Source organism: Pleurodeles waltl, chromosome 11 (assembly GCF_031143425.1).
Source record: "Pleurodeles waltl isolate 20211129_DDA chromosome 11, aPleWal1.hap1.20221129, whole genome shotgun sequence".
Taxonomy (NCBI): Eukaryota; Metazoa; Chordata; class Amphibia; order Caudata; family Salamandridae; genus Pleurodeles; species Pleurodeles waltl.
Window position 1 is genome coordinate 558,581,496 of NC_090450.1, and position 72,089 is coordinate 558,653,584.

A 72,089-nucleotide genomic window follows, 5' to 3' on the forward strand; every position below is an offset into this window, starting at 1 on the left:
GGTGAAGCCCAGGATGAGGATCTTGGTCTTGTCGGAATTGAGCGTGAGACATTCATCTTTCATCCATGCGGTGACTGCCTTCTTTCTGTTGTGAAAGTTGTTCTTGGCTGTTGAGGGATCGTCAGTGAGGTAGAGAATCAGCTAGGTGTGATCAGCGTAGGAGACGATGTTGAGACCATGGTGTCTGAAGATGTTAGCTGCAGAAAGGTCCAGGAAGATGAGGACTGCTGTTTTGCTGTGGACAATGAGGGTGCAGATATCAACCATGGCTGCAAGGAGTGCGGTATCAGTACTGTGATTTCTCCTGAATCCGGATTGGGAGGGGTCCAAGATGTGGTTGGTCTTGATGAATTAGGTGAGCTAGGCATTTATGGGCATCTCAATGAATTTGGTAGGGGGGCAGTAGGATAGGTCTGTAGTTATTCAGCTCCATCTGGTCAATGGAGGGCTTCTTCAATAGAGGGGTGATCGCCAGATGTTTTCAGTCTTCCAGGAAGGTGGCAGCCTCGATGGAGCAGTTGATAGTGTGGCACAGTTCTGGGCGATGGTAGCCCTGGCTAGGTTGAAAAAGTGGTGGGGTTGTCACAGAGGTCTTGGCAGAGTGGGATTTCTGCAGTGTCCATGCTGGGTTTGGTAAATTCTTTTACCACAGTGAAGAGTTCCTTGCTGTTGTGAGCATTGGCGTTGATGTGTTTCTGAATGGCAAATTTTCCTGCTGTTCTGATGAGGTGGTGGTGACGGAGGTGTTGAAGGCTTTGTGGTCTGCTGTGTTCTTGCTGCTTCTCCACTTTCTCTTGAGTCGTCTGCAGGTGCGCTTGGATTCTTGGAAGTCAGGGGAGAAACAGCTGGATTTCTTGTGGTGTTGATTGTTGGGGGGTTCCTGAGGTGGGCCAGAGTGTTGGTGCAGTCGGAGATCCATTGGTGGAGGTTGCGGGCTGAGGTGTCGGCATCCATGGTGTCTGGTGGTGGGGCATGGCAGAGGGCTTCGGGGAGTTGGCCTTCGGAGACCTGGCTCCAGTTTCTGTGGGGGTGTTAGTGGGCATGGTGGCATTCCGTGTTCTTGGTGAAGGAGAAGTGGGCAAAGTGGTGGTCAGTCCAGTGTAGTTCAGAGGAGAGTGACACTGAGATGTTGTTGCTGGTGGAGAAGACTGGGTCCAGGGCATGTCCTGCTGAGTGGGTTGTGGAGTTGACCAGTTGTTTGAGCTCAAGGGTGGCCAGGTTCTCTTGGAGGGATGAGGTGTTCTGGTCACTCAGGTTGTCTATGTGGAAATTGAAGTCACCAAGGAGGATGTAGTCTATTGAGGTGAGGGCGTGCGTTGTGATGAAGTCGGCTATGGATTCCCTGAATGGCATGTGGATCCGGGGGGTTTGTTGATGAGGGTGCTGTGGAGGGTGGTGTTTGGGTTGATCTGAATCTGGTAGTGGAGGTGTTCCATTACATGAGAGTGGTTGTCGGAGCTGGTCGAGAGACGGAGGGTGAGGGATGGCGGTGGCAATGTTCGGGGCTGAGGTGGGGGTTATCCAGGTTTCTGTGAAGAAGACGATGTCTGGGGAGATGGTGTGGAGCAGGGCCCCTATCTCTACAGCATGTCTGACAAGGGAGTGGGTGTTGAGCAGCATGCAGCTGAGATGTCCGGGTGGGCTCGTGCTGGGTAGGTCTGGTGGGCAAAGGCAAGTAAAGGTGCAGTTGCAGCAGGAGAAGGGGCCCTGTGTATTCATAGGTGAGGCATGGCGGGAGGTGATGGATCCTCAGGTGTTGATGGCGTGGAAGGCCCTGGAGTTGTACCGTTGGATGGTGCGGGAACCAGGGTCTGTGATGCTCTTCCTGGATGGGGGCAGATGGGCTTGCCCTTGGCGCGCCAGTGGCACAGCAGCCGCCATTAAGAAGGCCAGGGAGATGGGAGGGGCTGGTTACCTGAGAGGCAGGAAACACAATGCTGAGAGGGGTTGGGGCCACACGGGCGAAGCAGCGGCAGCAGCAGGAGGGAGAGAAGCAGCAGAAGTGAAAGCAAAACAGTGTAAAGAGAAAAGCAGAATAGGCCGAAAGGAGGCAGAGACAGACAGAAGCTCATCATTGGGCCATCAGGGATAAGGTGCAGACGGGAGCCTGTGGGTGGAAGAGGGCCTCAAACTTGCAGCAGCAGAGCTCGCAGAGCAACCCGAGGGGCAGCAGCCCACTGGTAGAGCTGAACGGTGGGGAGCAGCAGATGCAGATCATTTGTTGATGAGGGTGCTGTGGAGGGTGGTGTTTGGGTTGATCTGAATCTGGTAGTGGAGGTGTTCCATTACAGGAGAGTGGTTGTCAGAGCTGGTCGAGAGACGGAGGGTCAGGGATGGCGGTGGCAATGTTCGGGGCTGAGGTGGGGGTTATCCAGGTTTCTGTGAAGAAGACGATGTCTGGGGAGATAGTGTGGAGCAAGGCCCCTATTTCTACAGCGTGTCTGACAAGGGAGTGGGTGTTGAGCAGCATGCAGCTGAGATGTCCGGGTAGGCTCGTGCTGGGTAGGTCTGGTGGGCAAAGGCAAGTAAAGGTGCAGTTGCAGCAGGAGAAGGGGCCCTGTGTGTTCATAGGTGAGGCATGGCGGGAGGTGATGGATCCTCGGGTGTTGATGGCGTGGAAGGCCCTGGAGTTGTACCGTTGGATGGTGTGGGAACCAGGGTCTGGGATGCTCTTCCTGGATGGGGGCAAATGGGCTTGCCCTTGGCGCGCCAGTGGCACAGCAGCCGCCATTAAGAAGGCCAGGGAGGTGGGAGGGGCTGGTTACCTGAGAGGCAGGAAACACAATGCTGAGAGGGGTTTGGGGCCACACGGGCGAAGCAGCGGCAACAGCAGGAGGGAGAGAAGCAGCAGAAGTGAAAGCAAAACAGTGTAAAGAGAAAAGCAGAATAGGCCGAAAGTAGGCAGAGACAGACAGAAGCTCATCATTGGGCCATCAGGGATAAGGTGCAGACGGGAGCCTGTGGGCGGAAGAGGGCCTCAAACTTGCAGCAGCAGAGCTCGCAGAGCAACCCGAGGGGCAGCAGCCCACTGGTAGAGCTGAACGGTGGGGAGCAGCAGATGCTGACCAAAGGTCAGTTTAGTCGCCCTGACACCACACAGCGGCTGCCATTTAAGATTGCAGGGAGGTGGGAGGGATTGGTCGGCTTAAAGGCAGGAAATGTGATGCTGAGAGGAGGCAGGGCCGCAAGGGCAAAGGAGTGGCAAGGTGGGAATGAAAGGAATGGCAAAAGTGAAGGCAAACCAGAGTAAAGAGCAAAGCAGAATAAAGAGGGAAAAGCAGAAATAAGAGGGAAGAACAGAATAAGCAGAAAGGATGCAGAGACAGACAGAAGCTCACCACTGGGCCACCAGGGCTGAGGTGCAGGTGGAAGCCTGTGGGTGGAGGAGGGCCTCTAACTAGCAGCAGCAGAGCTCATAGAGCAGCACGAGGGGGAGCAGCACAATGGTGGAGCTGCACAGTGAGGAGTGAGAGGAATGGCAGAAGCAAAGGCAAAACAGAGTAAAGAGCAAAGCAGAATAAAGAGGAAAAAGTAGTAACAAGATGCACAAAAAACTAAAACAGAATAGGCGAAAGGATGCAGAGGCAGACAGAGGCTCACCACTGGGCTACCAGGGATGAGGCGCAGGCGGGAGCCTGTGGGTGGAGGAGGGCCTCCAACTGGCAGCAGCAGAATGACACTACCTCTTGTAGGCACCTCTTAGTAAAATGTGTATGACTTTAAGCCAAACTGTAGGAGACCTATAATGTGCTTTTATTATTTTCACATTTCCAGCAAAAATCTCTCTCCAGCTAAACTGGACCCTTTTCATTATGATGATCTGCAAAACTGTAGTAGCACAAACCAGAAATACATGTTAATATTGCTACATTAACCTGAACAAAAGTCAATGCTGACAGTGTCATACAATTCATATGATCAATAGGGTGAAAAATACATATGGCAGTTCTAAGATGCTACATAGAATTGTTTTTTAATACAGGAAGATGGGGGCATGGCAGGGACCTGGCATGACGTGTCCTCGCTGAGACCCAAGTGGGGCTGTCGGTCAGGGGCCCATGGGATGCTACTGGGGCCCTTTCTCAGCACCTCAGAGGTCGAGTATGAGAAACACTGATCCTCAGTTGAGCTGAGGTGGCAGTGACCATCAATGACAGAAAAAAGCACTCAAGCAGTAGTGTGGAGAGTTGGCCGTGGGGTTGACTAGAAAAGGAGAACATTTAGAGCTGTGGGGGCATCTAGATAGTGCCCTACTCATTTAGACACAGTCTTTCTGACCCTCCACCAACATCACAATGGTTGTTCTGAGTGGTGTGGAATGTGGGAGGAGGTGGCTAAAAGGCTCCCTAATTGACTTGGAACAATAATGTCACCCACCCGTAGGAGGCTTAAGGTGCTACCTGGTGCTGGAGATTTACTTCTGATGATGAAGATTAAGTAGTAAAGGAGCTAAAGGAGATGGATGGGACCTCCTGCCAGGCTAGCTCTTTTTGATCAGTGCATCCCTTGTTGGAGCTGAATTCACTACAGCACTGACTCTTCTTTGCTGGTTCTGAGCTGAAGGCACTGCATCATTAATACTTTAAGGTTTTTTAAACCCTGGAGCCATTTGCGGGTGCTGACCTCCTCTGAGTGCCTTCCTCTTGGTTTGTGCTTGGCTTCCCACATGGACAAATTTCTGCCACTGCAGACTGTGAGACTTGGGCAGCTGAGGGGACTGGGGTTGCCTGCAACACTATGGAATAAGTCATTGTGGTCCAGGGGACCTCAAATGCTGGATGATGAGCCTGGCTTTAGATAACTCACCAGCTTGGACTGAACCCCTGCTGGGAAAATAATGAGCCACCAATGGGTAAGCGTGGAGGGGATGACCCCCATTCCCCTCTTTTATGTCTTCCATCACCGCAGATGCCAAGCACAAAGCACCTAAAACATCACAAATGTGCCTACTCCTTCCTTTGGTGCTAATTACTCCTCCGTCTGACTATTCATTCCTACTCTTGCTTTTATTCCTACTGTTACTCTTACATTTATTCCTACACTTACTCCTTGCCTTACCTGCATGTACATCAGCAATTACAGCTATTTACTCTTTCTTTTACTCCTACATTTGCTCTAACTTCTGAACTTATTTCTACCTATTAATACAATACCCCCTAAATATTCCCACTCTTACTCCTACCAACACCTATACTTACTGACTCCTACTCTTCTAAATACTCCTATCTACATATTCTCTTCAACCAAATTACTCCCACCTTTGCTTATACTTGTTCCTACTCACATCTATGTACTCTTTCTTTTTGTCCTCATAATACCACCAATGAGCACCAACTAGGTTACCACCACCCCATGTACTCATGGTCGAACCCGTTGTCAGTTCACTGGGCCATAGGATGAGACAGGCTTTCCAGTCTTGCTGAATGAAAAGCAAATAATCTTCAGACGCAATGGCATTTCATAACTTCAGCACTTCCCAAAATCCACCTTCCCCTTTCTCATTTACTCCTCTCCTTTCTATTTCCTTAAAGAAGATCACTGACCTTTTCCAAGCATGCCAAGTAAAGGGAGGGGTTTAAGCTCAATGCTTACATATTTCCCTTCTCGCGAGCAGAACCAAGTAGAAAACCAGGCCTCGATGATACGGATTGAAAGAGAGGTAGGCCTCTGTATCCTGATGCTCTATCCCAAACAAAATCAACGAGGGACTTACCTCCATAGCGACACCCAAAGAGCGAGAAATGGTCTTACCCATTGCTGTCCAAAATTCCTCCAATTTTGGGCAAGCGGCAAACATGTGCACATCATCTACCTCGCTGCTGCCACACCGCTTGCAATTAGAGGATGCACCCACTCTTATCTTTGTCAAATTCATAGGTGTCAGGTACGCTTTGTGAAGGGTAAAAAAAATGATTTATCCGTAGTGCGGCAGGCTTAACTACTGAATATAAAGTAGAAAAGGATACTTGCCATACGTCTTCCAACTCCACATCTGGCAATTATCCATTCCAGACAGCATACAACATTTTCATCCTTTCCTCGGCGGTCGTCAGGAGATGCTCGTACCACCGTGCCGCCTTCTTTTTCATGGCCCTTTCGTTTTGAGGATCCATTTACATTTGTCCTGGCTGTGGACCGCCCCCCGACTCTTGAGCCACACACTTGCCGGATAGATCTTAAATCTAGAGACAGCCCCCTCTGTCTTATTGTTCCAGTATTCCCAGGTTAACCTCTTCCCGTCATTCACCATCTGGCCCCATCTAGCGACACCACTATGTTTTAGCGGCATAGCTAGGCTATCCAATAAGCAATCCAACATTCCGGGAGTTTCCCAAATGGAAGATAACCTGCTATAATAAACTGCCCAAAAAGGATCTAATCTCGTACCGGGTGGGTGCTGCTGCCCGCAAACATTTCAGCCTGACTTTCTTAAAAGAATTTGCTGCCCCAAATTTATAGAAGAAAATTTCCTCAGACAGGTCTGAGAGCACTGCTCCAAACATGACCCCTATTAAGGTCTCATCTTGGCGTAGTAACAGCATCCTGTTGTTCTTCAACTGAAAAGTCCAGCAATAGAGCTCCAGATGAGGGAGATCCAACCCACCTAAACCAACCCTCCTCCTTATTTTTTTGCAGGATGGACGTATACCCTTAGTAACCCTAATAAATGTGGTTAGCTTCCCTTGTAGTTTTGAAATGGCTTATTTTATTATAAGTTAACGGAATATTGTCAAACAAAACGATGATTTAGGGTAAAATAGACATCTTCACCAAGTTAATCCACCCATAGATAGTAAGTGGGAGATTGCCCCATTTTTTTTAAGAAGACTCCAACCTCGAAATTCCACCTTCTCAAAATTTTCAGCTGTCATTTTCCCTATGTCTTGGATTATATTTATACCCAAATATCTCATCTCAGCAACACTTCCAGCTTTCCCATAGTTATGATTCCAAGCCAATATTTCTGTTTTTCCTTCCTTTATCTTATATCCAGCAAGCTTTGCAAAACCCATAGCGTCACTCATAAGATGTGGAAGGGCAGAATTTACATCCGAAGGGTACACCATTAAATCATCAGTATATAGAGCAATTTGAACATTTGCCTACCACAAAAGGTTTTATCTGTTCATTTAATCTCAGACTCTCTGCAAAAAGTTTGGTATAAAGATCAAAAAGAACAGGAGAAAGGGGACAGCCTTGTCTTGTCCCCCATTCTATTTTCACTGGTGAAGATAGACCACCATTCACCAGAATCTATGCAGTTGGCATGCTATAGATACTCAGTAACACATTTATCAAGGGTTTGCTCTCTCCAAAATGGGCCAAATCTGCCATAAGATATCACCAATTCACATGGTCAAACACCTTAGCGGCATCAACCATCACAACTACTAATGGAATACCCTAGGTTGTGTCTAAATAGATTGACCGTATCAGACTATGATTACATTTTCTCATATTCCTCCCTGACAAGAATTCACCTTGATCCTGGTGTACCAAGTACCCCACCACTTTATTTAAGCCTGCTGCTAAAATGCTGGTAAAAACCTTGCAATCACAGTTAGATAACAAGATTGGACAATAAATTTGGCACTGTTGGGGATTCTTACCTGGCTTCAATATTAGTGAAATTACTGCTTCATTCCATGACCCCGAGATTTGACCACCCTCTATCAGGATGGAATTAAACAACTCCAACCAGACTGGGACGACCCCTTCCACAATTGCAAAATAAAGTTCACTCAGGATCCCATCAGGCCCTGCAGCCTTTCCCTTTTTTGGCTTCCTTATTACTGCCAATATCTCACTGACATTCCTTTCCTGACACAAGAATTGTTGCTGATCACTAGATAATTTGAGGAAACGTTTCTTCTGAAGCCACCTTTCCACTACATCCGTGTTTACCTCCAGATTTTCTGCAGATAAATCCTGAAAAAGGTACTGAAGGTGGCTTTGATCTTCCTACTTTCTTCTGTGACCATCCCTGAATCACCAACCGTAATCTTCCTATTACTATTCTGACTCATTTTCAACTTTGATTTCCAGGCAAGCAGCTTCCCACAACATTCTCCATGTATAATATCCCTTGCTCTACTATCTTCCCTTTGCTGTATCACTCTTTCCTCCAACTTAACTCTAACCTTTAGTTGCAAGTCCTCCAGATCTTTTAACAACTTCGACCTTCCTACCTCACTTAATAAATTAGTTTTTAACACAACTTCCAATCTTGCTATCTCATCCTCCATTTGAGAGAGTTATAGTTTCTTCTGCTTTATCCAATGTACTGATATGGTTTTTAAAGCCCACGTGACATGGCACTGGAACCGGTAAAACACGGGCCAATGTTTGAGTCCCCCAGGGGGCCTCAAAGGAACTTATTCCACGCTTGCACAGAGGAACGTGCACGCGTCATTGGAGGATTTGATTGGCCGAGCGGAGTGGAAAAAGGGAGGAAAAGAAACACCAAAGGAGTGTGGAGAGAGGAAAGCCAGGAGGAGGCGAGCAAAGATCCAAGGGAGCCGGACTGAGACGAAGAAGAAACCGGAGCAGAGTTCAAAAGCCAAGGAGCAGCTGCGAGGAACGGGGAGAGAAGAAAAGCCAGCAACATCCCCAGAGGGACGTGGCTATACCAGGTAAGTTACCGCTTGCACTATCAACTCATAAGCTGGTAGGGATTGTCTGGAGGGACCGGGGTGGGGGATCAGGGCGGAGAGAATCTTAGCAGGGAAAAGAAGAAACCTTGTGCACAAAGAGGTGACAATCCCAAAGTCCCCATAAGACATTCTAAACTAAAGGGGAAAGGATGCCTTGAGCACTATAGTTATGTTTTTTTTTTTTTTGTTACAACTGCACAAACTTAGAGAACTTCAAAGAAAAATGATAAAACAACACGATTCCTCTTCACTCATGTATTGTACTTCTGGCACTTGGGCAGCACTGACTCTATAGAAATAATTGTGTTTCACACAAGGATTACCACACTACCCCAGCCTGCATGCACCAATTAAGAAAGAAAAGAAGGAGAATACAGAGGAAACACTTACCCGACAACAGCTTGTTATATTTTTTTCCTCCCCTTCTCTCGCTGGCTACTTGGGAACTGGATGGTGAAGAAATCCTGAAAACCTAAGGAGATAAAAAGAGGCTGTCACACTGGGGAGGAGACGAGAGATATAAAACTGACAGGATCACAGTGCAATCTTATGATGAACTAGAACTCTTTATTGGGATACAAATAAAGTCCACTTGATCAACCATGTCTAGTGTAGAAAACGTTATAGCCTTAACAGAAGCTCTAGTGACCTCCTTGGGCCAAACCCGATCACACCCCCTTAACCAGGCTTTATATGCATCCTAAACCACATTCCTTGGAGCAGATATCAAGTTCCATGAAAAAACTTCTCTGTCTGTTGTTGTATCTTAGCTAGTAACTCTACCTACAACAAAATCCTCCTATGAAGCCTCCACCTCCTGTCCTCCCATACATTCTTCAACTCAATTTTTAACAGCAAAACTGCATGGTCTTATTAATGAATTGGCAGATGTTCTATTCCCATCACTTTCTGCATTTCCTTTCTATCCAAAAAATAGTCTAACCTTGAAAAATGCTAATTCTTTTTGCTACAGAAGGTATATTCCCTGCAATTCCTTCTTATACTCTGTAAAACGTCACCAAAATCAACATTTTCCACCATATCCATCAAATAAGCCCTCATCCTTGGGGAATTGATTTTTATCCTCACTGAGGATCTGTCACAAATGTTATCTAATAAGATGTTAAAATCTCCTCCTAAGATGATAAGGGCTTTAAAGTGAAGGAGATTTGAAAAAAGCTGTGACAGAGGAGTGATGTCAGTCACGTTTGGGCCATAATAACTTACTAGGGTACACAAGAATTGATGAACCTTTACTTCAGCAACTATCCAACGCCACCTCATCTGTTTTATATCAAACTAGGGGGCATATTTATAACATTTGTGACGAACATGCGTCATTTTTTTAATGCAAATTCAGCACAAAACTAACTCCATATTTATATTTTGACGTTAGACACTTCTAATATCAAAATATTGGAGTTTGCACCATTTGTTAGATCCATGAACCTGCCTTGCGCCAATGAGATGCAAGGTAGGCGTTCCCATCTAAAAAATGGTGCTAACCCCATAACCCCATATTATCCCCGTGCTAAAATGACGCACGGGTGGGAGGAGGGGCTAAACTCCTGTGTCAGACTAGGCATTAAGGGACCTGTGGACCTATTTCCATGGTGGAACACCATTGAATGGGTCCACAGGGGCCCTCCTCAAGCCCCAGAAACACCCCCACCCACACCAGACGGACACCGGAGGATGGGGACCCCATCCCAAGTAAGTAGGGTAAGTATAGGTAAGTATTTTTTTTTTAAGTGAAGTGTCATTAGGGCCCACCTTCTGGTCCCCTGCATGGCACAGGGTGCAATGCCCATGCCCAGGGGACACTGATCCCATGTGCTGGCCATTGGGGTGGTTGGCATGACTCCTGTCTTTTCTAAGACAGGAGTCATGTGGTACAGATGGTTTTGCATCAGAAATTGACGCTAGGCTGGTTAGAGTCATCTTTTTTTACTCTAACCAGCCTAATGTCATTTTTTGGTGCAAAAACCCTTCTCCCATACCACCAGCCCCACCCGGCTAATGTTATTTATTTTTTACAGTAGCCCATCCTTTGCATCGGCTTGCACCATTCTATAAATATGGCGCCAGGCTGGTGCTCAGGAGTGGTGCAAGCAGGTGCAAATTTGTTTGGTGCACAACTGCGTTAGGGCATTTTTGCACCAAAAATATAAATATGCCCCTAGGTTTACTCCTGACCTTTCTTTAAATACCAGGGCTGCCCCTTTAGTACATTGTGCTTGATCCATGGCTACTATGTTCTCCACCCATCTCTACTTCAAACAAATATCCCTACATTCATGTCTCAAAAGATGCCTTTCATTGAGCATGATTATTTGGGATTTACACTCTTTTAAATATTGTAAAACTGATCGCTGCCTTTTCGCTATGCCTAGCCCGTCTACATTCCAACAAAGAAATGACAAAGATTGTGTTCTGCCTACCTCTCCTACACTCATCCCTCTCGTACTCTTTTTTTTTCAAAGCCTCCACATGTAGTTGGTGCTCCCCCAATGTGATAATCACCTGACTTAAACTGAGGACAATGGCTTTTCTTTTAATTTCCCCCCATGCTCCCCACCACAGGTGCCCCCCATGGGAACCCTCCCAGCTATATTACTAGGCATTTCCGCATGCCTGCTCCCGCCCCTTGGGACTGCCAACACCGTCATATTCCCCACTTTAATTTCCGTTTGGCTGTCCCTCTCTCTTCATCTGTGCCATAAAAACTATCCACATCATCTGGATCAGAAAAGTTGTGCATCTTGTTCTGCAACATCACCTTTTGGGTGGCCAAAAACCCTAGTTGTGCCACGGCTCCAAACTTCTTCAACTCCTTCAATCTGTTCATCAGCTCCCACTGCCTATCAGCTGTCTCTTTACAAATGTCAGATCTAAACCTAAATGTAGCCCCCAGTGCTTACAAAGATCCCGCTCTCATGGCTAACCCTAACATTTTCTCCTTCACAGAGTATGATGTAAAATTCACCAAAATCTTTTGTGGGTTTTTCCGCCCAGGATGCATTTTATAAGGATCTTTGTGCACTCGCTGGATTTCTGCCACAAGATTAACTGCAAAACCCTACTGTGGAAAGATACTCTCCAGTAGATTAACTAAAAAGATTTAATATCCGCAGCCTTCCATCCCTTCTTTCACCCCCATGATTCTGACATTACTTTTTCTAGTGTTATTTTCCATTTTTTCAAGTCTTGCGGACAGAGCCTTCTCACTCTGCTTCAGACACACCACTTGTGAGTATTTTCTTGCATCACATTTTGAAGGAGGGAACAGCAGTGAGGGAGCAAACATAGTGGCTAGCTAGCAGCCGGTCAGAAGCCGTTGCCCAGGGAGTGCGATACCGCGGTCAAGAAGCAACAGTCATGCCTACTTTTTGTTGAGGCAGATGGGTCCCCCTCCAAGCCTCTTTGTCCCTCTTAAGCTCAGCTGAGTGAATGGTAGCTCTGGAGACACTGTGCTGGGCTACGGCACCAGGGGTGCTCCAGGAACTCTATGTTGCATAGTGGTTTATGCCTCACAGAGGTCACGTTGGAGGAAGTGTTGGCAGAGACAGCACAAGTTGTGATGCCTGGGGCAACAAGACTGCAATCAATAAAGAGAAGACAGAGACGAAGCTTGAGACAGCAGGCAGTATACACGTTCATGGAGACTGATGAACAGCAGTCTGCTTGGTCCGGATACAGGCGTTAGCTTGGGCTCTCAATGCATTAGACGTGAAGCCCACAAGCAACAGGGGAGGGAAATCATAGATAAGGCTGGGCTTCTGCAGAACAGTGTTTATAGATACACTTTAAGTTCTCACAATTCCCAGTGGGCAGTTGGAAAGGACGACGAGGAACTGGATCAGGCGAAAGTAAAGGCTCCTGCAAGACAGGCAAAATCTCGGGCTAGGAGTCTTTCAGCTAAAGCCTCCCACCGTAGGAAATCCTCTACGAAAATAGTGGCAGCTCCCTCCCCGCCCCAAAATGAGACACAGGAGCACTTGGCTAAGAAATCCCAGAGAATTACACCTTCATTAAAATATTATTTTAAAATACGTTCAACCTAAGTGGGGTCTCTGGAGTGGGTGAGCTAAGAAATACCCTCAGTTTGGGTAAGGTGAGGCAGATGAAGGAGACAATGGCTTTGACTGGAATGAGCAAGAGCAATAATGAAACTAGGAGCATGAGGGTAGGGAGTATTGGTTCCGAAGATTTGGATACCCTTGTAGCTCTCCCAGTAGTATCAACCTATAGTAAATTTTCATGCTTGGCAGCAGAAGAGATGGACCCAGTGGCAGGGGAGATACCAACAGAGGAGAGTAGCAGTCAGTGTGAGATCCGGGCTTCTGAGGTCTCAGGCACAGGGGATGACGGACCTAATGGATGGGATGCGGTTCAGCAGATGTTTACCCAATTAACCCAAGAGATTATAGAACACTTCTCAATCTCTAAGGCAAATCAAAGAGAGATACAGGTGACCTGCTCTAGCTTAGAAGCAAAGATAGAGAGCCTAACCCAACGTACACAGGATTTGGAATGCAGACTCCATCTATTTACTCTTACTGCAATTACTCCTATTTACATCTTCTTACTACTACTTACTTTTAATCTTACTCACTCATACATCTACTGAGTCCAAATTACTTCTATTTACTCTTAATCGTACTTTCTCTTAAACTTACATCTTACACTTACTGGTCCTAATACCTACACCTACTCGTACTCTAATCTACTAATGCTTTTTGCCTACTAACTCCTCTTTACTCCTACACTCAACCTAATAAAACTATTACACTTGCTCCCGCTCGTACTCCACTCTTAGGTGTACTTACTCATACTCGCTCCATTAGATTTCATACATTTACCCTTACTTCTACACCTATGTCTACTTATTCATACATTTAAATCTATTTATCCTTAATTGTATTCCAGGATTAACCCACTCAGACTCCTACTCTTCTAATTACTTCTACTTACTTCTAATTACTCCTACTTACTTCGATTCTTACTTCTACTATTTCTTATACTTCCTCCTGTTTTCTTCTACTTGATCTGTCATTCCTAGATATTCCTGCTTACCTTACATTTCCTACTCCTGCTCTTATTCCTATTTCTTCCATTGGGACCGCATTGTCTTCTCCGAGGGTTAGGCCTTACTCTGTGGTGAATTGGTATGTTGGAAGAACTGCACCCTAATCCTTGTTGCAACAATGATGTGTCAGCTGGGTGATGGGCTTTTGTGACACACAAAATGAGGAGTGACACAGGCACCATTTGCAACTATACTTTGTTAGTGGTATAATTACTAACTGAATTCCCGCATACAGGACCCATGGTATAGACTGACCTGACATCACTTTATAAGAAGGTGACATCGGGTTAATCCCAACTCGTAAACAGCAGAAGCAAAACACATAAACATTCCTCTCTCTACAATACCAAAATCCTACTAGCCAACATCACCCATGAATGTGTAGGGGCGTAAAAACTGAAAAAAGTAGTATCTACCAGCTACAGTTCTATGGGTGATGAAGGAACAAGGCAGCCTACTTCTGTTGAGAAGAAAAAAAGCACAGGAAGAGCCTTGAGCTACCCCAGCTCCTTAAAAATCTCATAATTCTGTGGACTCCACTGTGCTTCAATACATTTTGCAGGCCATCGATGAGTGGGGTAGAAGGCTGTGTTCTATAAGAGATCAGCTTGGAAGAGTTGCTATAAAAATATTTATCTCCTGTAGGAAATAGAGCACTTTGAACCTTTAATTGTACAGCTATTACCAATAAGGCTACCTCTCCCGCCATTGGAGTTGCAAGGGTGCCTTGAGGGACCCAATACAGGCAAGGGAAATGTGTCCTTATATTTCTGCTTGGGTGGTAAAGATAGACATAATTTGGGAAGAGTGGGCCACCACATGATTGGCCCTGCCTGCTGCACGATGAAGGCTATGCTATACATACCAACATTTTAAACGAGGAAAGTGGGTGATTTAAAAAATATATTCGGGGAAAATGAATTTCCCCTATTAACTTCTATTAAAGGAGAGGCTATTTCAGTCGGGAGACAGCCAATAATGGCATTTTTTACTACAAAAATTGGCAGTCTCAAGCCTGAATCTGGTCTATTGCCATGCATGCTGTGTCCTCCCACGCACCTTCTCTAAAAACACGCACGCCACTGTATCCATCATCCTCACAATGGCACCGTCTGGTTCGTCTCCAGCGGCCTTTGGATTACCTGTTTACGTCCTAGGATCAGAGCACTTACGCAGGGCCGTTGTAGAGGCGCGAAAAGTTGCCTTTGATCGTTTGCTCTCACTGTTTCCCTCGCTTCAGGTCAGATTTACATGCCTTCCGCTAAATTAATACTATCTTTGGAAGTCGCCTCAAAGTGCGTTACACGAGCAGATCAAATCTTCGAGTCTTGTCTTCAGAAACAAAAATAACATTTTGCGCGATCAGACTCCGTTAGGAGCTTGTGGCTCATTGTACATTCACTGCGTAATAATCTTTCCCTGCAGTTAATCAGACTTTACCTCCATTCAAAGTCACTTAAGCGCCAAATGGAGTGCCCTAATGTTCGGATGATGTTAATATTAGTTATATCTTCGTATTAGAGAATCAGCGACTAGTGTTTCGGCAGAGCACTCTACATTCACGGTCCGACTAGCCCAGGAATGCGTTAACTTAATGAAAAACGGAGGCCTAGTTTTCCGATCTTTAAAAGGTTAAGGCCCATATTTATACTTTTTTAGCACCGCATTTGAGTCATTTTTTGGTGCAAAAGTGGCGCCAACTTACGCCACTTTTGCATTAAAAAGTGGCGCAAATGCGGCACTAAAAAAAGTATAAATACGGGTCTTAATTTCTGGTTCTCCTACGGCGAGGTAGTAGCAGATGGACCTGAGATGCCTCTTGTGGCCTGGGTGTAAACTAAATCACTTTTTGTACACTTAGGCCCATATTTAGACATTTTGGCGCAAACCTGCGCTGGTGCAGATTTGTGTCAAAAAGTGTAACGCGGGCCGGGCGCCTTATTTATGAAATGACGGTAGCCGGCTCTGCGGCCTGGTTAGCTTCAAAATAAATGACGGTAACTGGGCAGCAGAGGCGTAGGGAAGACTGGGGGTTGTGTGCCAAAGAACGGTGCAAGTCAGGTTAGAGCCAAAAATATTGTCTCTAACCTGACTAGCGTCATTTTTTGATGCACAACCCCCATGGATATGGTTCTTGTCTTAGCAAAGACAGGAGTCATGGCCCCCTGCACAATGGCCACGCCCAGGGGACTTCTGTCCCCTGGACATGGCCATCGGGCACAGTGGCATGTAGGGGGCCCAAGTTAGCCCCCCATGCCACTTCTACATAAAAAAAAAATACTTACCTCTACTTACCGTAGATGGGTCCCCCATCCATGGGTGTCCTCCAGGGGTGGGCGAGGGTGGCAGGGGGTGTCCCAGAGGGCAGGGAAGGGCACCTGTGGACTGCTTCCATGGTCAGAGACCATGGAAATGAGTCCACAGGTCCCTTAACGCCTGCCCTGACCCAGGTGTTAAAAAATAACTCCACCGGTTTAGAGTAATTTTTTAAGGCCCTCCCCCTCCCGTTTGTCATTTTTGCACTGGAGTATAAAGAAGGCGCAAATGCCTTTGAGTCATTTTTTGTCCGGGAACGCCTACCTTGCACGTCAATAACGCAAGGTAGGTTTCCACGGTAAAAAAATAACTCTCACTCCATAAATTTGGCGCTAGACGGGTCTAGTATAAATATGAAGTTAAGTTTGCGCCAAATTTGTGTAAAAAAATGGCGCAAATCCGGCACAAACAGAGTATAAATATGCCCCTTAGAGAAAGGAAGAGGCCATGGAATGAATGGGTGAACGGATTTACTACATGTTTTTCTTTTTTAAATCCTCTCCATACAAGGACAAATTTAGCCGGTGTTTCTGCACCAAAGGGTACGTAAACACACCAGCTAATATCGTGTGTGTTTATTTACCCGTTGTCATCAGATGCTGAAACATTTGACTTGGAGACAGACATAAAAACACTGTGCTGAGAGACAATGGATCTCGAAAAGGGCTAATGCTCCCTGAGACTGGGGATTACCACCAAAAAACTCCTGTTCAAGTTCTGAGCAGGTGGAAAATTATTAATAATATCCCCAAACGAAATCAGAAGGGAGTATTGACACAAGCAGAAAGTGTATATAAGTTAAAAAAGTACAAAATTTGGTTAAGTACACACACACGTGCACACATGTGCGAGAAGCACAGGCTCTGGATCAACACCAACTCCAGGAGGAAACTGCTGGGCATGTAGCTACAAATGGAGGTACAAGTGCAGCATCAGGACCAACAACAGAGGCTCAATCACCCACTAGGAGGTGTCGAGGACCCAGGCTGATTAGGAGATCCCTGAATCTATTGAATATGTCCAAGGAATATAAACTTACAACCTATCATCTGGTTATGGACGCCATGCACAGCCTCCTGGATGTAACAGGGAAAGATTTACAACCCACTATTTGATGTGAACCGCAGTACATTGTCTTTTCAACAAACCGTCAAACAGTGAATGGTCGGAAGGCCATGCTTTATGCCATTGGTGCATTTCCAATATATTAGTTGCCATAGATGATACACATATTGCACTTGTACCACCCAGAGGCACTAAATATTCCCTAATCTGAAGATGCAGCGACCCATAAAGGAGGACATGGTGTGCACTGCAGACCTAGTAATCACTCATTGATGTGGCAGCTTCCCAGGATATATGCTCCATTCAATGACCCTCTGGAACAGTATGCAACATGCCATGCTGATATGCCAATGGCAAAGGACATAGTAGGACTCAGGGAATCGATCAGTACATGCTGACCTCCTTGAAAACCTCACCAGGAACGCTTGCTAGGTGGCATGGGTTTGGGAGGAGGTGGAGTGTGGTGGTGAATCTGTAGCGTAACTGTTATTTCTCGAGGTGACCTGTCGGGGGGAAGGCAGGCATATTCTGGCATTTTAGCCTATCTAAGATCTTATTAATTTCTTTGAGCCAGACCTTTTCTGTATTTGCAAGTTGCTCTGCAGGTTGTGCTTGCATGTAGCAACACTGTGCAACATCCTGAGTTTGCCAGGTTGGATACCCTGTTCATGACTCCAGTACGGTGAAATACATGGCAGTCACTTTGTTGGTGTATGAGCTGAAGCATCACTAAACATCCCTCCTGGCAGAGCACCAAGGGAAGGTTCTTCAGAGCATTCCAGATGTCGGCAATGGTGGAAGTATGTACTGTTGCTTTATGCGAAAGTACCACATCTGAGTCCTCCATGGCACGAAACCTCTATGTACTATGTTCCAGGGTGTGGCTGATGTTCCCAGACTGCTGGTACATCTCTCCTCCTTGCCTGATGTCTGGGAGTTTATGCTGGTTATTAATGTGTCTTAAAGACTTCACCTTCTGTGCCCCAAGGTTCTTACTATAATGAGCATTCCAAAAAAGGGAACTTCAGTGCTCTTTCCAAAGCCTTCTTGCTCCTTTCATATGGCAACAGTGTGCCCATGGCAGCACAGTGGTTATTATGACTGAGCTAGTACTGGTGATATGATGACATGAATGGGAGTAATTTGCACAACGATGTCAGTGTTGGAGGTGGCAGTCATGGTATTAGTCATTGTGATGGACATTGTCATGGCTACAGTTGTTGGTGATCTGGTGAATGTGGTGATGGTCAGTGGAGTTGTGAACATCCCGCTTCAGCAGATTAAGAGGGGGAGGGGCAGCCACTGCATCTGGTGGTTGTAATGAAGACTCTGGCCACATAAGTAGGTAACTGGTAAGTTTATTTAAGAGCAAGCCACCCAGACATAACTTCTACTCTCACCGCTGTCCCATCTCCAACTGTTTCCCTCATGTTTTACATAGGCAACTGGAATGCTAGAAAATCACATATCCTTTCAGTAATATTATTATATAATACTTTGCAAATCTAATGTTTTTCACATTACAGTCTACACTATTTATATAACATAGATGTTCAATAGTCATAAATTCTGATCATGTTTCCAATAATAAACTTTGTTGACGCTTCCTAAAAGAATTAAAGAAGCATGTTTACAATTGCATTGCAAAATCATTGAACTTCTTGGCAATAGACCTGCCCCTCTTTTTGTCATTTTTGTGGTATAACTAATTGGTGCACTAATGCCCCCCTGTTACTGGGTCCTTCAGCATTCATGTGTGCATTAGGCATCGGCGGAGTTCACGAAGTTGCGCTACGCGGAGCTCTGCGAAGTGCCGAAAAAACTCCGCCGCTCCACGTGGAATTCCGCACGTGGCAGAGTGCATTAGGTAGTGCTGTTTGCACTGATTTTTAGCACCAGGTGTTTGTCCCGCACTGAAAAATCAGGGCGAATGGTTCCCTGGCAGCGCAAGAGAGCGCTGCTTCTTTTCTGCTGCTCGAGTTGAGAAATTTCACCAGGAGGTGGTCTTGAGTAAGAGTTTCCTTGCTTGCACTTGCCAACTCACCATTGACAAGTGCGAGCCAGGAAAGAACTCCACTCCACTATGCAGAGTTTTTCTTAACTCTGCGCTCTAAGAGGAGCACGGAGTGGGAAAAACTCTGAAAACTTTGCGAGCGGAAAGGAGTTCACTGCCCACCCCTTGTGTGCATCCCTGTTCTCAGCCTGACTAGTATTTTTTACTTCAACCCATAACCAATCCACATATGCAGAAGCGCTTCCCTCTTCTTTATTTGTGCTTTGACAGTCCAGAATTTTATTACATCTGGACATTCTACTAAAGTGCCAAAGCTTCTTATCACTTAATAATGCTGATTTATTGTACACCTTCTCCACTTGCAAAGGATTAGAAAACTTTATTTTACTTTTATAGGATTCATGCCCTTTTTTTAACTCTCACCTAGTCTCCTGGTGTTGAATATTCATCCTTCACACCATTTTTTTTATAATAGTAAGTTTTAAATAATTTGGCAATTTTTATCAAGTTAGCACTAACCACTGATGGAGACCACTCCCTACAAAACTTCTTATTCTTCCAAGCCACTTTGCCTTTGGTAAATGGCTTCCTTCCTCTTAGGATCCTAAATGGGCTGTAGCCTGTTCCTGTAGCTGTTATCCTATATGCTCATACGGTTATTATTCAGCTACTTATGCCAATCTCATTTCGCATTAATGGCAGTTTGAACGCATCCATGATCACTTTGTGAAAGCATTCTACAAATCCATTCCCAGCAGGATGGTAAACAGGTGTTTTATTTCCTTTTATCCCATTCCTGCTTAGAAATTTCTCATATTTGAATTAAATTGCGGGCCATTGTCACTTAGTATACTTTAGGTAATGCCTTCCCTTAAGAATAGTCTCTCCAGGAAAGAAATTATTGCTTTGGTATAAATGCCTTCTACCACTTCTGTCTCTGGTCATTAGGATAAATGATGAACTGCCACCAATATATACTTAGATGTTCCCCACTCATCCAAAGTGAGTCCCAGAATATCTATACCTATTTCTTCTCAGGGGTGTTCTGGATATTTAATTTCTCCCAGAGATGATCTTAACATAGTCTGAGCTTTATCTGAGTTGCCACAAATCTGGCAATTCTTAATAACACTTTCTGCTTCCACATCTACTCTAGGCCTCCAGTATGCTGATTGTATCCCTTCTTTTTAGTTTCACTATACCCAATTGGCCTCTGTGGTTTAAGTCTAAAATTCTCAACCTTAAATCCTAAGGAGGAACTATTGTTTCTCCTTTCAGTAAATATCCATAATCATCAATGGACAGTTCATCCTTAATTTCCCAGCATTTCCTTTATTCTTCTTGCAATTTACTCTTCACTCGCCAATCCTTGACTATAAACTCCTTAATTGACGTAAATGTTTCATCTTCTTTGTATTCTGTCTCCTATTCTTCTTTTAAAATTACACGTGTGCCTTCTTCAATTACTGCTACACTGCAGTCGTCCCATTCTCCATTCCCTTGTTCTGCATTCGGTAAAGGTGAGCGACTTAAATAATTTGCTATATTATTCATTTTTCCTGGCACATATTCTACATCAAATAGCAAATCCAGTAACCTTAAACTCATCCTTGCAATACGTGGAGTAACTTTTATGGGGCCTTCAGATGTAAGACTTTTAACTAATGGTTTGTGATCCATTCACAGTGTAAATCTAGTTCCCCATACTTAGGCCCTCATTTTGAGCCTGGTGGTAAATGCCGCCTACCGCTGCAGCAACGGCCACCAAAAGACCATTGCCGCAGCTAACATCCGTCCGCCAAATTATGACCACAGCTGGATTTCCACAACAAGAAGGGTGGAAATCTGCTGTGGCCATACTGGTGGATGGTGCTATGGTGGCGCCGCTACCACCAGCAGCGCCACGCCAGTAGACCGTCGCCAGCTGTTTTATGACAAATAATACGGCCTGGCGGTGTTCTACCCTGTCCCTTCCCATGTCGGAAGACCCCCTGGATGCAGGTAAGTTGGGTTTCCAACAGGGGAGATGGGTGGGGGTTGTTGTGTGTGTATGGGAGGGTGTGTATATGAATGTGTGAGTGTGTGCATGAATTCAAATGTGTGTGTGTAGTGTTCTTTGCGTGTGTGTGTGTGCAAGTGTGAGAATGCATGTATGAATGGAAATGTGAATGCATGTCTGCGTGCCAGTGTGAATGTGGTACGGATGTGTGTGAGAATGAATGGATGCATGCGTGTATGAATGCATGTATGCCTGTGTGAGTGAGTGTGTGTATGCGTGGTGCGTGTCTGTGAGTGTGAGTGTATGGGGGGTGGGGGATTGGAAGGAGGGGAGTGTGGATGGATGGATGGGTGGGGGGCGTCTGGGGAGTGTTAGGGGGCAGGTGGGTCTCCTACCAGTAACAGGGAAGGAATTCCCTGTCATTGGTAGGGTCTACCGCCATGGTTTTCGTGGCGTTACGAACACCATGAAAACCAGGACGGTAGGAAGGGTCAAAATGCCGCCGCCGGTACATTAGCGGCCGCCGGGCTGGACATTGTTATCTCTGGCCCAGCGGCTGCTACTGCCATGGCGGTCGGAATAATATATTGACGGGTTGGCTTCAGCCAACCTGCCAATGTCATAATGTGGCGGTATGTACCGCCAGCCTATTGGCGGTATCACCACCACATTATCACCGACCTCCAGGGTCAAAATGACCCCCTTAATATCTCAACCTTTCCATCGCCCATTCCCCTGCTGACATTTCTTTTTCAATTCCAGAGAATCTTTCTTCTGGCAGAGATAATGACCATGAAGGAAATGCTACTGTGCTTTCGATAACTGCATCATCGATTTGAGTTAACACAGCTCCTAGACCCTTACCACTTGCATCTGTAATAATAACGCAGTGTGTGCCTATTTCGAACCCTTGCAATGAAAGAGCTGTGCTCAAGTCACACTTGATGTTTTCAAAATTTCAAAATTATCTTGTAATTCTTTACTCCCACAAAATTATTTTTTTACTTTTAACAATTGCCTTAATCTATATGTTTTCATAACAACGTTACTCACAAATTTAGCATAGAATTCTGTTAATCCTAAGAAAGATCTAACTTCATCCTTCGGTGTGGGAGCAGGGGCATCTTCAATCACTCTAATAATGTTTTTCTTGGGTGAAATACCTTCACTTCCCACTTCATGTCCCAAATATGTTACAGAATTTAAGGCAAACTTACACTTTTTCAACTCTGCTGTCAAACCATTATCAGCTAGTATTCCTAACACCAATTTCAACTTGGAATCATGTTCTTGTTTATCCTGGCCCATCACTAGTATATTATCCTGTAAGTACGTCACCCCCCAGTGTTCTTGAAATGTTTGTACATCAAATGTTGGAATACCGCAGCCACTGATGCTAGACTGAATGGTATGCAAATTCATCTATAACACCCAAAAGGTAATTTAAATGCCATGAGATTCCTGCTGGCATGTTGTAGTTGAACCTGGTGATAGGCTGAAGTTAAAGCAATAGTTGAAAACCATTTTATGTTCTCTGTTTTTGCCAACAGCTCATCAATCTTAGGTAATGGAATTTATCAATTACAATATTTTTATTCAGACTCTTAAATCAATGCATAACCGCAGGCACATATTTGATTTCTGAGCTACCACAAGCGGGGCCAACCACTCTGCACTCTCAATAGGTTCTATAATGCCTTTTTATTTCTAAAGCGTCTAATTCTTTCATAATATCTTTCTAACCCCATGGGTATACTGCTGACTTTGTAAGTTACTGGCACTGCCCCCTCCTTCAGAATAATTTTGTGTACAAATACTGACAATGTGACAACTTACCTACCTCACCAGAAAGCACTTCAGGGGAGCATTTTTTTATTTCTGTATCTACAGTAGTATTAGGCTCATTTAGTAATATTACTTGATCACCACTGTTGGGATCCAATATGATGCCTAACGCTCCTTGGTCAACCCATCCTAGTACCAAGGGCCTTTTCTATGTGATATACAATTTCCCCTTAGCAAACCTTTCCTTAAATTCAAACTCAAAGGTTTTAAACCCCACAATCGGAATCTCTTCTTCTGTATATGTAACTGGGTGTATATCAGTAGGATTTAGTTGTTCTCTAAACTTCTCCACAAACTTTTCTTCCCACACAGACCGCTCAGTAATGGTGAACCTGAATCAGCTACAATCTATATAGGGATACTATTAATCTTTACATCACATTTAGGTTTCCTTTTCAAGTTAATATTTACTCCTAAAACTGCATCATCAATGCCAAGTATTCCTTCATCTCTAGAAACTACATTCTCTTCATTATCCCCTTCATCCTTAACACATTTGATTGCTTTCTTGCCATAGTTCTTCCTCTTACACACTTTGGCAAAATGACCTATTATATCACAGCATACTTATTTTGCCTTGCTAGTGGGACAATCCTTGCTCTTAACTACATGACCTCTATCGCTACACCTGAAACATATCGGTCTTTTGTAATTAAAATCATGTGTGGGTTTTCCAGATTTTTTCACCCCAAATCCGTTCCAAATTTTTGCCATTTTTTCTTTTCTAACTCCTTGCTATTAGGAACTTTACAAACTGTCTCTCCTTGGTTATCTTCTCTCAATGCTGCCTTTGCGCATCATTTTGACATTTCAGCTTTCTTAATTATTGCCACTATTTCATTAAGTGGGGAGTCCCCACAAACCCACAACTTTTCCTGAATGCTAGAATTGTTGGAGTGCATTACTAAATGAACTCTAATAAGATCATCATGTAATACCCTGAATTTAGAATTGATGGCCAACTTCTTGAGCACAGCCACATAATCTTCCACAGGTTCCAACGTCCCTTGTTTTCTTTAGAAGAACGAGTACCTATCTATAGCTACACAAACTGTGGGTTGATAATACGAGTCTACGTCATCCAATGCATTCTTGAATCCATCCATATTATCTGAGTGCCTCATCTTTTTTCCATTAGATTGTAAATGCAAAAGCCTTGTGGTCCCATACTATGTAGTAGAATGTTGTTTTTCCTGGAAGGATTAAATGTTTCCTCATTTTCTTCTTCTACAGGTGAAATGTAATTAGTAAAGTCATCTTTCTAATCTGCCCACTTTAATAATGGTTCACCTGGTCATGGAAGAAACGTACCAGTGGTGCAAGGCCATCATTTTGGGATGCCATATGGCGTGTAACATGCTATGTTTTGAGCTTTGGTAAAGAATGTTGTAATAGGTTCTATGTAGAATGTGCGTGTCTTAATATTCTAGGGAGATCAGTTACTGGCCTCTCACAGGGATGGATGGATGCTAGGTCATGTTTCTCCTATTAAATTTCATGTGTATAAACATACGTTGGTGTCGGATCCTTCTTACCCCAATTTGGCAACGAGTTGTTGATTCGACATGACCTAGGTCATCCCGGTTGGGCCAGCTGTATAAGTACTGGTCACCCGATGGGGAGAATTTCTGTCCTCCATTTGCATTGCCATGTTTTCCAAGACTGTCGATGAGTGTGCCCGTGAACTGCTGTTGGACATCCTAAGTTTTGCGCCTCAACACCGGTCAGAGCGTTCATCGAGTCCGCACTGTTTTCCGCTTGGGAGTGCTAGGGGGAAAGAGCGGTTGTGGCGGACGCGCATATCGGGTACACCGGCGAGTGGGTCCACCGACTCTGCACTCTCTTTCGTGTTGGAGTATTGGCGGAGAGGGCGGAGTTGTGGCGCATGCGTTGTTTGCACGTCGGCATCAACTCTAGACTCGTTCCCTGCGACCTTGTAGACGCGCAGTCAGTAGGCATGTCTCCCATTAATTTTCTTGACGCTTTTCCGGAATGGCATCTCTCATCTTCGTCACAAGCCACACGTCGGCGTTATATTAGTCCTGTGATTGCAACGTTAAGTCCTGTGGACGTCTGGACTGTTGAGCTCGGTGCAGTCTTTTCGGTGATCTGCACACCACATTTCAACATTTGTGAACTTTGCAGGGCGGTGAGCTGCGCAGACTTTACAGTGATCTGCACACCGATTTATATAATTTCTGAACTTTACTATTGCTAGTTTATTCCATACTGTAGTTGTGGCAAAGAGTTTATCTTATGACTTTTGTATATTTCCACATTGTTGGCGTAAGGGTGAGTTTATGTATATGCCCTAGTGTTAATTTAAAAAAATATATATATATATTTTTAGTTTTGTAAAACTAAAAAGTGTGAGAATTCTATCTCAGGTATGGCCTCTCAAGGCAATAGTTCGCCTCCACCTTAATTTTTATCCCAGCCTGGTTCACCTAGTATTCTTTGGGAGGGTTTGATAGAGATGTTGGAAAATTATATTATAGCTTTAGATGGCCAGAACTTTTCTCCTTTGAGGAAAAAACTATTTTATTGAGTGCCTTAGGCTGTGAAGGTCAGCGGATTTTTAAATACTTACCTACTGCGTTAGGACCTAATGGGCAACCAATGGATAATGTTTTCAAGGAAGCTATTAAACGGTTGGAGACTAGGTTTGCAAAGGAGACCAGTTTAGTTTTGGCTAGATATACGTTTTACACACAGCCTCAGGATCACCATGAATCGATTGATGACTTTGTGTCACGATTGAGAGAGTTGTCCGTTAAATGTAGGTTTGGTGCTATGACTGAAGAATTGATACAGGATCAACTCATTGTGCAGTGTTGAGATAGGAAAATCCAAGAGAGGTTCTGGGCAGCCAAGGACCCTACGTTGCGAGAGGCGATTGAGATGGCAGAGGTTATAGAAGAATCACAGCGATGTATAAAGGAACTAGAAATGAGGGATAAGACAGGTGATGTCATAGTCATGTGTAGTGACAGCACTTGTGTGCAACAGGAAGTCCGTGCTGTTTCCAAAAAATGGTTGGGTCTAAATCAAAGGAAAGAGAATGTACCCATTGTGGGAGTGCCTATCATATAGCTGATTCTAAAAAGTATTTTGCCATAAACAAAGAATGTAGGAAGTGTGGCTGGAGGGGTCACTATGTGCGTATGTAGAGAGAGAACAGCAAAATGGTTAAAGATGTCAAGTCAGGAATAAATGTGGTATGCGGACAAAGTGACTTTCCCAATGTAGATCGAATCCTAGTTGTTAGTCAAGAAGGAGAGGTAGCAGCAACCAGTATGAAAGGGAGGATTTCTAGGCCCACAGCAATGTTCAAAGTAGATGATTGTGAGCTTAAATTAATGATTGATTCAGGGTCATTGTATACTATAATTCCTGAAACCCTGTTTAAAAAACATTTTGAGAATGAAAAGTTGTTTCCAAATGACATTTCTCCTGGTGGATACCAAGGAGAAAGAATCCATTTATTGGGCTATATGTTCAAGCAAATACAATTTGAAGGGAGGTGTATTGAAGGTAAAGTCTATGTGGCCTCAGACGGTCTGCCTATTTTAGGATGGATGCATCAATTTGACTTAAACATTGTCATTAATCCCAGAGCACCCAATCATATTTTAGTGGTTGAAGATGTGCAATTACAGGATATCTTAAGGGGGGCTCGCAATGTTTTTAAAAAAACATTGGGATGCTTAAAAGGCTATGTACATAAAATCATTTAAAAAGAGGATGCCTTACAGAGAGAGCATAAATTGCGCAAGGTACCCCTTGTAGTGAGGGATGAGGTCAGGAAAGTCATTGGTGAAATGTTGTCTGAAGGCATCATTGAACCAGTTGAGGTGTCTCTGTGGATTTCCCCGATGGTGATCGCATGGAAATCTGATGGTAGGGTGAGGTTGTGTGCCGACTTGAGGTCTCTAAATCAGAATATTGTAGTGGACACATATACTCTCCCTAATATCAATGAATTGTGACAGCTGTGAAGAATGGGAGGTATTTTTCAAAGCATGAATTGAAGAATACCTACCATCAAATTAAATTACATCCAGAATCTAAACACTTAACAGTTTTTGTGACCTCTGAGGGTACATTCCAGTTCTCTTGCATTGCCGTTTGGGCTTGCGTCAGCTGCGAGTGTGTTTCAACGCATGCTGACGAACATTCTTGGGAGTATGAAAAATGTATTATTCTTTCAGGATGATATATTAATAAAGGGTGAAACAGTACATTAGCACAAAGGCATTTTGAAGGCAGTTTTGAAGACCATAGGAGAATCTGGGTTGAGTTTAAATCAGGACAAGTGTACATTTTTGACCTCCAATATGCTTTTGACGCTTTTGAACGTTCCAAAAATGCCTGTGAAACTGTGGTTCTGTCTTGCTCTGAAATCAAAGAGTTTGTGCAGTGATCCTCATAAATCCTCTATTGCCAAATATGTAGTGAAGAGGCTGGCCAAAAAGAGTAGGTAATTGATGCATTTATTAAATAGCAAGCTGCAAGCGCGCCTGGTCCTTAGTAAGTAAAATTACAATGGGACATGTATAGGTCAATAAACCTTTTGAATCACATGGAGTATCCTAGTCATGCAGTGACCACGGGTGACAACAATAATCAGCATATACTACCAATAATAAAACATCTTTCTTATGAATAACCACAATTCAGTAAAGAGTTAAACAGTTTTTATTTCCCTATTAATTACAGTTCTAAAATCATCTGTTAGCTCAACCTTTATTCAGTCCACTCAATTATTATTTCGTTAATGTTAAACATCATAACATAATTTGAAGAAAACCACATGCATGAATGCACCTACATATGCCACTAAAACCAAAATTAATAGCAGAGTTCAGCAAATAGCTCGTCAGTCAATTGTCACTGTCAACGTCACACTTAACAGCTTACCTAACCAAGATTAGCATCAGCATGTTGGTCTTCATGCAAAAGCAATTTAGAGAAAAAACATTAATTTGGAAAAAAAATCTATCTAAGTGAGAATTCTATAATCAGCGCAGTTGGTACCTAGAAGAAAAGACACAGATTTGTCAGTCACATGTCATAGCTACCTATCCAGGATGGATCAGCAGCAAGTCAGTCTTCGTCTTCAGCTCATCAATTAGTCAGCCACGCATCAGGCTCACAGAGTATGAGCCCAACGACAGACCCTGGGACAGCGTCTTCCCTCGCATCTCATCTTTTTAGCCCCCTGTCATGACTTTTTATTGGGGTCTCCCAGTCCATCCCCTCTAATTCCTAATTGGTCAGTCAATCAGCAGACATGACTTTAACCTATAGTATTTATTTACCAAATTTACCAATTTCAATATCAGTCCGTTCACAAGATGCGGATTGGTCTGCTATTCGATGTCCTCATCATCCAGCTCATCAAGTATCGAAATTGTGGCATGTTCCTCTTCAGTCAGTGCCTTCATTGTTCAAGTCCTGGGAAAGTACATTTAGCCTACTCTACACATAATTGTATCGAATTGTCTTCATCATCTCCTGTTCACCGGTACATTGCAGAAAATTCTAGCTAAACAACTTTAACATCGGGTGAGTCAAGGACGGGTCGTAGCTTCTGCAAACGCAGTTATTATTTCTGCTCTCAGTGTGCGAGGCCTAGGAAGACTAAGCCTTAAAAGCTAAGTTAACACTACAAATTAAAGTAAAGCATAGGTTATACATTTCAATATGACATATTACTACATTTTTCACATATTTTCATTATTTCATACAGTTCCAGTTATATTAGTACAATCTCGTACACATGGCTGACATGCCTCGAAGGCACATTTTCAAACGTGCACATTATTTTCTCTACGATTAATTTCTCTACACACTTTTCGTTATTCAACCACATAAACATCATTAATAATTTTCTTAATTAGTATATCTGCTTCAACAGTCCCTCTTCTGATGACTAAATATGTAATCACACCTTTCTTTTCCAACGCTTCACAATTCCGTCTCTGCTGTATTTTGTTTTCTTCTTAAATTTTCACTACAGATTCTTCCTCTAGGTTGTTCTTCCCTCCTCTGATTATTTTTAGATCTCCTTAATTGTATTCTTTGCATTCATTTGCATTTTCCCCATAATCCTTATATACAAGCAATCACAATTAATATTTCCTGTACAATTTTTAATAATACCCCATTCCAAATTTGACTAAACCAATTACCCACTGAAGCAAATCCTTTTCCAACCTTTTCCCAAATCCCTGGTTCCTTCAATTCTTTCAAATCCTTACTCGAATTAGTTAAGTTAGTAAGTAAGTCTCTTATCTCCTTATCATTATTGGGAATATATGAACAACAATGCCTAGCATTAATCATCCTACAGACTCCGCCGTCTTTCGCTAATAGTATGTCTAGAGCAAGCCTATTTTGAAGCATCATAGCTCTATCCGCAGCTAACTCAGTATCTAACAGGAGTATTGCCCCTTTAAAATTCATCAGCATGTTATCCACAAAAGTAGACAACTTCCACATCTTGATTGCATTCAACATAACTCCTACAGAAGGAATTACTGCACCAAAAATATCTCCCACAATTGCAGAAGAGGTTTCCCTCCTCTGTCGCTTAGGATGTAATTCAGTCACTTTCGGAAACTTCTTTAAATCGTCTATCTGATAAATTCTAGGGAAATCTATCCCCAAATAGCATGTCTCATACCATCCTCTAGGAAGACGGTAATAAGCATTAAGTCCACAAATATAGTAGATCCCAGGAATCGCAGGGTCCTGACCATTCAACATAAAAGTCCATTTACTCTGGAACAGAACACATGCCTACATTCACTCGTACCCACAAATAAAGTGTCAGTGTGTGATTTTGGCCTATATATACAAAGCTTCCCTGTATGTAATGCGTCTAAAGCTAATTTCCCTTGCGTTTTAATGGCAGTGTAAGCGTAATCATTCTTATAAGTTCTCTTTTCTAATCCTTTCTCTAACTTCTCCTTCAATGCCTTTCTTCTGTCATCATTATGTCCTATAATGCTCTTTTCTAATGGTGTAAGTAAACATGTCAAGTTATTCTTGTGCGCGTATGTGATGCTAAACGTTAATGTTGGTTCAAAGAAGCCTCTAACTAATACTATATTATGTTCTTTAGCTACTTTACTTAGATATATAATAACAGGAACAAAAGAAAACACCAAATCTTAATTAGAGTAAATGTATTGTATATACTCTTGGTTATAGAATCTTGTTAGTAGCAAACTACAGCTTATGCCATGTGTTAATGGCAGGCTATGGTACGTAACCCCTTCTTCCACTGAGGAAGGAATTTGCGTACACACAAGACAATTCCTTTCATCCATCGTCTCAACATACTCACTCAACAAGCGATAGAATCCATTAGAAGAAAGCTATCCTTGTGCATTAGTAAAATCATACAAGTATTTCTGATCTAACTTAAACCTTTCTAAAGCTGTTAATGTAGTACTTTCAGGAACAGAAACAATAGTAGCCTTTTTCATATCATGAATAGACATACCCACAATCATTATTATAAATATTATTCCACACATAATTGCTACTCCAACACTCAAATACCTACAATAACTAACATTCCTGACTTGGTTATTTAACTCAGCCATGATCTGTAAAGAATCAGAAAGCAGAAGTAACTATTAGATAAAGTGCAAAAGAAGAATCAAAATGAAGAAAATATCTCTCTTCTCACAGTTCAGTTTTATACCCAGGAACCCTCTTTCCTTTGTCAAAATCGATTAGCAGCTTGTCACATCCGGGTTTTAATTGTCATATCTGGTTATCAATGTCTTTTCCGGTTTTATTTCAACAGTCCCTCTTTTCAGTTTCTCTCTAGGTCAGCTCAACAGCTCAGTCTTTTGATCGCCTTCAGGTTACATCAAAGTACTGACTCTGAACTTCTGTATCAAAACAAAAGAACATAAACTCGTGTTGCCATTCATTTGCAGCTGCATATGCCCACTCAGGACCTGCATATCTTCGACTTGCTATTCTCTCCCTTTTCAACCTTCGTTCACCACCTAATTCTCCTTCACTCAATTCTTTCTTTCTCGTAGTGTCCAGTTCTTCTTCTATTGTTTCATTTATTACCAATTCCTTCTTTTTCCCAATTTGTGATTCAGGCCAATTATCTCTTTTTCTCATTCTTTTCTTTCTCTGCGATGCTTTCTCTTGATGAACGGGTTCAGGAGGAGTCGAATCACTTTGGCTTTGATCCGTCTCAACTCTTTCACCCTTTTGATCTGGCACTCGCTCTGATTGCTTTTCAGCAACGTCTGCTTCTGGGAGAACCTCTGCTGTGCTTGGTTCTCCTGCTGTCTCTGATGAGATAGGCTCTTGCACACCGTCCTGTAATTCTTCACTCTCGTCTCTTACAGGGGTGATAGACCCATCTTCCACAAGTTCAGGTTCAACCTCAGGTTCAGCTTGCTCTTGTTCTGGTGCACGTGTAGCCACTTGTTTTGCTGTTGTTGGTGCTCTCAACAACATGTCTTCATCCTCTTGCGAGCTCACCAATCTCTTTGTATGACTTGCATGTATCCTGTTCGGCAGTCCTGCATACTTTACAGCTGTGTTAGTTGTTAGCAACACCTGGTAGGGACCTTTCCAACGTGGTTCCAAACAGGTCTTGCGAACATGTTTCTTAATGACGACCCGATCTCCAGCTCTCAGATTGTGACCTGGGTCATGGATGGGTGGCATGCTGAGAGAAAGAAGAAACCACATCAGCCAGTCCTTTGCAGTAGTCCAACACCATATAATCTGTAATATTGACAAGTGCATTGGCTGGTATTGCTGGCAATCTCATTGCTCTGCCCATTAGGATCTCATGTAGCTACAGCCCTGTCTTCCTATCAAGTATGTTTCATATTGACATCAACACCAAAGGTAATGCATCTGGCTATTTCAGATTTGTAGCGGCACACATCTTGGCAATTCTTGAGTTCAGTGTACCATTCATTTGTTCCACTAGTTCTGAAGCTTCAGGGCCATAGATACAATGCAACTTCTGTTCAATGTTTAGTGCTGCACATAAGAGTTTAATCACTTCGTTATTGAAGTGAGTTCCCCTATCTGATTCTAAAGAGATTGGAAATCCGAAACGTGGTATTAATTCTCTAAGCAACAGCATTGCTACTGTGATACTGTCATTCCTTTGTGTGGGATATGCTTCAATCCAATGACTAAAGACACACACAATCACCAACACATACTTCAGACCACCACATGCAGGCATCTCAATGAAATCCAATTGCATTCTGCTGAATGGACCTCCTATTCTTCCAATGTGGCTCAAATTCACCACTGTCCCTTTTCCCACATTTAGTTGCTGACAAATTATACATCGATGACATACTGCCTCTGCTGCTTGCCTGAATTTTGGATTGAACCAGTCAACCTTGAACAACCTGTCCATGGCATCCCTTCCAATATGTGCCTGCCCATGATAATAGCGGGACATCTGAGACAATAAACTATTGGGCAACACCATCTGACCCTCCTCAGAAATCCAAATTTCATCAGGCCTTTGAATGCACTTCCATTTTGCCCAAAGTCATTTCTCCTCCTTATCTGCATTTTCCTGCAATGTTTTCAACTCCTCCAGAGTATCAATCACTTTTAAGGCAAGACTTGTGCAAATATTTTCTTCCTCAGGAATCAATTCCCACTTGTCCTTAAATGATTTACAGTTCAATGCTCAAAACCTCACGACTTGATCCGCATATCCATTCCCCATTGAGATATAATTCTGCATCTATTGATGTGCACTGCATTTTGCCACTGCAATTTCCTCAGGTAACTGTATTGCGTACAACAACTCTTTTATTTTGTCACCATTTCTCACTGGTGTTCCAGTAGAAGTCAGGAAACCTCTTTGCGACCACAACTGTCCAAAATCGTGAACAATTCCAAATCCATATTGACTGTCTGTATAGATTGTGACTCTTGGTCTCGCAGAAACATGGCATGCTCTAGTAAGAGCTACCAATTCTGCCACTTGTGAAGAATATACACCTTGAAGCCAGGAAGCTTCTAATGTGCCTCTAATTGTGCATACTGCATAGCCTGCCCTCAATGTCCCTGTTCCATCTCTGAGACATGAACCATCAACAAAGACAATTTGGTAATTTTCTTCCAAACGCGTGTCTCTAATATCAGGTTTTGGTTTTGTACACAGCTCAGTTACCTCAAGACAATCATGCTCAATTTCTTCTTCTTTTTCAATTTCAACAGTATCACTTGGAAGCAATGTCGCTGGATTTAGCACTGTACATCTTTTCAATGTTACATTCGGAGCACCCAATATGCTCGTCTCCTACCTTATCAGTCTTGCACCAGTCAAGTATTGGATTTTCGTCCTTGTCAATAAAATTTCAACAGAGTGTGGTACCATTACCGTCAAAGGGTATCCCATGACTACCCCTCACATTGAGAAAGACTTTGACCAACTGCGGCTGCTGCATGCAGGCAAACTGGTAAAGCTGCTGCGACCGTTTCTAAAGTAGCTGAAAAATAGGCTACTGGGCAATAAGCACCTCCATGGACCTGTGTCAAAACAGACAAAGAACAAGCATCACGTTCATGACAAAACAATGTGAATGGCTTTGTGTAATCAGGCATTCCCAACGCTGGAGCTCAGCACAAACTCTCTCTGAGTTCAGTGAACGCTTTCATCTGAGTTTCATCTAGGGTATTGGGATCTGTAACTTCCTTATGTGTTAACTGCTGAAGGGGATTGAAATCTCAGCAAAGTTTGGAATCCACTGTCTACAGTAACCCACCATTCCCAGAAACATTCTGACATCTCTCTGCGAAGTCGGAGGACTTCTCTGCAATATCATGGTAATTCTCTCCCTGGAGAGTCTCCTCGACCCTTTTTCAATTTGATGCCCTAGGTATTTCACTGATTTCTGACAATACTGCAGTTTTAAAGGAGACACCTTATGTCCAAAATGTCCCAAATAATTCAACAGGGCAATCGATTCGTACTTAGACTCGTCCCTTGTTTTGGGTGCAATCAGCAAATCATCAATCTATTGCACTAGAGTTGATTGGTATGGTAATTCCAATGATTCCAGATTCTTTTTCAATATCTGATTAAACAGTGATGGTGACTCCATATATCCCTTGTGGTAGCCTGCACCAGCTGTAGACTCTGTCTAGGAATTTGAAACTAAAAAGAAACTGACTATCCTCATGGAGAGGCACGGAAACGAAAGCTTGTGACATGTCAATCACTGTGAACCCCTCTGCATCGCAAGGAATCTGAAACAGTATCACTGCAGGATTTGGCTCCACTGGACAACACTTGACCACCAGATCATTCACTTTTCGCAAGTCCTGCACAATGCGCACTTTCCCACACAGCTTCTTTAAGCCCATTATTGGTGAATTACATGGACTGCTCAACACTTCCTTCAAAACCCCTTGTTTTAAAAAATCTCAAATTATTTGTGCCACCTTCATCAGAACATCTTGTGGCATGTTATACTGTGGAAGTTGCGGGAATACTACATTCGGCTTCAAAGTGATCTTAATTGGTTCCACTCCTTTAATCAAACCCACTTCTTTACCCGTCAGGTCCCAGACATCTTCCTTCACTGTTACCTGTAAATCTGCATGCAGTTCTCTCACAGTAAACACTGGAAAAAACTCAATCAAGGGGTTTTCCTCACTAGCATTGTTAATCACCGTTTCTGTTACCTGTTCTTCTTCATCATCGCTATTAGTTTTTACTTCTATTCCAGTGTCTGAACAATTAATGGGGCATTTTGTCTTACACAGTAAGTCTCTTCCCAGTAGGGATACTGGACTCGAATCACATACTGCAAACCTATGTAGTCCCTGGTAATTACCAATCTCAACCTGCACTAGATCTGTGATTGGATTTGTCAACTGTATGTTCTCCACTTCCACAACTTGAACTGTTCTGCCTGAAAGAGGTAAATTCATGACTTCCACACTCTGTACTGTAGAGCGTGTAGCTCCTGTATACACTAAAAATGAAACCTTGTAACCCATCACCTTTCCCTTCACAAAAGGTCCTCTCTGATCTACTTCTAAGGATGCTGCAAGCATACACGGTCCTTCATCCGAACTGTCACTCATCAATTCTTCGGTTATTTTATCCTCACTGTAAAATGGAAATTGGTATACTGTGTCATTACTTCTGTCTTGTCTCTGACCTGTGATCTGCTGAGTAAGCATCACCTATTGCTGCTCCATCAGGGCTTGAGGTATCTGCATTTGCTGTCTAGGTACCATGGGAACGTGCTGCTGTATTGGTTGCAACTGTGTTAGTTGTGCACGCGGCACTTGCACTTGCTGCATGGGTTGGAAATTCTGCACTCGGTTCTGAAAATTAGGGATAAGTCCTTTCATTCTTGAGACTTTCACAGTTTGAAATGTACTGACGTCACCACCTTGCTGAACAACACCATCCTGCGTCATCAACGGACACTCCCGCTTCCAGTGTCCCACGTTTCCGCACAACATCTTTTTCATCTCTTGCATGTCATTCTGAACTACCACAGTACCCAAATCCGGACCATGTGTAATGTCCATTTCACGACCTCTACCTCTCATCTGATGCTGGAACATAATAGTTCTCTGCTGCGCGGCATCGGTTGTACTAAAGCTCCTTGCACTCCTGTCTGAGCTTCCTTTTTCTACATTACCATTGCTTATTCCTTTAGCTTTTTCTGCTTCAGTTCAATCTACAGTACTTCGCATATTGCAACACCTCATCAATCGGCTTTGCCTGCCAACAAATCAAATGACTCTTAATCATCTGTCCTACTTTTGGTCTCAACCTTCGACGAACCTGAACACAAAATGTAACATGTCTTTCGGCTCAATTGTTTCCTTACTCATAGTAGGTATGTATTGACTCTTTAGACTCTTGAAATTTTCTGTCAATTCTCTGCCAATCAATACTTTTGGGAGAAATTCTTCCCTTCAGGAACTCAATCACCTTATAGTAAGGTTTCATCACCTGTGAAGGTGCACCCGTTACTCTATCCCTTTCTGGTTTACTTGTTGGCCAATCCACTGCTCTCCTACACTCGACCCACAAATCAGCTGGAACCACTATCTCCAACAATGTGTTTAAGTCTTCCCACAAACATTTAGTAAGTTTCAAAAACCTATCTGTCTTCTGATACCACTGAACCAGTTTCCTCTCTCAGTTTTGGGTAATCATTTGTGAATGACAATATATCACTCCTGTGCCATGGGACATAAACAAACTGCCCCCTGGAATTTCTCTCATCTGAAGCATCTTTACTGATTCCTTTTCTTTCTGAACATCTTCAGACCCGTCTTGTGAATCTCGCTTTCACTTATCCTTCTTCTTCGCCAATCTACCTTCCCACTTTTCCAATGCTCCCCAGATCTGAGCACTCTGCAACAATTTTTTCAAGTGAACCTTCATTCCTGCTGATCTCATATGCTGAAAATCCTTCGCCTCGAAATCTAACCTGTAACTGCGTTTCAAATGTTTAGTTTTCTCAATCTCAATGTCATGTTTTTCTGCCAGCTCTGCCAATTTCTGATGTATTTTACACACTTCATTTGTAATTCATTCTGGGGCACAAATATCTCAGCTTTTCTCCTGTGTAAGATTCTAACCTGTTCACTCTCATCATTCCCTCAATTAGCTCTGTTGCTTCTGTAGCTAACCTCACACGTTTTATCTGCTCTTTACCCTTGGATGTATTTTGGGGTGTGTTTACACTGTCTAACCATTCACTCAATTTCTGTGCTGACAATCCCTGTAATGAGATGTTACTTGCATTCGGCACTGGTACCTGTTGCATTGCTGCCCCTGGAATTTGCAGTGTCAAAAGTTTCAAACTTTGACTCGCATTCGGGCCATTTATTGCATCTGGAAGTGCTAGAAGCGGACTAAGATCCATTAAAGGTCTAGATCCATTAAAAGTCTGACCCACAGACGACATCATCACACGATCACTCACTCCCCTTCTCACAAGACTCTGTGACATTTCACTTTGATCTCCTGCACTCACTTTCTTTTGCGCAAATAAAGGTACCGCTGGTCCAACAGTAATTGGTAGCGATATTGCATCTGGAGCTGCCCTGACACTCGCACCTTGTGGAAAAGTTACCCCCATTGCCTGGTTCATTACTGGTGTAACGTCTGACTGTGTTCCTGTTATTGGTGTAAACTTCGGCAAACCCTGTGGCTGTGCCGGAGGCAATAACATTGGAGTCAGCTCTGTCTGAACTAGCATTGGCCTCGGGAGCACTTGCTCCGATGGCACCACTAAGTTCGAAATCGTCTCAAGGACTGGCACATCTGGATAAATTCTCTGTATTGATGTTGGATGCATCTGCGCTTGGACCACAGTAGTAGTCAGTGCATTAGGTGTACTCTGTACTACCCCTGGTAACTGCCCACTATCTGTCTGCACTGGTCACTCTGTTGCCATTGCTTGTGCTGGAGCAGTTGTAACAGCACTAGTACTTGGACCCCTGATTAAGTCCAATAGGGTGGATGTCGATCCTTCAACAACTGTGTAATAAGGTCCTCAACGTCTGAGTCCTTATTGTCTACATAAGGCTTTTTGTTTTTCTTTGTCCCTGCACTCTCACTCTCTTTAGCAGTGTCTTCTTCTCTGTCTCGTCTCCCTCTGTGATTGCAGGAAACAATTTAACTCCCTGTAGCGTCTCTGTTCTCCACCTTTTCTGTTCCCAATCCCACCTAGCTTCAGCTAAGGATTTTTCCACTCTCTTTATTCTCCACTTGAATTTCATCTCTTGTTGCTGTCTGGCCACCAGCTCCCAAACCACTAAAGCCTCAAACTGTGCTGGTCTCGGTAATGGCTTCATCTCATATAATGCCATTCGCAATTCGTCCAAAATTCTCAAATTAAATGTTCCATGCTCTGGAAACGCTAAAGCTCCTAACTTCTTTGTTAGCTTACACCATTGCTTTAAACAAAGACACAGTGCGATACCTCGCTCTTCCATCACAGTATAAGCCGGAGAATTTTCCAGTGGGGTTGGCTCCCCCACTGACGCCTTAATGTAAGAATCACTCTTTATAGCATTTCTGAACGCCTTGAGAAACTTCATTTTTGTCTACTGTATTTATTTCGATTCAATGAGGAAATTACTTTTACTCCCAAGATTCCCTTCACCCGCTTACTCAACCAATTGCCTCTTACAGACGGCTGCCAATCCGCTCACGACTCTTCTTACCAACCAACCTATCTCAGCGCGGCATACTCTGAAGTCACACTCACAAACTGCGGCTGACAAAGTATTGTGGCTTGTCCTCCTAAACTTCAACTCACACAAACCTAATGCAAAAAATTGCAAGCACTTCAACCACAAACCAATAACTAAAACAAACCTGCTGGTTTACTACAGGAAGGGACACAATCGCTTCAGAGACCTTACGGATTTTCACTAATGGCCCTTTCGCTCATGTAGCTATTCCTCTTTCTCAGTCTCCCACATTCGCAAGCAAAATTCGACCCACGAATTTCACTCTCAACTGATCAATGGTGCACATAGGACTCTATATAATCACTAAAGGTGTGGGGTAGTAGGGAACCGAAAGTAAGACTGGGTCAGTCTTAAATCGGTGTTGGTTAGGTGGCTTTGGATCCTAACGCGGGGAATCATTGTTGGAGAATATCCAGACAGGGGGGGTGCTGTGTAGTCCCACAGGGGAAGGGGGAGTCTCCCTTACAGACATAGGACTCGCCAAATCTCAGTCGAAAAATTTCTCTTACTTATTTAATTCATACACTGACTTGTTGACCTCTCCCGATCAACCTACTAAACCAGACAGATTACAACATTTAACCTCCTACACTTGTCAATATACTCCGGAGTCTTAGACCACGCAGGGTCCTCACATCACCAACAACCATGTGGATAATTTTTTAGCACAAAGCGCCACACACATGTGAAGTTCGACGACTTCCCTACTCTCATACTGCGGAGTACGCACACTTGTACTAAACCTTTAACTGGAGAACGCAGACTCCCTACTTTCCCTCACATACACCACAATTCACCTGTGATTTGCTTAAGCCTGTGCAAGCGCAACCTATCACTTCCATACTATCACAAAAACGCAGAGAACATACCCATCTTTACTAGCGGGATCTAGGATGTGGGAAAGTCATTTCTGGGCTTAAGGGGACATCATCTTTGCTACAATTGCCATTTCGGAAAAACAAAATTCAAACCTTATAAAATACGGGCAACTAACCCTAACTTAAAGTACCACCATAACCAATAATCACCACATAACTAGTTCTCCAAGGAAACTAACCATCAAGCTGCTACCAAAAACTGCAAGCGCGCCTGGTCCTTAGTAAGTAAACTTACAAGGGGACGCGTATAGGTCGATGAACCTTTTGAATCGCATGGAATATCCTAGTCATGCAGTGACCACTGGTGACAACAACAATCAGCATAAACTACCATTAATAAAACATCTTTCTTATGAATAACCACAACTCAGTAAAGAGTTAAACAGTTTTTATTTCCCTATTGATTACAGTTCTAAAAACATCCATTAGCTCAACCTTTATTCAATCCACTCAATTATTATTTTGATAATGGAAAACATCATAACATAATATGAAGAAAACCATATGCATGAATGCACTTACATATGCGAAGAATACAAAAATGAATAGCAGAGTTCAGCAAATAGCTCGTCAGTCAATTGTCACCCTTAACAGCCTACCTAACCAAGATTAGCATCAGCATGTGGGCCTTCATGCAAAAACAATTTAGAGAAAAACATTAATTTGGAAAACAAATCTATCTAAGTGAGAATTCTATAATCAGCGCAGTTGGTACCTAGAAGGAAAGGCGCAAATTGTCAGTCACATTTTCATAGCTACCTATCCAGGATGGATCAGCAACAAGACAGTCTTCATCTTCAGCTCATCAATTAGTCACCCACGCATCAGGCTCACAGAGTATGAGCCCAACGACAGAACCTCGGACAGCATCTTCCCTCGCATTTCATCTTTTTAGCCCCATGTCATGACTTTTTATTGGGGTCTCCCAGTCCATCCCCCTAATTCCTAATTCAATTAATCAATCAATCAATCAATCAAGAAATTTGTATAGCGCGCTACTCACCCGGAGGGTCTCAAGGCGCTGGGGGAGGGGGGGACCGCTACTGCTCGAACAGCCAGGTCTTGAGTTGCTTCCTGAAGGAGAGGTGGTCTTGGGTCAGACGGAGGTGGATGGGGAGGGAGTTCCAAGTCTTGGCTGCCAGGTAGGAGAAGGATCTTCCTCCCATGGTGGCTTTTCTAATGCGTGGCACGGCGGCGAGGGCGTGGCTGGTCGATCGTAGCTGGCGGGTGGGAGTGTAGAAGGTCAGGCGGTTGTTGAGGTACCTGGGGCCCAGGTCGTGGAGGGCCTTGTGTGCGTGGGTGAGGAGGCGGAACGTGATTCTCTTGCTGACGGGGAGCCAGTGCAAGTCTCTCAGGTGTCCGGAGATGTGGCTGTGTCAGGGGATGTCAAGGATGAGGCGTGCGGAGGCGTTCTGGATGCGTTGGAGTCTTTTCTGTAGTTTGGCCGTGGTTCCGGTGTAGAGGGTGTGACCGTAGTCCAGTCGGCTGGTGACGAGGGCCTGGGTGACCGTCTTCCTGGTTTCGGTGGGGATCCATCGGAAGATCTTTCGGAGCATGCGTAGGATGTTGAAGCATGATGATGAGACGGGGTTGACTTGTCTGGTCATCGAGAGGGAGGAGTCCAGGATGAAGCCCAGGTTGCGTGCGTGGTCCGTTGGTTTGGGTGCGCTGCCCAGGGCAGGGGGCCACCAGGAGTCGTCCCAGGCAGAGGGTGATGATCCAAGGATGAGGACTTCCGTCTTGTCTGAGTTCAGTTTCAGGCGGCTGTTCATCATCCACTCGGCTACGTCTTTTATCCCTTCGTGCCGGTTGGTTCTGGAGGGAGAGGATCAGCTGGGTGTCGTCGGCGTAGGAGATGATGTTGAGGTTGTGATGGCGTGCGATGGCTGCGAGGGGGCTCATGTAGACGTTGAAGAGGGTGGGGCTGAGTGATGATCCTTGTGGTACGCCGCAGATGACTTCGGTGGCCTCGGATCTGAACGGGGGAGGCGGACTCTCTGGGTTCTTCTGGCGAGGAATGAGATGATCCACTCTAGTGCCTTCTCTTGGATTCCGATGTTGCTGAGGCGCTGCACTAGGGTGCGGTGGCAGACAGTGTCGAACGCTGCGGAGAGGTCCAGGAGGATGAGGGCCGCTGTTTCCCCGTTGTTGAGCATGGTTCGGATGTCGTCAGTGGCTGCGATGAGGGCGGTCTCGGTGCTGTGGTTGGCTCGGAAGCCGGACTGTGAGTGGTCGAGGGATCCATTAGTCTCGAGGAAGGCGGCTAGCTGTCTGTTGACGGTCTTCTCGATGACTTTGGCAGGAAACGGGAGGAGCGAGATGGGGCGGTAGTTCTTGAGGTCGGTGGGGTCTGCTGATGGTTTCTTCAGGAGGGCGCTGAGTTCGGCATGCTTCCAGCTCTCCGGGTAGGTGGCGGTGTTGAAGGAGCAATTGATGATATCCCGGAGATGGGGTGCGATGAGGGAGTTGGCCTTGTTGAAGACGTGGTGGGGGCATGGGTCGGTTGGTGATCAGGAATGGATGGTGTTCATCGTATGGATGGTGTCTTCGGTGCTGACCGGGGTCCAGGCGCGGAGGGTGGCGTTGGGGGGCGTCGGTTTGGTGGTTGGGTGCGTGGTCTGTGCGCCGAAGCTGTTGTGTATGTCGGCGATCTTGCGGTGAAAGAACGAGGCGAGTGAGTCGCAGAGGTCTTGTGAGGGGGTGATGTCGTTGTTTCCGGCGCTTGGTTTGGAGAGCTCTTTGACGATGCTGAAGAGTTCCTTGCTGTTGTGTGCGTTGTTGTCTAGTCGTTCTTTGAATGCTGTCTTCTTGGTGGTGTGGATCAGCTGGTGGTGTTTACGGGAGGCGTACTTGAGGGCGGTCATGTTGTCTGTAGTCTGGTTTTTTCGCCAGGCTTTTTCGAGGGTGCGGCAGTTCTTCTTGGAGTTCTTGAGGTCGTTGTTGAACCAGGAGGCTTTCTTGCTGTTGGGCCTGATGGGATGGGTTTTCAGAGGTGCGAGGTTGTCAGCACAGTTGGTGATCCACTGTGTGAGGTTGTTGGCTGCTTGGTTGGGGTCCGCTGAGCTGGCGGGAGGGTTCTGGCTCAGTGATGTGGAGAGCTGGTCGGTGGTGATCTTGTTCCAGCTCCTGCGGGGAGCCTGTTGTGGGTGGTGGTGAGTCGTGGTTCTTCTGAAGCTGAAGTGGACGCAGCTGTGGTCTGTCCGGTGGAGTGGCTCAAGGAGATGTACTTGCTGGAGGAGAAGACTGGGTCAAGCGTGTGTCCGGCGTAGTGGGTGGGGGTGTTCACCAGTTGCTTGAGTCCGAGGTTGGCGAGGTTGTCCAGCAGGGTGGTGGTGTTGTTGTCGTTGTTGTTCTCCAGGTGGAAGTTGAGGTCCCCTAGGAGGATGTAGTCAGCGGAGGGGAGGGCGTGTGGGCTGATGAAGTCTGCGATGTCTTCGCTGAATTGTGTGCGGGGTCCTGGGGGTCTGTAGATGAGGGTGCCTCTGAGTGTGGTCTTGGGGTCGGTGTGAATCTGGAAGTGGAGATGTTCGGCAGCTGTGAGGGTGTCGTCGGAGTTGGTCGTGATGCGGATGGTGTTCTTGTGGACGATGGCGATGCCTCCTCCTGTCTGGTTGACGCGGTCCCTCCGGGTGATCTTGTATCCATCCGGGATGGCGATGGCGATGTCGGGCGCTGAGGAGGCGTTCATCCAAGTTTCTGTGAGGAAGGCGACGTCTGGAGATGTGGTGTCGAGCAGGTTCCAGAGTTCCACGGCGTGTCTGTGGATGGAGCGGGTGTTGAGCAGGATGCACTTCAGGTGGTTGCTGCTGGTGCTTGGCTTGGCGGGTGCGGTGTGGGTCCGGATGCAGGAGAACTTGCTTGATTGGCAGGCGAAGGGTCCGTGGGTGCGTCTTGGGTCGGCACGGCAGCACCCGGGGATCCGGCTGGTGTTGAGTGCGAGGAGGGTGGCGGCGTCGTAGGTCCGGCGGGGAGGCTGGTAGCGCCGGGGTCCAGGGGTTCTGGCGCTGGGCGAGGTCCAGGCGCGGACGGGCGCAGACGGGCTTGGCTTTGGCGCGCCGCTGCGCGGCCTCCATATGAGGGGAAGAGGGAGGGAGGAGCAGCTGGGAGGTGGGAGCGGGGCGGCCAATGGGGTGCAAGCAGAGAAAAAAAGGGAGCACAGTCAAGGCAAGGCAACAAGTAAGGGAGAGCAATCAGGGCAACAAAATCAATGACAATAACAATACCAGGGACACAGGCACTCGGGGCACAGGATCGGAGGACACTGGCGCTCGGTCACAGGAGGCAGGCACAGGCAGTCAGGGCACGGCAGCGAGAGCGGTCACACTTGGGGCTGCGTGGCGGTGAGGGGAGTCAATCAGCAGACAAGACTTTTACTTATAGTATTTGTTTACCAAATCTACCAATTTCGATATCAGTCCATTCACAAGATGCAGATTGGTCTGCTATACGATGTCCTCATCATCCGGCTCTTCAGGTATCAAAATTGTTGCATGTTCCTCTTCAGTCAGTGCCTTCATTGTTCAAGTCCTGGGAAAGTACATTTAGCCTACTCTACACATAATTGTATCGAATTGTCTCCATCATCTCCTGTCCGCCGGTACATTGCAGAAAATTCTAGCTAAACAACTTTAACATCGGGTGAGTCAAGGAAGGGTCGTAGCTTCTGCAAACATGGTTATTATTTCTGCTCTCAGTGTGCGAGGCCTAGGAAGACTAGGTCTTAAATTCAGCTAAGTTAACTCTACAAATTAAAGTAAAGCATAGGTTATACATTTCAATATGACATATTACTAAATTTTTCACATATTTTCATTATTTCATACACTTCCAGTTATATTAGTACAATCTCGTACACATGGCTGACATGCCTCGAAGGCACATTTTCAAACGTGCACATTATTTTCTCTGCGATTAATTTCTCTACACACTTTTCATTATTCAAGCACATAAACATCATTAATAATTTTCTTAATTAGTATATCTGCTTCAACAAAGCCATCCACACCAATCTTCTACTCTCGGCGCTGTCCCAGCTCCAACTGTTACCCCCGCGTTCTACACCACTCCTTAGTATTCTAATATTCAACATTCCATTGCCTAGGCATAGGCAACTGGAATGCTAGAAATACCACAGTGGCCTTATTGGTAATCCAGCCTATTTAAGGTCTTCTCTGCGAGTCTGACGACTCTTCTGTCTGCAGTCTGCAGAGAATGGTTGCTAAGTGAGCCAAGTTCAATGAAGGAGACAGGAATGAGGAAAACATTTCAAAGGGGCAGACAGCAGCAAGTAGTGCTATGGGGAAGAGAAAGGTAAGAAAGAAAACAATATGAGGAAAAAAACTGGAAAAAGGTGAAGGAAGAAAGGGTCAAAGGTGAAAAGTAGAAATTATGTAAGAAAGGAAAGGTAAAAGGGAAAGGGAGGTAGGGTGAAAAGAACAAAGAAAGGAAGGGTGCACGGGTGGTTGGTAGGACGGATTAAAGAATGAATGGTTTGAAGTGAGAAATAATCAGTTGAAAGGATGGAAGAAAGGTTGGAAGGATTCATTGAAAGGTGATGAAAGGATTTACAGAAAGGTGATAGGATGAATGGATAGAACAGTGAAAGAATGGATTATCGACATGTGAACAAAATGATCATTGGCTGTATGCTTGCATGTATTGATGGATGGAAAAGTGAAAGGATGGATGGGTTAAAGGCTAGATCAGTGAAAGGAAGATGATTAACTTGTGAACTAAATAATATTTGGTTGGATGGATAGAATGGGGAAAAGATGGATGGGTGAAAGGATGGATGGAAAGGTGAAATATTTGATGGGTGGAAGGATGGAAGGGTGAAAGGATAAAGGAAGGATTGGAGAATGAAAGGGTGAAGGGGACTTGTCTAGGAATGGCTGGGCTTTCATGATTTGCTGATTCACTATCATCAGAACTTTAGTTCAAAAAGGGGGTCATTTCTGTTTGCTAGCTGCTCTCTGGGTGATAGTAACACCTTTTGGCACATAGGTGGATTTGGTACCCACTAAATTTGGAGCTCCAGGTCAAGCTACAGTGGTAGAGAATTGGTCAGCTCCCTTCTGTTTTCTAGCTGATCATGTGTGTGGTAAAGAACTGCTAGTGGAGTGCACTTTATCATCTTACCTTCATTCTCTAGCATGTTACTTGCAAAGAACATTGCATACTTTAAAACAGCATATTTCACAAAAAATTAGTGGGGTTGTTTTGGCATTAGGAAATTGGAAGCAAACACTGGAGCGCTAACTGAGCACTTGCATGTGGAGTCTGGCCTTCAGTACAAAGCGACTACAGTAGGTTCTCTAGACAAGAGAACTTGGCCTTCAATATAAGTTGACTACTGTGGGTTCTCTAGAAGAGCAGTTGCTACGAAACGGGGCTGCTAGAGTTCAGGTGCTCATACACACAGGCCACCACTCTCCCATGAATAGTGCTTTAAAAACAACCCTCTGCCTTACAGGAAGCCAATGCAATTTTCGGATGTGATCAGAGACTAGAAAATATTTAGGAATGTTAAGGAGTAAATGAGCCACAGCGTTTTGCAGAGATTCAAAGTTTGTTTAAAACTGATTGTTTAGCATAGAGTAATAGACCATTGCAATAATCTATTTTGGATATTACCAAGGAGGTGATGACTAGTTCCTGAAGGTGGCCTGGAATAAATGGTATGATCTTTTTAAGGATCCTGAGCATGAAGAAGGCAGACGTGGTTACAGATTTTACATGACCGGCAAAAGATAGTTTATTGTCGAGCAGGATTCCCCGATTGTGTGTTTTGGAGACTGGGACTGGTAAGGAGCCTAGATCCTGTGGCTAACATGAGTCTGTCCAGAAGGACAGATTTGCACCAAAAAGAAGTACTTCTGTTTTGTTGGAATTTAGGCCCGTATTTATACTCCGTTTGCGCCGAATTAGCGTCGTTTTTTTCGACACAAATTCGGCGCAAAACTAACGCCATATTTATACTTTGGCGTTAGACGTGTCTAGCGCCAAAGTATGGGCAAATAGCGTCATTTTTTTGCGTGAACGCCTTCCTTGCGTTAATGAGATGCAAGGAAGGCGTTCCCGTCTAAAAAAATGACGGCGACGCAAATGCGTCGTATTTATACTCCCGGGCAAAAATCACACCCGGGAGTGGTCGGGTCAAAAAACCCCGCATTTGCACCACTTTTTAACGCCTGGGTCAGGGTAGGCGTTAAGGGGCCTGTGGGCTCAAAATGAGCCCACAGGTGCCCTCCCATGCCCCCAGGGACCCCCCCTGCCACCCTTGCCCACCCCAGGAGGACACCCAAGGATGGAGGGACCCATCCCAGGGACATTCAGGTAAGTTCAGGTAAGTATAATTTTTCATTTTTTTTTATTTTTTTGGGTGGCATAGGGGGGCCTTATTTGTGCCCCCCTACATGCCACTATGCCCAATGACCATGCCCAGGGGACACAGGTCCCCTGGGCATGGCCATTGGGCAAGGGGGCATGACTCCTGTCTTTACTAAGACAGGAGTCATTTAAATGGCGTCTGGGCGTCGAAAAAAATGGCGCAAATCGGGTTGAGGCGATTTTTTTGCCTCAACCTGACTTGCCCCATTTTGAGACGCCCTAACGCCATTTTCCCCCTACGCCGGCGCTGCCTGGTCTACGTGTTTTTTTTCCACGCACACCAGGCAGCGCCGGTCTGCTAGCGCCGGCTAACGCCATTCCATAAATACGGCGCCCGCATGGCGCTTCAGAATGGCGTTAGACGGCGCTAAATTTTTTTACGCTAAACTGCGTTAGCGCAGTTTAGCGTCAAAAAGTATAAATATGGGCCTTAATCTCAAGCTATTTTTTTACATCCATGTGCCGATGGCAATCATGCTATTGCAAAATATAGTCCTAATAGCATGATCAGTGCTTGCGAAAGAGACAACGATTTGCTTATCGTCGGCATGGGAAGTAAGTGAGAAGCCATAGGATCTGATTAAACAGGCCAGGGATTTAACAGACTTTATAAAGAATGGGACTCAGGGAAGAGCCCTGCAGAACCCCACAGGGGATAGTAAATAATGGAGAGACAAATTTGCTGAGACACTTCTGGAGGGTGATTGGAGAGGAATGACTGCAGCAGGGTCCAGTCGGCCCCGGTAATCCCAATGTCAGCAAGGCATTCCAGCAACAGTCCATGGTTGACCTTGCTGAAAGCTGCTGACAAACCAAGCAGGATAAGGGCAGCCTGCCCTCCTCCATCGAGAGACCTTCTGATTTGCTCTGTGGCCTTGATGAAGGCTGTCTCTGTGCTGTGATTACTTTGAAACCCAAACTGGGTTTCATCAAGAATATTTTTGGTGTTATGTACTCTGTCAGCTACCTATTTATAATCTGTTTAGTAATTTTTCTGGAAATGGGAGGCAGGAAATCGGACGGTAGTTGGATGGATCATTTGGGACCAGGTTGGGTTTCTTTTTCAGAGGACACACACAGGCTCTTTTCCAAGAATCCAGGAAAGAGCCCAGTTTGAACATGACCTGGTATATGTTAAGAAGGACGTGTTACGACTCTGTCGTCCCATTTCTAGGGGGCGGTGTAAGGGGACTGTCAGAAGCTTGGGAATCACCTTAAACACTTATCTAGAGTCCCTTGCTGACTCCTGTTTGTTTCTCTTTTCTCCATGGTACACTTGTGTAGTACTACATTTGCTTCCTGGGACTGCAAATCCTATAATACACAGCCTGGTAGTCAGGAAAGCCCGAATTCTGTTTCCCATTGTTTTCTATGGGAGAAGTCCAGTTGCTCCTTTTCACTGGATCCTCTCCTCCAGGACTTGCAAGTGTCTGAAACTACACACACCTGTGACCTCTCCTGTGCAGCCCTGCTTGGAACTGCTTATAAGCAGCCATTTCCTCAAGCTCCCCGTCGTGCATTGGACTTCGATTCCTTTGTGTTACAGACCCTTTGTAGGATGTTGTTCCAGTTTTGTTCCAGCTTGATCCTGTTTCCTGTTTCTCTGACCTGCTCCTGATTGCTCCAGCCAGAGTCTGCTCCCTATCTCTTAGCCTTGTACCTGTTTGTTTCTTCCAGAGCCAGCTGATAAATTTGTCACTTTAGGGGGCAAGGGTTGAGTGGTGATCCAGATCTGGTAGAAAGAGTAAGGTTTTTCACTTCTTTTTTCGGGGGTTTAAAACCCGCAAGACAAAGGTGGTCATTCCAACCCTGGCGGTCCATGACCGCCGGGTTGGAGGACCGCGGGAGCACCGCCGACAGGCCGGCGGTGCTCCAATGGGCATTCCGACCGCGGCGGTAAAGCCGCGGTCGGACCGGCAACACTGGCGGGCTCCCGCCAGTGTACCGCCGCCCATTGGAATCCTCCAAGGCGGCGCAGCTAGCTGCGCCGCCGAGGGGATTCCGACCCCCCCTACCGCCATCCAGTTCCCGGCGGTACTCCCGCCGGGAACCGGATGGCGGTAGGGGGGGTCGCGGGGCCCCTGGGGGCCCCTGCAGTGCCCATGCCACTGGCATGGGCACTGCAGGGGCCCCCGTAAGAGGGCCCCTAAATGTATTTCACTGTCTGCTGCGCAGACAGTGAAATACGCGACGGGTGCAACTGCACCCGTCGCACAGCTTCCACTCCGTCGGCTCGATTCCGAGCCGGCTTCATCGTGGAATCCTCTTTCCCGCTGGGCTGGCGGGCGGCCTGAAGGCGGCCACCCGCCAGCCCAGCGGGAAAGTCAGAATTACCGCCGCGGTCTTTTGACCGCGGAACGGTAACCTGACGGCGGGACTTTGGCGGGCGGCCTCCGCCGCCCGCCAAGGTCCGAATGAGGGCCAAAGTCCTTTAGCACGGGAAAAGGATGAGCTTGGTGAGTTTATGGTGACAAAGTTCCTATATATATCTTCCACGTTTTCTTCGATGAAATTAGATACCCTGTTACAAAAAAATTGGCTAAGACTGATTGTCATGTCAGCGGGGACTGTGGTCAGTTATGTGATTGTATTGACTAGTGCCTTGGTGGAATTGGCAGAGGCTTTGATTTTCTTATAATAATATTCCGCCTTTTCCGTGGCAATCAAGGCTTTGTATTTGGCCAAGCAGTTTTTGTATTTAATCTTCTCTGTCTCACTATAATTAAGTCTCCATCTTCTCTCCTGCTGTCTGCAGCTTTGTTTCATGGCGCAGAGCTTTTCAGAGAACCACAGAGCAGTATTTTTAAGTCTTTTTGGTTTAAATAGTTTAACAGGAGCAAGGGTTTGGGCAGCAGAGTCTAACCAGGAGGAGTAACGAGTTACAGCTTGTTCTAGGTCATCCAAAGGAGCTGGAAAAGAATCAGCTAACACATTTTTAAGTTGTGGGGACTGGATATTATTCCATGGCCATATTGTCAGTAGTTTGGGAGGGGCTTTGCAAGTGGGTTTGGGGAAGTCAGTGCAGAGTTCAAAAAGAATAGCATGGTGATCGGACCATATCATAGGGAGGAGGCCAATGATGCCAATCGCTGAGTTGCTTGTGAAAATCCCATCTAAAGTATGTCCGGCTGTGTGTGAAACCAGCTGAAATTTGCAACAGTCCTAGACCAGACATAGTTTGAAGAAGTTGTTCGGTGTCATTCTCGTGTAAATTCTCAAGGTGAAAGTTAAAATCACCTAAAATGCTGAAATCAGAGTGTGAGAATTTAGCTCCTAGCAGGTTACTAATCTCCTGCAAAAAGCAGCTTTGGAGCCCGCTGGACGGTATATGACCATATCTTTGAAGGTTTGATTAGCCGAAACAGTTATGGAAAAGATAAAATCCTCACAACTTGAGGATGGCACTGGGTTGCATCGAGTTGGAAATTCTGAGTTGTACAATATAGCTAATCCACCACCTTGCTCTCCCAGTCTATCTAAGCAGAAAATGGTGAAGCCATCAGGTATGGCTGCTTGAATTGTGAGGCCAAAGGAACGGTCGGCCCATGTTTTAGTCACAAAGACAAATTAAATATTGTGTGCCTCTATCAGTAGACATAGCTCTACAGCGTGTTTGACTAATGAGCACGCAATAAGGAGTCCATTTATCCTATTTTGGGGTTTATTAAACTGGGGTGTTGGACAAATCGTATTAGGCGTGCAATTCATATTTGCTTTCTGAGCGTGGGACCAGTGTGGGTGTAGATGACTATCACATTGTGAGCAGAAAAATTTACTTGGAATGTTATTAAGGGAGGACCCTAAGAGGTCACAGTCATTTGTATTATCTGGATTTAGAGTTAACAGCATCTCCTGCGAGTAAGTTATTACTGGAGGCTGTTCGACTAGGGGTTCTGGTGCATGGCTCAATCCAGGTGCAGACTGGCGCAGATGGCCGTGCCTTTGGTGCGCTTGCGGCGCAGACTAGCTCTCCTGGCCAAGATATTGATCCATGAGTGGTAGGCGTGGCAGGGGCATGCGCAGAGAGCTCAGCAGAGCATTTTCAATATAAGCAGTGTGCAAAGTAAAAGAACGAACCGGGGTGAGAAACCTGACACAGGCTCCCCTGTGATAGGTTAAGTACTGGTAAATAAAATGTAATTAAAATAAAGGTGAGGACATTTTTCAAATATAAACTTAATAAAATGAGGGTAGGCATCCTCGTAAGATGGATGCCGAATGAACAGGGAGCCAGGCACCTCCCAGTATTTGGTATTCAAAACTACTTGCCACGTCTTAAACTCCCCTTTTATTACATATTTGCCACCCCTAAGATAGACCCTAGGTAGCCCATAGGGCAGGGTGCTCTGTAAGTAGAAGGCAGGACATGGACTGGTAAGTTTTACATGTCTTGGTATTGAAAAACTCCCAAAGTCGTTTTTCACTCTTGTGAAGCCGGTTCATCTTAGATGCCAGCTCTGGAAATTCCTTTATATACTTTTAAATGGTAATTTCTGGTCTGAAAGGAGTGTCGTTGTCATGTTTAGTATTTTTGAAATGGTAGTGAGAAATCCTGATCCTGCTAACTGGTAAAGTTGGATTTAACATTACTATTTTAGAAATGCCACTTTCAAAAAGTAGGCATTTCTTTGCTCTCTGTGCCTTACATCTTGTCTCCAATCCATGTCCAGTCTATGCTGGTTGACAGCTCCCCTTGTGCATTCCACCCAGACAGCCATAAACACTGGACACTCAGCGGCATCTGCATTCATCTGCATACTGATGGGTCTTTCTGGGTAGGGAGGGTGGAGGGGTCATCTCTTACACATCAAAGGGCAGTGGTGGCTTGACCCCACAGAAAGGACTGATACCCCCACAGATCTCCTGGCAGACAGGGCTGGGTCGAAAGGGGAACTGGTGCACTTCAAAACCTCTCTTTGAAGTCTCCTCCACTTCAAAGGCACATTTAGGTACATATTCTGGGTCTGTGACGCCCTAAAAATCAGACACTTCAAGACCTACCACTGGACTCTGCCCAAAAGACTGCACTGCTGCCTAAAGGACTCAACTGGACTGCTTTTCTGGAAAGCCTACTCTTCTGCTTGCCCTGCTGCTCTCTGACTCTGCTGGAAGGACTTTGTCTTCCCACCACAAGCGATCTCCAAGGGCTTGTCAGCTTGCCTCCTGTTAAGAAGTCTCAGGGCCATCAAAAGCTTTACCTAGAAGAGAAAATCCACACCTTAACGTGCAGCATCAGAAAAAAGCAATGCAACACTTGTCCCGTGGCTGAAAAATGTGATTCAACGTCTGCAGAATCGAAGCAGCACCTTTCTCACAACTGAAAATCAATGCAGTGCCTGTAGAATCAACTCAGTGCCTGTTTCACTGCAGTTCCATCATCGCAGCGCATCTGGATTTTTCATACATCGTCCCTGGGTATCAATTTGCCATCAACCCCGCACCTCAGTATGGAACCGAGGCTGTGACCTCAGAAATCGAGGCATCACCCTTACTGTGAGGAAAGAATCAACACATCACCTCCCCTGCCAGTCAGAAATCAACACATCGTGTCACCTGTGAGGAAAGAATTGACGCATCGCTTTGGTTCTCCGGCACCTAACCTCCCCTGTGGCCCGCATCGTCCTTGTTTTTAACCTTTCCCAGGTACTTTATGCTAAAGAGATACATCAATCAGTTCCTATGGATTAAGATTACTTAAAACTCTAAAAACTGATATCTTAAAGTGTGTAAATTGGACCATTGTAGTTTTGATTTTTTTCTATTCAGATAAATATTATCTATTTTTCTAAACCTATGTGCAGTCCTTTTTGTGGTGTTTGCACTTTTACTTTACGAGTTATTCCACAAATACTTTAGACATTGCTTCTAAGTAAAGCTTACCTGCTCTGTGTCAAGATACCAGAGGGTGAGCACAGGATAATTTTGGTTGTGTTGTGACGTACCCTCACTAGGAATGTGGGGCCAGATGTAGGAAACTGTTTGCGACTCGCAAACGGCAAAATTTGCCGTTTGCGAGTCGCAAATCGCAGTTTCCTATTCAGAAATGCATTTTGCGAGTCGGGACCGACTCGCAAAATGCATTTCCGACTCGCAAATAGGAAGGGGTGTTCCCTTCCTATTTGCGAGTCTGAGTGGGATGCAATACCATTTGCGACCACGTACGCGGTCGCAAATCGTAACGCAGTTACCATCCACTTCAAGTGGATGGTAACCCACTCGCAAATTGGAAGGGGTCCCCATGGGACCCCTTCCAGTTTGTGAATGGACCCCAAACATTTTTTTCAGGGCAGGTAGTGGTCCAAGGGACCACTGCCTGCCCTGAAAAAAAACCGAAACTAAAGGTTTCGGTTTTTTTTTTAAGTGCAGCTCGTTTTCCTTTAAGGAAACGGGCTACACTTAAAAAAAAAAAAAACTGCTTTATTTAAAGCAGTCACGAACATGGAGGTCTGCTGACGACAGCAGGCCTCCATGTTAGCGAGTGCCTATACTCGCTATGGTGCCGCAATTTGCGACCCACCTCATGAATATTCATGAGGTGGGTCATTGCGACCCCATAGCGAGTCGCAGTCGGTGTCTGAGACACCGTACTGCATACCAATTTGCGACTTGCAAATTGCGAGTCGCAGGGACTCGCAATTTGCAAGTCGCAAATTGCCGTTTTGCTACATCTGGCCGTGGTCCTTACTTGGACAGGCTTCATACCTCTACTGACTAGAAACCCAATTCCTAACACTGGTGAACAGCGGTGAGGCTAGGACTTGTGTTTGTGCAGTGCCATACAATAGCTACGTGTACAGTACCTCCCACATTCTTCTTCTGCAATGTTCCTTGCTTTGCATTTTTAATACATCCTATACATAATGTCTGTGGCTGGTTCTACAAGTGGAGCCATGGAGTTTGAGCTGGCTAAGCTGAAAAAGTACACAATTAACCAGTTGAAAAGCTTTTGCAGAGGGATGGCGGTACCTGCCAGAGAAGCCACCAACAATGTGGAGTTTTAAATTGCACTGAGGGCCTGTGCAGAGTCCTACCGCGACGAGAATGATGAGTTGGGGGAACATGTGAATGGCTCTTCTGAGAAGCTACTTGCAGCTGTTGAGGGGGACACCCCTGGATTTGTGCTACCCGTGAGGGCAGGGAGCAGTGTCTCTAGTCATATCCTGACCCCAGAGAAAAGGAGAGAGAAAAGAGAATTCCAGCTGCAGTTGGAAAAATAAAAAACAAAGGTCTAGGAGAGGAATGCTGAAAGACCCTTAGCAGAAAAGAAACTACTACTGGCTCATGGACTAAGTCTAAAAGAGCTGGGCCTCAAGGCTATGCAGTCTGAGTCCAGCAGCTATGGTGGCAGCATATATACCGAACCAGATGGAGACAAGAAGGTTCGTATACCCAAGGATTTGGTGCCCAGTTATGTGGTGAGAGACGACGTTGATAAGTGGTTTTCTGCTTATGAAGTCGCACTGAAGGTACACAGGGTTCCTGAAGAGCACTGGGGGTGAGTCTGTGGAAACACTTGCCAACACTTGGGAGGGACACACTTCTAACATTAGTGGTTGGGGACCAGACCAAGTACTCTCACATGAAAGCCATTTTGATTGCCAATTAGACTGGTCTCCAATGAGAAGTGTTGCCAAGATTCAGGCACAGTCAGAATCTCCCTAACCAATCCTGGGTTAGATGTCATTGATTACTCCAGTAAGGCACTGAATGGCTGGGTGCGGTGCAGCAAAGTCAATGATTTTGTTGGGTTGTACAATTTAATCTTGAGAGAGCACATGCTCAGTATATGTTTTACAGAGTTACGCCAGCACCTAGTTGACAGCAAGATGACTGATCCTAGGAAGCTTGCAGAGGAGGCTGAACTCTGGGCTAGACCAGAGGGTCCAAAAAAGTTCCTGGGAGTGACTACAAGAGGGTGGTTCAGGTTGCCCACGAAAGAGTGAGGGGGAGGTTACAGATGGCCCGGACAAGTCGCAGAGTGAGGGTAGAGAAAATGGTTCTTATGCCCAATCTGAGAAAGAGGGTGGTGGTTCTGGTGGGCGGTGACCCCGGGCACCCCATTTCATAGCCCGCAGCTTTGAGTGCTCCCAGCTAGGGCACAAGCAGGAGGACTCTGTCTGTCCAAATAAACCACCCACTGGTGGGACCTCTACAGGGTTGCCCAATGTGGCCTTAGGGCAATTAGTCCCCACGGGCAGGTCATAGACCATGCATTTACAGGCTGTATTTACAAGGTGGCATTAAGCCACAAAAAAAAATGGCTTAGCGCTAGCTTTTAAATATGGCGCAGGGCATTGCACCAATGGAAGGTCACCAAAAGTGACACTCAGGTGGCGCTCGGGGCACTTAAATATGCTCCAAAACACCTTGTGAGCTTGACCCATGTGTGATGCACAATGCAACACATAGGCCCTTATTACAACCCTGGTGGTCGGTGTTAAAGCGGTGGTAATACCGCAAACAGGCCGACGAAAAAAAAATGGGATTACGACCGTGGCGGAAACCACCAACATAGACAGCCACTTTAACACTCCGACCGCCATGGCGGTAGAAACAAACACTGTGGCGGTAACCGCCAACAGACAGGTGGAAGACAAAGTACCACCCACCATATTTCAAGACGCCTATCCGCCACCTTTTCCGGGGTGGAACCAACGCGATCAAAAGCACAGCGGAAACAGCACACAGAAGGGAAAACACTCACCTCTCGACACCCAACGAGGAACCGGGACACCATGGAGCCCAAACTTCAGGTGTTACCCATATTGGTTTACCTCCTCTTCTACCAGGAGTACGAACGGCGGCGGCAACTACGGTGAGTACTGCACCTAAAACACAGGGGAGGGGGATGAAAGAGAGTGACACATACACCCAACATGCAACACCCCCACCCTCACCCTCACCCTCACACCCAACAACATACACACAAATACATGCAGCAACATTACATATACACCCCACCACCCCTGGAAGAACGCAAGGACAAAAGGAAATTATTGTAACAATTGTAATCATTAAAAATCCATTAGTCAAAAGTCAAAATGCAGTATATACAAATATGTACACCAACTACACAAGTCTGGATAGTGTACCAATTATTGTCCGTGGCCCACTGGGCCCAAAATGCATGGGCGAAGCCCACACATGATACCTAACTCGAAACGGAGAGAACACTGCTGGGGCATCAGATCGAAAATACACAGGCACCTCAGGGGGAGGGGAAGGGGAGGCCTGCCAAGGACTGAGGTAGTGGATGTGATTCTCCACTGGTTCTGGATGGTCTTTGTGCCCAGAGTGCTTCATCCTGCCAAGGACTGAGGTAGTGGATGTCAATCTCCACTGGTTCTGGAGGGGGCATGGTGCCCAGAGTGCTTAATCCTGCCAAGGACTGAGTTAGTGGATGTCAATCTCCACTGGTTCTGGAGGGGGCCTGGTGCCCAGAGTGCTTCATCCTGCCAAGGACTGAGGTAGTGGGTGTCAATCTCCACTGGTTCTGGAGGGGGCCTGGTGCCCAGAGTGCTTCATCCTGCCAACGACTGAGGTAGTGGATGTCAATCTCCACTGGTTCTGGAGGGGGCATGGTGCCCAGAGTGCTCCACGTGCAGTGTGGCCGGTACAATTCCCTCACCTGGGTGTGCGTGCCACGAGATTGGCGAGGTTCAGGTAGCATGATACGCCATGGAGGCAGCGACATACCCCACACAGCTGCGGCTTTGCATTCCACCTACAGGTGCAAACAGAGATGGAAGTCATGCCTCATGGAAGCTGCTCAGGGTCCAGGAACTCACCTCCAGCCTCAGACGACTGACCACTGGGGATGGTAGCCATGTCAGCGGTGGTGCCAGTGTCCGAGGATGCCGTGGGGCCGGTGGTGGTGCTTGCGGCGGTGTCTGTGGTGGCGGTGCTGGCGGCGGTGTCTGTGGCGGCGGTGCTGGCGGCGGTGCATGGGTCAGCACCTGCTGAGGGACAAAGCAGGACGTCTCCTGCAGCCTCGGACGGCTGCCCACTGGGGCTGTAGATGTGCTGGGGGCGGTGCAGGTGGTGGTGCAGTTGGCGATGCAGGTGGCAGTTGTGGTGGCGGGGCATCTAGCGGTGTTCACCACCGTACAGGTTGGCGTGGTCGTGGACAGAAGGTGTGACACTGGCCCCTCAGTCGGTGCCACCATGCCCTCTCCTGACCTGCTCTTCTCCTTTTGGCCCTTCCCCACCTTTGATGCTGCTGTAGTTGTCTTGCCACTATCACCTTTGGTTTTTGCTGAGCCCTTGGTGGTTGGTAGTTTCGGCTTCTCCCTCTGGGACGTGGGCACCTTTTTCACCTTGGCAGGTGGTGGAATGTCCTTGCCCTCGCTACGTGGCACACTGCCAGCCCTAATGGGTGGCGCACTCGATGACCCCGCAATTGCTGGCACCACTGTGCCTGGGGATGTCGTGGCTGAGGTGCTGGGCTGGGACCTGGAAAGTCTGGCCCTAGGTGAAGGACGGAGGGAGGTGTAGGGAAGAGGTCCATGTTAGCCAGGAAGAGTTTTTTAGACACACTGGGACGGGAAGATGGAGGGGATTTGGGAGTGGAGGTAGAGGTAGTGGTTGTAGGAGGTGTACATCTGCTGAATTTGGGTGAAGGTGCATGGGCCGGAGGTTGTTGTGAGATGGGTGGCTGTTGGGTGGGTGTGTGCCTGCGTTTGTGTACTTTGGGAGGAGGGCTCACTGACACACTGGGAGAGGACACTGGGGATGTGTGAATGGTAGTGGGGGTGGTGAGTGCACGTGAGTGGTGTGTGGAGATGGGTGTGCTGGTGATGGAGTAGTGGCTGAGGATGTAGTGCATGCAGGTGTGAGTGGAGACAAGACAGGGAGGCAGGAGGAAGACGTGGAGGAGGGGGACAAGGTGGAGGCAGTGGATGTTGGTGTGTCTGCATGGGGATGGTGCTTGTGTGAGTGCCTGTGGGATGTGTGATGCTTATGTTTGCCATGTCCGCTCATGTGTGTTGAAGTGTGTGCATGCTGGTCTGATGGTGTGCTTGGGATAGGCTAAGGTACAGGGGATTGGGTCTGGGTGGAGGAAGTTGGAGGGGGGAGGCTGGACACAGAGACAATGGCTGCCATCAGTGCTGAGGCCAGAGCCTGAAATGCTCTCTGTTGGGCTGCCTGCCCAGAATGAATGCTCTCCAGGTATGCATTTGTCTGTTGCAAATGCCTGTCTACTCCCTGGATGGCATTCACAATGGTAGATTGCCCAACAGTGAGGGATCTCAGGAGGTCAATAGCCTCCTCACTGAGGGCAGCAGGGTGACTGGGGCAGGGCCGGAGGTGCCTGGGGCGAAGGAGATGCCCACCCTCCTGGGTGAGCGGGCACGGGAAACACGCTGAGGGGCTGCTGGGAGGGCGGTGCTGGTAGGGGTGGTGTCGGCTGTACCTGTTGATGCGGTGGGCACAGAGGTGCCTGCCACCGCAAGGGAGCTCCCATCAGAGGAGGAGTCGCTGTCACTGCTGTCTGCTCCTGTCCCTGCCGTGGAGCTCCCCTCGCCCTCCATCCCACTGGTGGCTTCAGACTCTGTTGCTTCACCCTCCAGGGCCAAGTGGGTTGCAGCTCCCTCCTGTTCCAGGGCCAATGCTCCTCTGCCTGATGATGCTATTGCACACAAGAACAGGGAGACCACATAAAGGGGGGGGGGAGACCGAAGAAAGACATGTTCAGTGCATGCAACACCACTACCGTTGGCGGACACTACACACATGGAGTAGCCCTCTGCACTATGCCATGCACTGACAGTTCCTAGAAATTTCAGCTGCCATGGGGTACGAAGCCTAAGACCAATTGCTGCCCACCTGGAAGTCACAGGAGCCTGACTAGGTGTAGATGACTGTTACCACTGGTGGGGTTGGGGTGCCACATAGCCTGCCTCACAAGGGACCTTGCCTACCAAGTTCGCCCTGGCCTAGGGGAACCCACTGCCCACCTCCCCACCCACACACCTCGTAATGCGTGCAGAGTCAGCTGAATGAGAGTGTACTCACCCCCTTGTGGCTGCTGTGATGCCCTCAAGTGCCCATCCAACTCCGGGTAGGCCACTGCCAGGATCCGGAACATCAGGGGGGTACCCTTCCCACGTTGGGAGGCCATCTCCAGCTGGGCCTCCGTCGTCTTCTTGCTCCAGCGGTGCAGGTCCTCCCATCTTTTACCACAGTGGGTGCTCCGTCTGTGGTAGACCCCCAGGGTCCGGACGTCCTTGGCAATGGCACGCCAAACACCCTTCTTCTGGTGGGCGCTGACCTAGAGGAATGGTACAGGGGGAAAGGAAATTACTTACCCGTCCGGACCATCATACTCATTGCCCACCAGTTCCCACCCATACCCTGACGCACATACACTCACCATCCGCACATGCAGGCCTCAGCCCCCCATGTATCTTCCATCCACACCACTCTAAACATGCATTGCCCATGCAGCATGCTCACAGTGTACTCACCTGTTTGTCTGGAGGACCGTACAGTTGCGTGTACTGGGGGAGGACCCCATCCACTAGTTTCTCCAACTCCTCCAAAGTGAAGGCAGGGGCCCTTTCACCAGACACTGTAGCCATCGTCGCTTTCAGACACAGGTCACAGCAGCACTTGCAGTGTAGGTCCGCTCCTGTTGAAGGTCAGGTAGCAAGTGAGGGAACAGACAGAAAATGGCGGTCACGTCCGCGGCGGTGCGTACCGTCACCACCGGCATACATCACCATTGGCTCCTGGGACCCATAGGGCCCAATGTTAACCGATGCAGAATTGCGCCGCGGTCTTCGACCGCCCACCACGACGGTGTACTACGCCAGCACAGTTACCTCATATCCCCTTGTCCCACCTTACAGGTCAGGCATCCGCCATTTCAGGAGGCCACATGGGACGAATGTTAATTGCGTTACACCTATCTGGGCCGGGAATATAGACAGATACCGGCACATTGCGGATTGATAACGTTTCTGCAAATAACAAATTGTGATACCTAAGTGTTGGTTGACTCTCTGCTCGCTGTTATCCTCCATAGGGTACGTCTGCTGGGGCAGGTGATGAGATGGCAGCATCCTCCGGTGTATAGACCCCTGGTGGACCTGTCGACAATGGAAGAGAGACACATCCTACTCACATACAGGCTTGATCGTGCAACAATCTAGGAACTGTGTGCCCAGTTGGAGCCAGACCTGATTTCATCTAACCGCCATCACATAGGAATCCCCCCTCTAGTGCAGGTCCTGTCTGTACTCCATTTCCTGGCCAGTGGGTCTTTTCAAACAACAGTGGCCATGGCATCAGGGATGTCTCAGCCAATGTTCTCTAACATGGTGTCCAGAGTGTTGTCTGCCCTGCTGAAACACATGTGCAGCTACATCGTTTTCCCTCAGGTGGAGGATTTGCCCACAGTGAAAGGTGACTTCTATGCCCTGGGACATATCCCCAACATCATTGGCTCTGTGCATGACGCTTACATTTTGAGAAATAGCAGCATCCCTTATGTGATGGGGCAACTCCATAGGCACCGTGTGTGGCTAATAGGTGAGGGCAAGGTCCCTATACAGTTGACATAGGTGTCTGGGTATGGGGCTGTCCCTAAGGGTTATTGTGTGTCTAACAGATATCCATTGACATTTTCAGGTGACTCTGGTTACCCCAACCTGTCATGGCTACTGACCCCAGTGAGGAAATCCTAGGACAAGGGCAGAGGAACGCTACAATGAGGCACATGGGCGAACTAGGAGGGTGATCGAATGCACATTCGGCCTCCAGAAGGCCAGATTCCGGTGTCTCCATCTGACAGGTGGCTCCCTATACTACTCACCGAAGAAGGTATGCCAGATAATCGTGGCCTGATGTATGCTGCACAACCTGGCTTTGCGACGGCAGGTGCCTTTTCTGCAGGAGGATGGGCCAGATGGTGGTCTTGTGGCAGCTGTGGAGCCTGTGGACAAAGAAGAAGAGGAGGCAGAAGAAGAGGATATCGACAAACGAAACAACATCATCATGCAATACTTCCAGTGGGACACAGGTAAGAAGATATAACTGCTTCCCACATCTCATACTGTTGTTTGAGCTAGCATAAGTCTGTAATTTTCACTCAGTGTATGGACCCTGACTTGTCACTTTGACTTTCCATTTCACAGATCTGGGTCCCACTTTGTGCCCTATGCTCTGTTTACTCCTGGCCTACAGCTGTGTTACATTGGCATGTGAACAAGTACATTGACATTGCTATATTCCATAGTTATTGCAATTACACATTTGTGAAAGCACAGACTGACTCCAGATTGTTTTGTGATTGAAGTGTGTTTATTCCTGTGCAAAGAAGTGGAGGTGAGTTGTAAAATGGGCTGGAGTGATGGTGGAGGAATGGCCATGGCATAATCCAGTCTATTTGTTTCCCAGGTGCATTGTCCAAAGGGGCATAGAAAATGGAGCAATGGCAGTTTAAGGATGGAGAGGGTGACATAGTGGGACAGAAGGGTGACATTCAGGGGGGTCTCATTTCCTGGCTGGGGTCTTGGCAATGTTCTCTGTCTTGTTCCTGGATCTCAGGGACCGTTTGCGGGGTGGTTCTCCATCTTCAGGGGGTGGGGTGCTGGTGTCCTATTTTTCCTGTGGCGGTGCCTCCTGTCCACTAGCGCCGGCAGAGGTGGAAGGCTGTTCATCGTCCAGGCTAGTGTCAGGGGACCCTTGTTGTGCCACTGTGTCCCTCCTGGTGTTGAGAAGGTCTGCCAGCACCCCTGCAATGGTGACCAGGGTGGTGTTAATGGACTTCAAGTCCTCCCTGATCCCAAGGTAGTGTTCCTCCTGCAGCCGCTGGATCTCCTGAAACTTGTCCAGTACCGTTGCCATGGTCACCTGGGAATGATGGTACTCTCCCATGATGTTGGAGAGTGCCTTGTGGAGTGTCAGTTCCCTGGGCCTGTCCCCTCCCTGTCACACAGCAGTCCTTCCAGTTTCCCTGTTATCCTGTGCCTCTGTCCCTTGAACCGTGTGCCCACTGTCACTGCCCTCAGGTCCCTGATCGTCCTGTGTTAGTGGGTTTGCCTGGGTTCCCTGTAGTGGTGGACACACTGCTGATTGACGTGTCCTGGGGACAGAGGGATGGGCCCGCTGGGTGGGTGCTGTGCTGGTGTTTCCTGAGGGGGGAGGGTCTGTGGTGGCTTGTGACAGTGGCCAGGGAACCGACTGTCCCGAGGTCCCAGATGGGCTGTTCATCTTGATCCAGGTGTGCAGAGCTGCGGTCATCACTGTGGGCCTCTTCTGTGGGGGGGCTGGATATGTCTGGCACCTCCTGTCTGGTGACGTTGGGTAGGGGTCCTGTTGGGGTGTAAATGCGTAGTTATTGTATCTGTGTGTGCCATTGTGTGCAATGGGTGAGTCACCCTCTACTCCAGTGCTTGCATTATTGGCTTGGTCATTGTGTGATTGGTGATTTTGGGGCATGAGTGAGTCTCTGTACTGGACATGCTTGGGTGATGAGTGTCCATGTATTGGTGTTACATGCAGGGCTTGGTTTTGGGATGTGTGGGTTGTGTTGGTGGGGTATCTGTGGGTTGTTGGGGTGATGGGTGTGAGGGTAAGGCTGGGAGTATGTGATGGCATGCAGGTGGGGTGGGGGGATAAGGTAGTAAATATTTGCCTTAACAGAGTCCAGTCCTCCTGCTACTCCTGCGAGGCCCTCAGGATGCATGATCGTCAAGACTTGCTCCTCCCATGTTGTTAGTTGTGGGGGAGGAGGCAGGGGTCCACCGCCAGTCCTCTGTAAAGCAATCTGGTGTCTTGAGACCACGGAACGCACCTTCCCCTGTAGGTCGTTCCACCTCTTCCTGATGTCATCCCGTGTTCTTGGATGCTGTCCCACTGCGTTTACCCTGTCAACAATTCTTCACCATAGCTCCATCTTCCTTGCAATGGATGTCTGCTGCACCTGTGATCCGAATAGATGTGGCTCTACCCGGATGACTTCCTCCACCATGACCCTGAGCTCCTCCTCAGAGAACCTGGGGTGTCTTTGAGGTGCCATGATGTGGTGTGGGTGATGTGTGAGGTGGTGTTTGTTGTGATGTGGGGGGATGTGTTGGTGTGTGTTGTTTGAGGTGCGTAGATGTTGTGTAAGTGATGGTGTTGTGTGTCTGTGGATGCTGGTGTTGTTTTTGGTAGTGTCTCTCTCTGGCCTGCTTTCAAATTTCTGGTAGCAAGGGTTTGTGGGTAATGTGGGTGTGTGTTTTATATTGGATTGGGTGTGTGGGAGTGGTGTGTATATGTGTATCAGGTGTGCGTAATTTGAATTGTCCAATGTGGTTGGGTTTTGTAAGTGTGTGTGTATTTTGAGCGCGGCGGTGTGTACCGCCAATGGTTTACCGCGGTTGAAAGTCCGCCGCGTTGATTCGTGGGTGGTGATAGTGTGGGTGTATTCTTGTTGGCGTGACGGTGTCGGTTTTGGTATCGCCAGTTTATCACTGACCTTTGGTGTGGCGGACTTGTGTGGGTGTCTGTATTGTGGCGGATTCCGAGCTGTGGGTCATAATACCTGTAGCGTAATTCCGCAGCTGCAGCGGTATGTTGGCGTTCTTCTGCACGGCGGTAAGCGGGATTTACCACCAGGGTTGTAATGAGGGCCATAATGTACAACTATAACCTTAAGTCAGTAACATGTCACTGAAACTCCAGTAGCAAATATATGATGTGCCATTTCAACAGCCACAACAATCTAAGATTGACTTTACACGGTCTCATTGCAGAGGATGATGGCTTACCTCCTGCCGAGCTGCTTGTCCTGGATTTTACCGATGACATGGGTGACCAGCTAGCTGCCAACCATCAATGAAGAGACTCTCCAGGATGTGCTGGGATCCTTCCAGACATCACCTCCAGTTGCAGGGAAGACACACAGCGTTGCGGGCTCTCCACATGAACCACTCAGCTACCAACACACACCACCAGCCAGTACTGACACAGCCCTGGACTCCGCGGACCCAGAGATTACTTTTCAGAGGACAGTGGTAGGAGTCCAGCAGGAGCTGGCCAAGCAGGTGCAGATGGGGATGGAGACCATGGTAAGCAGAATAGAGGGAGTGCAGAGGAACCTCAGTCCAATGAAGGACAACCCAGCTGCCATCAGAGGCACCTACTCCCGCTACGTGGAGTCCAGCAGTCCCTGGCCTACAGAGCTGCTGTCATGAGGCAGAGGCTGCAACAATTGTCCTCCCAAACTAGCAGTAGCAAACTGACAACAGGCTGGGGGCTATGCAGAATACCCTGGAGTCCATACAGCGGGAAGTGTCCTCCCTTATGGGAAACCATGGCTGCCTACCACCGTGATGTTGCTGCTGTGTTGAATAATTATCAGTTCCTCCTTGCTGCAGTGATGGCTTATGTTTTCCCACAAATGGCAGCTGCCTGGATCTATGACTCCAGATCTCATTCCCCTGATTTGTGTGTGGCCCCTCTACTTCTACAATAGGACCAGCCATGGCACAAAAGGGGCCACACACATCAGAGAATGAAGGTGTGGAAGGAATAACATTCACAAGGAAAAGCACCCAGTTGCACCAGTCTGTGCCACATGGACAGTACCTCCATAGTTCTGGGCTTAAGATCATGCCAGTGTTGTGACAGTAGGAAATGTGCTCTCTTCACCCAACCACTGTTTACTTGTCTGCTATGTACTGTCATTGTCTCTATTCTTACCAATTGGCAGTGTTTAACCTCCTCACTATTGCACACTTATCATTACCATGTCTCATGACATGTCCCTCACCCGTCGATTCTGATTGTGCTACATATGGCTAACGTTCACTCATTGGGTCTGTGAACTGGAGATTGTATATCATTTGAAAATACACTTGCACCTGTAAATAAAGCAGCTTGTATACATGTAGCATTTCTACGTTTACTGTGATCAGTCTACTCAGCTAAATGATTGCATTGTGTAAATCCATGTCAATGAGTACAGAATACCCTTACATGAGTGCATTACTTGTCAGACACAAAGCCACACACTAGGATCCTGACATGAGAAAGGTGAATGATGGTGTTGTCGGCTACAACCACCTTACTGAGTATTCTATACAAATATAGAATAGATATCCTTTGAAGTTGACATACGGCATGTATAGCTCAGAACCAAGAGAATGGTAATTTACCCAGATGGGAGTACCAGTACAACTAATTTGTGTGGTACAGAAGAAGCTAACCTTATCAGTGATAGGCACCTGTGAGTGTTGCAGGATACAGTTTCAATTTTGCCTGTTGGCAGATGTGTCACACTTGCCAACAATGAAACTGCAAGACCCCACCAATGACAGTTGAAGTTCCATACTTACCTGTCCAAGATAAAGTATACATACACATTGTGAATGGCTGGAACAGTGGATGGCAAATGTATGGGCTAGTTTATGTTATTTAGCAGCCAATCTGACAGCTCCTTGGTCATAGGGGATGCACATGGTAATCCTTTAAAATCAAGACAGTAAGCACACCCTAGGCCATTCCTCCAACTTGGGCAGTGCACACATGAGAACCCACAGACACTCAATCAACTTTGAAATAAGCTAGTCGTATACAAACTGGATTTATTGTAAAATATTAATAACCATATACCTAATACTATTCTAAAACTACCCTACACTAAACTAACTTAACTTAACTTACAACTACACCTATCTAACATAATCTAAACTTATCTTACACATGCAAACCACACCCTAAACATTGTCCCCCCACCCCCTTGAGAGACAACATAGAAGTACGATAGCATAAACTATAACTACACATGTACTAACTTGACCTATTGCATAAACAAATTTATATTTATATATATATATATAATACACAGATATTTTTTACATATTTTTTGTTTTGTTTTTTATACACAAATACCTCAACATGACCCCCATCCAACGCCCCAATAAAAATTGTACTAAAACCCACCCCAACTATAGTTAATCCAGCCTATGGCTACTCTATACTACTACACTAACCTAAAAGTACCAGCTGAAACCCAATATAAAATTATTTTACAACAGTAAAAGGGAGGGGGGACTGGGAGGCTGTGGAACTAGCTTTTTACATTTTCTTCACATTTTTTTGTGAACTTCAACATCTTCTTGTTCTCTTCACTCTCCTTCTCCAACCTGTCAAGTCTGGATCTTATTTTGTCCATGACCAGTCTCATGTCCTTTTCAAATTGGGTGCTCATGACCGCAGCAGGTGGCTGCACAGGTGCCTGGCTTCTTACAGGTGCAGCAGAGTTGGAGTGGCTCAGACCTGCAAAGATCCCCTGCACCCCTGATATTTTCCCCAAATTGTCCTTCTTCTTCTGTGGCTGCTGTGGAGGTTCCCCATGTGTGAATGCATGCCGTTCCCCAATGGCATTTTCCTTGCGGAACATCCTCCCCATCCTGTGGTATCCGGCATCCACTTCCAAAATGTGCCTGTGCCTTTCAATCCTTTTGTGGTATGCATGCAGTTGCTCAAGTGTCATATTGGCAGCTGAAAAATGAGGAAAATCAAGCATCACATACAGCATTGGGTGGAGGTTGAACAGACATATAAAGTACACTGCATCTGCAGATGGCATGTGCAGTCCACCCACATTCCTCAACAATTACTTACTCCTCATCTATGACTATTTCCTGGCAGGCATCTACAGTATCATGTACATGTCACTGGGATGACGGCTGTCCATTGTTGACCATCATGTACAAATAATGCAATGTCCCCATAAAGTTTGGGCAAAATCTGACCTGCACATCAAAGTTGTCTACACATTACAGAACTAATGCCCCCTACCCTGTGCTAGGTTGTGCTACAATTGTAAAACGGCAAACACATGGTGGCTGTATGGGTGCCTTTAGGGCCACGGTGAGTTTGGCACTGCACTGGGTGCTGCTACAGTATTTTTAAATATTTAACATCATGTGCACATGCATGTCAGACATCATTAAAGTAGAAACCAAAGAGTACACTGTTCCAGAACACAAAGGCAGGGGGACCATGCTCTCAGGAGCAATAGCCCTCACACACCCAAATGGGTATCATGCTTCATCATCGGGGGTGCTCCTTGTCAGACCGGTGCTGCAATGTCTGACGGGCTCCCCGAAAGGGGGCTCTTTGCCGGAGTTCTTTTGTGTGGCTGCCGTAATTTAAATATATTGAACAAAGCCCATTGGCAGACACTAATAGGAGAGAAAGAGACAATAAAATTGACTCAGCACCTACAGAGACAACACAATTTTAATCGACTAAAGTAAGGTGTAGGCCAAGATTAAAAATAGACCAAAAGTGAAATATGAGTAGCCATGCTCAATCACTTTCAACAAGGAATACAAAAGAGGTCAAAAAAGGTTTTATAGAACCTCTAAAAAGGGGTCAACATGTTTCGCGTCTAGTGGTCCAGCCGGATCCATCGACGCTTCATCAGGACCAGAAATTAATTTTCCTATCACCAAATATATTTTTTTTTTTTGATAATATGGTAATCCTAATAGATACATTCAAATACAGTCACTTACTTAAGAAAACTTTATGTCCGGTCAAAAGTCAACAATGTTGGTCGCCCTGTAAAACAAGGGTTGTTAGACAACTAGTCACAAGTACTAATATATAAACCCTGGTGATTACCCAAAACGTGGTAACTCATGTGGGTGAGAGCTCGGTGATGAAACAAACTTGTGATAATGGCTTACCATCCCCAATTAAGAAACGAGGCTCCTTGGGACAGCACACGCCATGGCTAGATGCTGTTACTATCTGGAACAATAATAACATAGCACATAATGTCGGGAAACGATTGTTCTAACCAAACTGTAAGGGCTGTGTGTAACATAAAGTGTGACAAAAATCGTCAAATTAACAGTACAAGCGACTCCATGTAATGCATTATAGAAAGGAGAAACCAGTCAAAAATATGGATTACTCCTTATATCTAACATAACTCTCAACTAAGGTGTAGACAGAAAATCACTCATCAAACGGAGTGGCATTAAAAGCACCATGTGATTGCAATTCAACAATCCATCGGTATACATATAACATAGAACGGAGGGCTAAGTCTGTCACTCAAGTTAAAAAGCCCCTCATCAACATGGTCAGGTACAGTGGAACAAGCGATGTAACTGAAAGGGACCAATGGCCCTTTGGGGCCTCACAAAATAAATCCCTAGATATACATGATTGCGCACAGCCGAACGCGATACTGCTTGAAATCCAGCGGGCTAAACGAGTCTAATGGCCGCTGTTAATCATAAAGCAATGATTTCAGTGAAAATGTAAGAAGTACTTACAAATGACGCATCCGGTTCACACTGTTGGACCTACCCACCGGCGGCGCTCCGAAACAGAAAGAGGAGCGCTGTCGGAGTTCTTTTATACACGGCAAAAAACGGGTGTCTTCCGGCTTCTTCCAGCTTACGGCGTCAACACAAAGGACGGAGGAAAATTCCTTCATCCAAGTCAATAGACATAGAAAGCGGACACCGTATTTCGTGTGAAGGCACTGAAAGGGATTAGTCCCCATATGATTGTGTACATCGCTAATAAAATTGCTGATCCAAATATTAAAAGAAAGGGGTCATGACCATTAGGAGTCAAATGGAGCCTGAATAGCCTTGTTAAAGTCAGTGAGTGAGGTCCTCTTGTAAGATTTGTCCTATACCAAATACCAATAACAACCAGTTCAAAAGCCTTTTAACCCTGTTTTCAAAAGCAGAAGCATGTTATAGTCAGACTCAATTGATCCAAGAAAATTATACGGTGTTATCAAAAAGCCACTAAATAAGTGGAATCTCATGGTATAACCAACCAGGTAGACCTCCATGTGTAGAGTAAAAATCACCATAGATCGGAGGGAGCTTGAATTCCATCCCAAACCAACTAATATGAAAAGCCCACTCGCTCAGAATAGAGAGGAGGATAGAGTACAATGTAATATTCCCTGATTATGAAGCTGCTAGAAGGAACAGTATCAAGGGAAAGAGTACTGTTACAAAGACAGATTTGTCCAAGGAATCTCGTCGTTCAAACCTCGTAGGTTAGTCCCCAATCTAAAGACCCAACGTTGCTCTATCCTAAATAGTGAATGTGGGATGTTAAATTGGATTATTGGTGCATCCAAAATGACCCACCTTAATCATCTGGACCATGGGCTTTTTCCATAAAATGTGCACACAATTTGGTGGTAAGGCGTGCACATCTTATGTTACTTCGATGTTCATTGATGCGTATTGTCACTGGTCTGGTGGTCATGCCAATGTACCGGAGCTCAGAAGGACACATGATCATATAAATGCACTTCCTGGTATTGCAATTAGTATGTTTAGTAAGACGCCATCGGGAGATGGGGTCTAGATCTAATGCCTGCAGTTTTTTTGTCAGGGGACAGACGTTACATAGGCCACAAGGGTAATGACCAACCACTGGTGGAAGACTCCACAAAATCGTTTGTGCAGAGTTATCCCCAGTAACCAGAGGACGGGTATGGACCACCTTGTCTTTAATGTTAGCAGTACGCTTGAATGCAAACACAGGTTTGGGTAATGGGGTGTCGCCACTCTCAAGAATAGACCATCTTTTCATAATACATTTTTTAATATCATCAGATAGCGGGGTATACGTTGACACACAAGTCAAACGAGTCTGTAAAATCCTGTTTGTGTTAGCCAAAAGAGCCTCCCTGTGGTTATTTCTAGACCTCTTATGGGCTTGATTAATTATTTTGGGGGGGTAGTGGCGTTCAGACAGTTTTTCCTGGAGGTCAACTGCCTGCGTTTCAAAATCTCGTGCTGAACTGCAGTTACATCTTATACGTAAAAACTGACCGAAGGGCAAGTTATCACGTAAGATTTTAGGGTGATGACTGTCATAAAGAAGTAAACTGTTACGGTCAGTTGGTTTATGATAAGTACAAGTGGATAATTTACCATTGTTAATACTGATCATAAGGTCAAGGAAGGGTAACTCTGTAGAAGACACTGCAGAAGTAAATTTCAAATAGGGATCAAGAGTGTTGATCCATTCAGTAAAGAGTTCAACCTCAATAAATGGTCCCTGCCATACAATCAGAATACCATCAATATATCGTCGCCAGAGCCCGATGTTCCTCTGAAAGGGGTTAATGGGAGACAGTATGAACTGTTTTTCAAAATCATTCATGTAAAGACAGGCTAAGCTTGGCGCAAATGTACTGCCCATTGAAGTTCCACGAATCTGATGGAAGAACTTATTCTCAAACTGAAAGAAATTCTTTGTCATAGCAAGGGCTGCACAATGCATGATAAAAGGGATAGGGGTGGATAATGGGGCAGTACTCTCACAGAGAGCTGCTTCCATTACTTGCAGGGTGGCTTCCTGCGGTATGTTGGTGTACAACACCTCAACATCGAGGGTAATCAATCCATGGACATCGCCAGTGCTGTTAATCAACTCTATCAAGTTCAGAACATCTTTTGTGTCTTGCAGGTATGTGGAGGATCCCCTCACTATCGGTTGTAGAAAATGATCGCAAAATTTAGAAAGTAGTTCTAAAACAGAGCCGATCCCTGATACAATGGGTCTACTACGTGGAGGCACTATCCCCTTGTGGATCTTGGGTAAACAATAAAAGTATGGGATACGTAGGTGGACAGTATCTAGGAATTCTGCTTCTTTGTGAGAAATCCAAGAATTGTCTCGGGCTTCCTCAATCATACTCCTGATGTGCGTCTGGAGTCTCGGTGTAGGATCCATCATTATTTCAGCATAGTAAGTAGAGTCACTTAGTAAGCGTAAGCATTAACGTCTGCAGTCATCTGTGTCCATGATGACTATAGCCCCTCCTTTATCAGCCTGTTTAATTACTGTACTCGAGTCAGTAATCAGAGTCTTCAGTGCAGATTTCTCTTTGGTAGAGATGTTAATGTAAGGCTGTTTGGGTTGTAGTTTATTCAAATCAGACAAAACTGCCTTCTCAAAGGTTAGGACTTCATATGGTGTAGAGAAAGGAGGAGGGCAGATGGAAGATGGTCTTTTCAAACCAGAATCTGCAGGTAGATCCCCAGCCAGTTTGTCTTTGAAAAAGAAAAATAACCTGATCTCCTGAAAAAATTGAGAGAGCTCACATTTGAGACAGAAGAAGTCCTCCGTTGGGGTTGGTACGAAACCAAGACCTTTGTTGAGAACATTAGTTTCGTCTTCTGTGAGATGTCTGTTGGACAAATTGACCTCTAAGTTCTCTGAGGTGGAGTCTTTCCTTGGCTCCTGGTCACCATCTGTGGTTCCTCCCTGGCCCATTCTACATGTCTGCCCCTGCCTCTTCCTCTGCCCCGGCTGCGGCCTAAAAAGGCATGCATGGTATCTTAGGGCGAGGTTGATAGAATGAATGTGGAGGCTGCCAAGACATAGGGTAATTGACAGGGTAAGGGGGATAGTTAAAATAGGGCTGAGGCAGGTTCTCACCTGTACTCCAACCATCTGATGAGGAGCTACTGCTGTAATTACCCTTGTGGCCTATGTAACGTCTGTCCCCTGACAAAAAAACTGCAGGCATTAGATTTAGACCCCATCTGCCGATGGCATCTTACTAAAGATACTAATTGCAATACCAGGAACTGCATTTATATGATCACGTGTCCTTGTGAGCTCCGGTACATTGGCATGACCACCAGACCAGTGAAAATATGCATCAATGAACATCGAAGTAACATAAGATGTGCACGCCATACCACCAAACTGTGTGCACATTTTGTGGAAAAAGCCCTTAGTCCAGATTATTTATGGTGGGTTGTTTTGGATGCACCGAGAATCCAATTTAACATCCCACGTTCACTATTTAGGATAGAACGTTGGGTCTTTAGATTGGGGACTAACCTACCAGGTTTGAACGACGAGATTCCTTGGACAAATCTGTCTTTGTAACAGTACTCTTTCCCTTGATACTGTTCCTTCTAGCAGCTTCATAATCAGGGAATATTACATTGTACACTATTCTCCTCTCCATTCTGAGTGAGTGGGCTTTTCACATTAGTTGGTTTGGGATGGAATTCAGGCTCCCTCCGATTTATGGTGATTTTTACTCTACACATGGAGGTCTACCTAGTTGGTAATACCATGAGATTCCACTTATTTAGTGGCTTTTTGATAACACCGTATAATTTTCTTGGATCGATTGAGTTATTATCTCTTTCTCTCCTATTAGTGTCTTCCAATGGGCTTTGTTCACTATATTTAAATTACGGCAGCCACACAAAAGAACCCCGGCAAAGAGCTCCCTTTCGGGGAGCCCTTCAGACATTGCAGTGCCAGTCTGATGAGGAGCACCCCTGATGATGAAGCATGATACCCATTTGGGTGTGTGAGGGCTCTTGCTCCTGAGAGCATGGTCCCCCTGCCTTTGTGTTCTGGAACAGTGTACTCTTTGGTTTCTACGTGCATTTAGGGAGTCTGTACACTGGACCACTAATTTCCCTGCCCTTCCTTGTCTTCTTAGTGTTAGTACAGCAGCTGTGCTGCAGGACTTTCTTTAAGTTTATATTGATTTCTGTTGAACCATTCATCCCCTCATTCTGGAGGATTTTCAGGGTTTGAGTTTCGATAATGA